Source organism: Pipistrellus kuhlii, unplaced genomic scaffold (genome assembly GCF_014108245.1).
Source record: "Pipistrellus kuhlii isolate mPipKuh1 unplaced genomic scaffold, mPipKuh1.p scaffold_m20_p_3, whole genome shotgun sequence".
Lineage (NCBI taxonomy): Eukaryota > Metazoa > Chordata > Mammalia > Chiroptera > Vespertilionidae > Pipistrellus > Pipistrellus kuhlii.
Window position 1 is genome coordinate 97,586,322 of NW_023425529.1, and position 72,089 is coordinate 97,658,410.

The 72,089-nt window shown below is 38.2% G+C and overlaps 1 protein-coding gene and 1 pseudogene across 1 annotated transcript; one reads left to right on the forward strand and one right to left on the reverse strand.

Annotated features, from left to right (window-relative positions):
* Window positions 1-31,615: 31,615 nt before the first annotated feature.
* Window positions 31,616-32,070, reverse strand: LOC118728460 (annotated as a pseudogene).
* Window positions 32,071-36,873: 4,803 nt separating this feature from the next.
* Window positions 36,874-39,097, forward strand: LOC123653085 (general transcription factor II-I repeat domain-containing protein 2-like). Its single transcript, XM_045587438.1, has 2 exons — window positions 36,874-36,981; window positions 37,108-39,097. Exon 2 carries the CDS (start codon window positions 37,114-37,116, stop codon window positions 38,917-38,919), a length of 1,806 nt encoding a protein of 601 aa, XP_045443394.1. The 5' UTR covers window positions 36,874-36,981; window positions 37,108-37,113; the 3' UTR covers window positions 38,920-39,097.
* Window positions 39,098-72,089: the final 32,992 nt, after the last annotated feature.

Consider the following 72,089-nt stretch of genomic DNA (forward strand, 5'->3'; position numbering starts at 1 on the left):
AGATATTTCTATTTTTGTGCCTGTGTTCCTGCTTACCTTTTTATTTCTTCTTTTTACAGCATTCCCTTTAGCATTTTTTGCATTGCTGGTTTGGTAGTGATATACTACCTTAGCCTTTTTCTTTTTTTTTTTTTGTCTGGGAAACTCCTGATTTCTCCTTCAATTTTGATTGATAGAGTATTATTAGATTCAGTCCTTTGCTTTGCATCACTTTGTATACCTCCCTCCATTCTCTTCTAGCTTAATGTATTTCTGTTGAGAAATCATTTGATAATCTGATGGGGGATTCTTTGTAGGCAACTCTCTGTCTCTTGCCTTTAAGTTTCTCTTTTTATCAATGATATTTTCCATTGTAATTATGGTGTGTCTTGGTGTGGGACTTTTGGGATTCATCTTGCTTGGGACTCTCTGTACTTGACTAACGTTTTTCTTCCCCATATTTAGGAAATTTTCTGTCATTATTTCTTCAAATAGATTTTCTAATCCTTGCTGCTCTTCTTGTCCTGCTGGCAGCCCAATAACACATATGTTACTTTGTTTTCTGTTGTCTCAAAGCTCCCTTAGGTTCTCCTTCTGCTGTTTAATTTTTTTCTCTAGTTTCTATTTAGATTGAGCTTGATTCTCTACTTTATATTATAAGTCAATAATTTGGTCCTCTGCTTCTTTTAATCTACTGTTGAAACTTTCCATGGTGTTTTTTATTGTAGCTATATCACTTTTGATTTCTTCCTGATTCTTGCATAGATTGTTGATTTTCTCACCCATCCGATGTATGAATTACATGGCCATTACTTTGATTTTTTTTTTTTTTTTTTTGGTTGTGTTGCATGCTTCAACTTTACTAATTTCATGTCTTGGTGACTCCTCATTTTCTTTCTTCTGGGGATTGTGTTGTCTCGCCATTCTGACTATCACCAGAAGGTTCAAAATTGAAGTTGCATGGACCTGGGCTCTGTGCTGTGGGAGTTGCACCCAAACCGAGTGCCACCGAAGTGCTTTGACACTAAGACATGTGGCTGCCATGGGTTTGTGGGAACCAGGCTCACTCAGGGTTGATGTTACCAGTGCATAGTGTGGTCTCATGTGAACATCTAGAATCAGGGACATGCCTGCACCACGCTGTTGGTGTGTGCCGAAATTCAGAGTCCCCTATCATGTTCCAAGGGTCAGAGTTCCCCTGTGTCTGCACCAAGAATGGAGTATCAGAGTTTCTGTTGCTTCATGTGACTTCTTGCTGATAATCAGGGTCCCTATGTGCGCATGTGCCAAGAATTGGAGTCACTGGCTCTTAGTGTGAATGCGCTGTGAGTCAGGGATCCCAGGTGCACATGGTAAGAAACAAAGACAAGTGGGTGGAGCTCAGTCTTGCCTGCTGCCTGAAGAATCAGGGTCCTGGTCACTATGGGAGGGTTGGGATTGCATAGTGGTACTATGTGAGCTGCGAAAAACAGACTTCCCTGTGCACTTTCCCAGAATCGAATTTACTATATTTTTTCATGCTGTTGAGTAAACTTTACCATCATTACTATGAACTCTGCTTCAGATAATTTTTTTAAAATCTCTATTCATTTATCTCTTCTTCTGGAGAATTCTCTAGTTATTGTATTTTATTTGATAGTTGTTTCTTTTGCTCCTCATTTTGGTTACTGATTTGGTTTCTGATTATGTATTAGGTAGAATTTCTACACCTCCTCCTGCTTTTAATATTTTTTTCCAGTTGCTACTCTGCTTAGGTGTTGTTGTTTTTTTCCTACCTTTTCTTCTAACTCTCTGACTTGATCCTAAATTTCTTCTAGTCTACTGTTGAAACCTTCTATTGTTTTTTTTAAATGTTTTTTATTTGCAGGTGTATCATTCTTCATTTCCTTTTGTTTCTTACATATTAATGAATTTTTCCTCCAGATATGTAAGCATTCTTATAACCATTCTTCTGAATTATTTCTTTGAAAAATTGCTTGTCTTCATTTAACTTAGTACCTTTTCTGGTGATTCCCTTTTTCTTTCATTTTGAGATTATTTGAATCCCCATTTTTGCTGTTCTTTTGTAATTGTTTTTATGTATTGATTAAACTGCTATTCCACCAAGATTATTTGAATTGGTCTTATGTAGTAGATGTTTTGTGGATTGTTTCAGGTATCTTTAGATGGGAGTTCTAAAGATGCCTCCTACTTGAGGTATTTGGGTTCTCCTGATGTAGTTGGGTCTTGAGTGTTATTGTCCCTTTCATGGATTGAGCCTCTTTTCACAGTGTCTGATTATATAGCTTGCTCCCTACCACATTGTTGAGGTATTGAGGTGCTAACTAAACAGCACAAAATACAATATGACAAGACATGACACAGAAGCAAAAAAACACAAATATACACAAATATACACCCCAATAAACATGACCACCAGAGTTAAGAGAACTGGGAAAGAAAAAGGAGAACAAGAATATTAGCAAAAAAGAAAAGAAAATATAAAAGAAATACTATGTGGCACAAACAGTAGAAATGAAACAAATCAATCAAAAAGCATAAGCAAAAAATACCCAGGAAAAAAAGGGGGATGCATATCTGTAGATACAGAGCTTAAATAGAGAAAATAAGGTTGAGGAATTGGATTAATAGTGGAAGAATATAGTAAGGTGAAAAGAAATGGTTAGATAAGAATAAAAAATAAAATATAATTTTAAAATGTTATATATATATATATATATATATATATATATATATATATTTTTTTTTTTATTTTTTTTTTTATTTTTATTTATTTATTTTTTTAAGGAGATTGGATGGATAGAGGAAAGAGCAGATAAGCCTACATTTAGGAAGTGACACAAGTTAAAAAATTAGGGGGAAAAAAGAGCAAGAGAAAAAAGGTAAAAAAAAAATTGAGTAATAATAGAAAAAGGGAACTGAGTAGGATCAGGGAAGAGGAAATTACATATATGAATAAACAACTACAGACAAAATAATAACACATCGTTTAGTGCCTCTCTCTTCAGGTGACTGAGTGCAATTGAAAGGTCCTATTGAAATGGAATTTTTGGACTGGAACCCAAACCCAGATTCTTTTGTAAGGTTCCAGCTGAGAGGTTTGCTACGCAGAAGCAAGATGGGGCGAAGCTTGCTGGTCCAAGGGTGAACCAGGGAAGTTCGCACCAAAAAGCAGCATAGGTACTTCTTTTATACAGCTGTTTAGTGAGGGGAAGGTGGAGGGCATGAGAGGTGGAATTCCTGCCTCAGGCCAGGGGTCTAGGAAGGCCCTAGGATAAGGTGACCAAATTTCATGACCTTTTAAACAACAACAGCAATCTACTAAAAAAAATTACTCAAGTGAGAAATATGCCAAAGAATAAAATAATACTATACATAATTTTTTATTTAATATATTTGTAAATTGTACTTATGTTGAAATTTTAAAAAATATATTACAATACTATTTTTGCATTCTATGAAAATTTTTGTTGCTTCATATAGACCAAATTTTTAATCAAACCCCCACCTTCTGGTCAATGGTGTCCTGCTTTACCAATTTTAAAATCTGGTCACCTTACCCTAGGAAGGTGCCAGCTAGCCAGCTATCTTTGTCACCATCCACCTTGCAGATGCTTGCATCTGCTCTAAGCTTCCCCTCTGCCTGGACCTAACATCTTTATCCACCAGAGTCAAAGAATGAATCCACAGACAGAGGGTATTATAGCAAAGGTGGAAATTTATTAAAGAACAAGTACAGACTTCCACATGGGAAGAAGGAAAGAGTCCCACAGAATGTGTTGTGGGGTCGAACCCTGGATTCAAAATAAAACCAATGAAGGCTGATGATCGATTTTTAAAAAAAGTAAGCAAGGATTTATTGAATAACTGTCCAGGACAGCCGCGAGAGCACCACACACAGGTGGAGTCAACATGACCGCACCTTTCCAGGTGTAGGCAGTCCTTTTAAAGGTCCAAACCACAGGAATTTTCCTTTGTTCTAAATTCTAAAGGCTGAGAACATTGAACTGTGGCCCTATCTTGCAATAGCCGATAATACAGAAGTAGAGTTCAGTGGTTAATATCTAAAGGTTATCTATAGTTTCTACCCATGAAGCTACTAAGTCAGTTGGAATCAATCTCCTGTATTTCTGGTCCCAGGCACAGGAAAATTGCCTTAGCCTCCAGGTCTCTACCTTATGTTTAAGAGGTACAGAAGCCAAAATAGCAGGGTTAAAATTCAGACAGAAGTTTTTACCCAAGTATAATTGTTACCATATTTATTTCCCACTGGTTTTTTGTGCATGAGTCAAATTATTGACTCATCCCACTTCCTTTAAGGGCATTGGTTGTTCTCTTCCTGCTCTCCTTTCCCCTAGCACATCTAGCCTTACTTAGCCCCGGACTTTCTCACTGGCTAACAAAAATATTCTTATAGTTACCAAGACCCCTAGTACCACAGTTCCTATCCGTGCTGTCCTCACTGAAGCCCAGTTCCCCTCCTGCAGGCATCAAGTCTCCTTCTGGCCTGCGTGGAGCTTAGGCTAGGGATCTCACGGGTGAGGCCAGTGGTTGCCAGGATCCAGGCCTTTTCTGTGCAGAAGCTGGGAGTAGCGTAGCCAGGTCTGGGTACTATCTACTTCAACAGCCGTGGGCATGCTCAGGATAATGGTGTAGTGTCCCTTTCAGGTTGGGGTGAGTCCTTGGACAGTGAAATTCTTTACCCACACTGAGTTCCTGGGTTAGAAGGGGTGTACAGGGTCTGTGCCGAAACCGGTTTGGCTCAATGGATAGAGGGTCGGCTTGGGGGTTGAAGGATCCTGGGTTCGATTCTGGTCAAGGGCATGTGCCTTGGTTGTGGGCATATCTTCAGTGGGGGGTGTGCAAGAGGCAGCTGATTGATGACTCTCTCTCATCCATGTTTCTAACTATCTACCTTCCTCTCTGTACAAAATCAATAAAAGATATATTTTTTAAAAAGTTCAAAGTATAAATTGAATTGGGAGAAGTTATATAAATGTAACTAAATGCCTAGAGTAAATAATTGACTTCTTTGGTATGTCTATGTTTATCAGTTTGAAAGTATGAAGTTGTAATAATTGTGGTCCAAAAAGTTAAAAGCAGAGACAAATTCTAAAGTTAACTACTGTTTGTCTTAATCGGCCATTTAAGTTTGATGTGATTAATGATTACAGTACATTGTAAAATATTTAGAAGAAATACCCTCAAGCAGAGGGGCTTTTCAGAATATTCAGGGAGTCTGATTGCAATGTAGGGGTCACTGCTCCTAGCAGGAGGCAAGCGCCCTTCCTAGTGGACTTGTCCGATGAAAACAGAGTGGACTGCCTGATGAAAACGCCTCGGTGGGAGCAACTCCTTTGCCATCTGGGACCTGCGCCATGCTCCCTGCCTCTGCCCATCCAGTGTCCATCCCCTCCAGGGGTTGTTTTGAGTAGCAGTGGCAGGGACAAGGAGAGAAACTTCCTTGTGACCCCCTGGCCCCCAATGAGACTGTTATAGTTATGTTAGTGTGATGTTTAATTCATATTTTAAGGATTTAAAACAGTGTGAGAATAATTATTTGTGTGATTTAACCCCAGGTGACTGCTTGGACACTTTTCACAGGTGTTCTGTTAATGCTCTTAGAGGTGCAGCTAGATCTGTATCTGTAGGGAAAATATGGCATTTTAAATTTCAAGTGGCTACAGGCCTGGGATCAGGGTACTAGACCTCCTCCCTCCTCTCTTGCCTTTTCTATAAGATTTGGGCATGGCTATATAATTTTGAAGGATATAGAAAGAAGGTTTAAAGTTAATTTGATAAAGATTTTTGTAAAGGTTGTACATGTGATGAAAAAGGAGAGCACAGAAGGAGAATGTCCTGACAGGTTAGCTGGGAGAGGCAAACCTGTTAGTTTCCTGGTGGACACTGGGGCAGCCTATTCAGTCTTGACAGAGCCGATGGGACCCGATCATCAGTCCAGGGAGCCACTGGGTAAACTGCCTCTTTTCCTTGGACATCAAAGAAGGACTGTGGACCTCGGTAGGAACACGTACTGAGGGAATGCAGCTGCTGAACTGAACCAAAATGGAACAACGGGCCTTTGAGAAGGCTCTCATCTCAGCATCTGCCCTAGCCTTACCAGATGTCCTGAAGCCCTTCCACTCTATGTGAGTGAGGTAAGGGGCATTGCCAAAGGGATTTTCACTCAGACTCTAGGTCCCTGGAAGATACCTGTTGCCTAAGAGACTGGACCCTGTGGGAGCAGGGTGGCCAGCGTGCCTCAGGGCAGTGGCCACCACAGCATTGCTGGTGAAGGAGGCAGATAAGCAGACTCTGGGCCAGGAGCTACATTGGCCGTCAGCCCTGCCAGCCTGCTTCTGGATGATAGTCCAGAGGAGCCCATTCCTGGCTGAATGCAGGTGACGCAGTGCTGCCATCATCACCAGATGAGGTAGAGGCAGTGGTAGTCACCCTGGACCACACCATTTGGGCACGGTTCCTGAACTTTTGGCCTTAATCCAGGCCCTTTGGCGGGGACACCGTGCTAGTCACTAAGAAAGAAGGTTACCAACTGCAACCAGAAGGAATTGGCTGCACAGAAGCAAGCCATTGAAGGACCAGATGATTGGTGGACCCTCCAGATGACAGACTGTTGGTCCCAGAGGCTCTAGGTCAGACATTAGTTGCCCAGTGACACCAGGTTACCCACTTAGGTTTCACCAAGACTTCTGAACTTCTATGAGGCAGATACTACCATGCTTGCTAGAAGTCTGTTCACAGGTAAATGCTAAGCAAAGTAAGGGGGTCCCCCTGGGAATTCGGGTCCCAGGGAACTTCCCCAGGAGAGCATTGGTAGGTGGATTTCAGAGATTAAACCACCAGCATTAAGGTCTAATTTTTGTAGACACTTCAGATTAGGTTGAAGTATCCCCCATGGGGACAGGAACTGCCTCTACAGTGGTCAGGAGATTGCTCCAGGAGATTGTATCTAGATTTGGGTTGCCAGTAGTCATGGAATCAGATAAAAGCCCAACCTTTGAAGCCAAGATATCTCAAAGTATAGCTCAAGCTTTAGGACAGGCATGAACAGGACTCTGAAAAGGAGTTTAACTAAATGTGTGCTAGAATCTGTGAAAATTGGACCAAACTCCTGTCCTTTGCCCTCTTATGGGCCAGGTGTACCCCATACTGGCATGGTTTCCCCCTCTCTTTGAGATTATGTGTGGTAAACCTCCGTCCATCCTTCCCATGGTCAGGGAAAAGGAGAAAACTGGAATTCATAACCATTACTTTGCTCAAGTCCTTATAGGCTCTGCAGTTTGCTTGTTTCAGATACACTGCCAGTGCCCACCACAGACCCTGTAGCCCATGAACTCAGTGTGGGTAAAGAAATTCACTTCCCAAGGACTCAAAGGGATGCTACACTGTTATCCTGAGCATGCCCACAGCTGTTGAAGTAGATGGCGCCCAGACCTGACTACATGGCTCCCAGCTCCTGCATGGCCTGGATCCTGGCAACTAGAGGCCTCACCTGTGAGATCCCAGCCTGGGCTCCATGCAGGTCAGGAGGAGACTTGATGCCTGCAGGAGGGGAACTGGACTTTAGTGAGGACAATACTGTTAGGAACTGTGGTACTAAGGGTCTTGGTAACTGTATTTGTTGTTTATGCTGATTCTTATTCATGTTGTCAAGAACGTTATTACTAGTCAGTGAGAAAGTTCAGGGCTAAGTCAGACTAGATAACAGAACATAGAATGCCCTAAAAGGAAGGAGGCTGAGGCAATGATTTGATTCATGCACGTAAGACAAGGGAAAATGAATGGGCAGGGTGGGGCTAACTCCTGACTCCATTTTGTACTGTGGGGCAGGGCAGAATTATCCTCCATTTTGTGTAACTGGACCCTAGCCCTCACCCAACCTATCTGGGTCAGCCAAAACAGTGACATCACCACCCCTATAAAACCCCTTGACCTGTTGAAGGTTGTTCTCTTCTGCCACACTGTTGGTGTAAGTGGGACAGAGCCCATGCTAGCATGGAATTCAGGCTTTCTGCAATTGCATTAGACTTGGCTCCCTGGTGGTCCTTGGGGATCACAAATCTGGGTGTAACACCTATACCCCCCTAAAATTCCTGTTTCACTATGTTCTGGGTTTAGCCCATAAAAGCAAAGACAAACAACTATGAAACTGTGGGTTTTTCTTCCTCCAGCACTGAGCAGCTCAGGTTGCCCTTTGGGCTGCCTCAGTGGAGCCTTTTGTGGCTATAGTGTTAGGTCCAGAGTCCCTGGCCACCACTAGCCCTACGGCTTTTTCTTTTCTCTGTTGGATGTTAACACCTATCTCCCAGAGTTGTGGCTTTGGTGAATTGCAGCTTCCTCTTCACCCTCTGGGCTTGCTGTCACTTTTAAGCCCAGATCCCCACTTCTACCTGTCTCTAGTCATCCTGTTCCCTTTCTTATTGTAGATTGTCTCCTCAGCTGTGTTTAACTTGTTAATTCCGGGTGTATGTTCTTTAATTTAGTTGCTTTTCTAGTCTGCAACCTCTTTTTAAAACCTTTTAAAAATAAATTCTAGTGCGTCCTTTTGTTTGTTTTTATATCACAATTTTATTTCTTCAAAATGACAATTCTATTTCATCACAAATTTTTATTTAGCTGTGTAACACTTCCCTTGAAATTCTTAATTTATCTTTTTTTTATTACTTCTCTGCAACTGCTTAAATTGGCTCACTCATTTGAAATGTTTCCCCGACTTACATCATCTTTGCATTTTAAATTATATTTAAAACAGACCAAATTCCTTTGCAATAACATGGTTAGACCTGGAGAACATTATGCTAAGTAAAATTAACCAGTCAGAAAATGACAAGTACCATATGATTTCACTTTTATGTGGAATCTGATGAACAAGAGGAATCAATAAGAAAAATAAGAGACAAACTCATAGAGAGCAGGCTGACAGCTGTGGGGTGTGGTGGAAGTAGGTGGATGGATTAAGTAAAAGAGAAAAAAGGAGAAAGAACTCATGAGAGACAAAGTGTGATGATTGCAGGGTGAAGGAGATGGGTAGAAGTAGAGAAAGATATAGGGGACATAAATGGGGATAGAAAACAAACAAATAAACAAACAAACAAATAAATAAATAAATAAACAGAATGATTGGTAGATATTTTAAAAAGTATAAATTTAAACATTTTAAAAAAGCTCTTAGTGAAAATATTTGCATACTAATAAAATAGGAATTTTAAGGGTAAGATAGGACAGGTTCAGGAAATTTTAGAAATTTTGGAAATTAAGAGGACTAAGGAGGAAAGCACAGGGCTGCAGAACAGCAGAAAGTATATTTCCATAATGGGGGAGCTGGAAAGCTGCAACAGATACAGTTCCATAGAATGAGGAAGCTGGGAACAGCAAAAGATCAATATTTAAAAAATAAAGAGAAGGAAGTCCTTAATCAGGAAGGAGAGGAAGAAAGCCCAAACGAAATAGAAAAACAATAAGTAAGGAGGGGGAGAATAAGTAAGTGAGGTTCAACCTTTGAGCCAGGGATTACCATAGTAACCAATCTAAGGGAATAATGACCAATCAGAGGGAATATCAAGGCACCAGGATCTACAAACTTTTCTCCCTCCCTACTTGGGAGTCCATTCTGTGGGACTCTTTCACTCTCCCCATGTGGAAGTCTGTGATAGATCCTCCCTTCCTCCAATTGATGGACAGATGTAAACTCCACCTGCAGCCAGACATTTCTGAGTACTGAACCACCAATCAGCACCTGCCAAATACCCTAAGCCCCCGATTCCTAAGTCCTTAGGTCCCTAATCATCGGCCTTACATGAAACAACCAATCAGCATGTGCTGAGTGCCCTAAGCCCCACCTCCTATCCTCCCCTTAAAGGTGCTTGTACCCCAGCCCTCGCGCTCTTCTGCTCTCTCTCTCTCTGGAAGCAGCCAGCAGTGATACTCTTCTCTTCAATAAAGTCTGTGTCCTGGAATCCCGGTATTCAGTCCTCTGTTTCATCTTTTAGTCTGTACTTGTTCTCCAAAAAATTTCCACATTTGCTATACCACTTTCTGTCCATGGATTCATTCTTTGATTCCAGTGGACAGAGAATCTGGGTTCCAGTTCAAAAATTCCGTATCACTAATGACTGATTATCTACACTGACTCAAACTTTAACTGTAGTTTTCTTCCCATTTCTGCATGCAAATAAATTGTCAAGCCAACCACCTTCCCAAATTAGAAGCACAAAATGCCATTCAGGTAAGTTAATTTATATTATGGTCTGCCAAGTAAGTTGGACTTTCTTACACTCAGTAAAATCTATCACTTAGAGATGTAGAAAAATATCTTGCATATTGGAAACTAATTATAAATGTAGTTTATTTTAATTTAGACTCAATATGAACATGGTATGTTTATATTCTTTCCTAACCTTTGTTTTTCTTTTAACGAGAAAACATAAACATTTAGTTGAACTGGAAAGCATGATCATTTAACAGTTATTCTAATTGTGCATAAAGAGGAGGTAGGTGTGGGATGGATAAAGTCATTGGGGGAAAATGGGGACATCTGTAATACTTTCAAAAATAAAAAATATTTTAAAATGTGCATAAAAATAACATATTGATTAAATATTTTGGTCTTGATCTCATACTTTAAAAATTGGCTCACTGAAAACATTAAACATTTTTTCTTATTGTAGTAAGTATATTTTCATCTTCCTTTTTTTAAATATCCAAAGCATATCTATTTCTTCATTTATTTTCACTTATTTTCTTTCCATCTTAAAAGACAGGAGTCAGCTCTTGATATCAGTGCCAACCGTTTCATTCTTTTGAGGGGTTAAGAACATGGACTTATCAGGCAGATTTGAATTCAGGTCCTGCTCCATGATTTATGCAGCCTCGAAAATTTTTTTAATGTCCCTCAACTGTAGTTTTCTCATCAGTAAATGAGTTACTCTAAATATTTACTAAGATGGTTCTGTAAAGTAAGAAGAACCATGAATACCAATGACCACAATTAAGCAAGTAGGTGGTGGCTGTAATTATTACAATATTTTTTTCTGTTTCAATTAGAAACTTGCCTTCCTTGAAGCATCCATCTTATATAAAAACTGCAGTTTGAAATTTTAATCCTGCTATTTGGCTTCTGTAAATTCTTGCTTGCTAAGACAACTCCCACTTCAGAGAGGCCATTAAACTTTCCCCAGACAAGATTATCAATGCTGGCACCAGGACAGGCCTCTGGTTGAAGTCTCAAGGCCACCACATATGGCTCTTAAAGAACTTGCAAAATATAAGTATTAAACATTGCATATTTGGGAGACAAAGAAGGTAAAAACATATAAATGGGGAAAATTCCTGCATGTTGGGACCCAGAATTTGAGAGACATTTTCCTCTGGACCCACATGTAATAAATAGAACTCCATCTCTCTAAGTATTGCTTTGTTCTTCAGTTTTCTGTAACATCCTCACATTCAGTTTCTCTTCAACATTTTCTATAATTGCCTCTTCACTTTTTCTTTTTCTTTTGGAACATACCTAAGACCTTATGTAAAGAAAAGGCTTTATCATCTTGTTTTTCCAAATTTCCTTCTTATTTTTTTATTTCATTCACTAAGATGCTTTTTCATGTATGTGATTTACAACTGCTATCTCCCCTTGTGACTTATTCTTTAACTCTCCGGTTTTGTGGTGTACTGAATTTTTTATTGCTATATAATAAAACATCACAAACTTAGTGGTTTCAAGCAACACATATTTATCATCTTATGATTCTGGAGTTTAGAAGTCTAAAACTTGTTGCCAGGTCTATGTTCCTTCTGAAGACTGTAGGGGTGAATCTTTTCCTTGCTATTTAAATCTTCTAGATTGAAGATTGCATTTTTGGCTTGTGGCCTTGTATCCTTATCTCACCTGCTTCTGAAATCACATATTGCCTCTCACTCTTATTTTCTTGTCTTCCTCTTATTAGCCTCTTTTTTTTTTAACCTTTATCCATTGTTTGATTTAATTGGGAATTTATAAACACCACATATTTCTTTCTCCTCAGTTCATAGAATAAACTTATTTCTATTCTATGGACTTGTCTTTTTCATTAAAGTTCTCAATAAATATTACTATTCTTTATCTCCTCAAATTACTGGACATGGAACTAAATCCCCATTACCAGCCATCAACCACATAAGCGATGTTTTTTAAGAGAAACTTTTATGGAGTAGGAAAATAAAAATCACAAAATGTAAGATAATCAGAAGAGCAAAGCAGAAAAAAAACCCCACATTCTCATTGTGGATAAAGATGAAGTTTGAAAAATAGAATAACGAAATCTTTATTATAAGTGGGGAATTTTGGGAAAAGTATAGTCATTGAATAAAATACTCTACGTATAAGCAATAAATCCTGGGCTGAGCTAAACATAGACTGTCATTAGACACTCATGGTCATTTGGTATACACTTCTGGCTGAATGAGAGGTATATCATCACTGAGTGAAACACTCCAGAGTTTATGCTAACATGTGATTCCTCTTCCTTTTAGATTTCAAGTTTGGTCCCACAACTTCTTGGTGACGCTACAGGAACAAAATCCATAAGCAAAAGTTATTAAATATAACCATCTGTAAATATGTAAGATGTATTAATTTTTGTTGTTTTATTTTCTTCCTGCACATTATGTTAAATAAATAAAGTCCTGAAAACTTCCACTTTCTCAAGTTCTTTAATGATAAGTTATTTCTGATTATTATTCTCAGTCTATGGATTATTTGTCCAGGTGTATTCTTATTTTCCTTTTTTATTTAGAGATTTTTCACTATGATGTTAGTATGAAAAATAAAATATGATTTCCAATGGTCATATAGATGTGGACTACATGTATTTTGATTAAACAGCCAAAACATAGCTTTTGGCCATTTTATCTTGATATAGTTAGTCCTGAGTCTTCTTCTTTTTTAAAGCAGTATATGATTATGTTTAATACACAAGTTTGATACAACCAAAAAGTAAAACAGCACAGAGTCCTATGTCTTCTTTGTTTTGTTTTGTCTTTTGGAGGTGTGCAGTTGGAAAGGTTAGTAATGAAAAAAAGTTTGACCTCAGATTAGGAAGGAGAAAATTACCTATAATATGCTCCAGCAAAAATTACTGTAATCATTCATGTAGTTTTTGAAAACCCCTCAAAACATGATTAATTCATGCATATAAGCAGGAAATAAAAAGAAAAGCATTTTCTTAAACCAGGTATCATATACCATTTTGACTATTGTATACAAAAATGTGATTGAATTAAAAATATAAGTATTAAACATTGCATATTAAATAAGAAACTTTTTTAAAGTATAAAAATAAAATTATAAGAAAATTATTTTGGTTTCACAAAAATATTTTTTGTTCTTTATTGTTGAAAGTATTACATATGTCCCATTTTTTTCCACCATTAACCCCTTCTAGCCCAGTCCCAGTCCCTGGCCCAGGCCTTCACCTATGGTCTGTGTCTATAGGTTATGCATATAAACATACAAGTTCTTTGGTTAATTTCTTCCTACCCATCCACCCACCCCTGCCTTCCCTCTGAGATTCATTGGTCTGTTTCATGTTTTTATGTCTCTGAAACTATTTTGGCCATCAGTTTATTTTATTACATTCAATATATGTAAGATTATGTGATACTAACCTTTCTCTTAATGGCTTATTTCATTCAGCATAATACACTTCAGGTCCCTCCATGCTGTCTCAAAGGGTAAGAGATCCTTCTTTTTTATTAATGAATACTATCCCATGGTATAAATGTACCACAGCTTTTTTATCGACTCAATTATTGATGGGCATTTGGACTGTTTCCATAGTGTAGCTATTGTTAAAGGGACATATATTCCTTCTCAAATGTGTGTTGGGTTTCTTAGGATATATTCTTAAAAGTGGGATCACTGGGTCAAAAGACAGTTCCATTTTTAATTTTTTGAGGAAACTCTATACTGTTTTCCATAATGGATATATCAGACTACATTCCCACCAGCAGTGTACAAGGGTTTCCTTTTCTCCATATCCTTGTCAGCACTTCTCATTTGTTCATTTGTTGATGGTAGCCATTCTGACAGGTGTGAGGTGACATCTCATTGTCATTTTAATTTGCATCTCTCTCACCATCTGTGACTTTGAGCATTTTTTATGTCTCTTAGCCATCTGTATGTCCACTCTGGAGAAGTGTCTATGTAGATACTTTGCCCATTTTTAAAATATATATATTTTTATTGATTTTTTACAGAGAGGAAGGGAGAGGAATAGAGAGTTAGAAACATCAATGAGAAAGAAACAGTGATCAGCTGCCTCCTGCACACCCCCTACTGGGGATGTGCCTGCAATCAAGGTACATGCCCTTGACTGGAATCAAACCTGGGACCCTTCAGTCTACAGGTGGACACTCTATCCACTGAGCCAAACCAGTCAGGGCATTTGCCCATTTTTTAATTGGATTTTTTTGTCTTCCTTTTGTTAATTTATATGAGTTCCTTAGATATTTTGGATATTAACCCTTTAGCAGTTGTATAGTTATTAAATAAGTCCTCCGATATAGTAGAGCTCTCTTTACATTTTGTTATTTATTTTGCTGTGCAGAAACTTTATATTTTTATGTCATCCCATTTGTTTATTTATTTATTTATTTTTGCTTAGTTTCCCTTCCTCTAGGACACATGTGTCAAACACAAGGCCCGCGGGCCAAATCCGTCCCGCCAGGCCTTGCAATGTGGCCCGCACCGCGCTGTCATCACTGCACTCCGCTGCGTTTCCATCACAATGACAGTTTATGACTGTTCAGTAAACCATTCGGCCCGCGATTTAGGCTGGATTTTAGATTTTGGCCCCTTCTCTGATTGAGTTTGACACCCCTACTCTAGGAGATGTATCCACAACATATTGTTAGGAGAGACATCTAAGATTTTGCTGCCTATTATTTCTTCTATGATTTTTATGGTTTTACAACTGACATTTAGGTATTTTATCCATTTTCAGTTTATTCTTGTGCATGGTGTAATTTGGTGGTCTAGATTAATTTTTTTGCATGTATCTGTCCAACTTTCCCAAAACCATTTATTGAAGAGACTGTCTTGACTCCATTGTATATTCTTGCCGCCTTTGTTAAATATTAATCTAGCATAATGGCTTGTGATGATTTCTGAGATCTCTGTTCTGTTCCATTGATCTACATGCCTGTTTTTGTGCCAGAACCAGGCTGTTTTGATTACAGTGGCTTTGTATTATAACTTGATAGCTGGTATTGTGATACCTATAAATTTATTCTTTTTTTATTGTCTAAAGTTTTACATAAGTCTCCTTTTTCCCTGATTGCCCCCCCTCCCCCACCAAGCCATTCCTATCCCAGGTAAGCCCCCACTGCCCCAGTGTCTGTGTCCATTGGTTATGTTAATATGCATGCCTAAAAGTCCTTTGGTTGCTCTGTAACTCCCCTCCTCCCCTGCTATTTTTCTCTGAATTTATTCCTGTTTATCAAATTATGTTGCTCATTATATCCTACATGTGATATTTATCTTTCTCGACTGGCTTATTTTGCTTAGTATAATGCTCTGCAGTCCATCTATGCTGTTGCAAATGGTAAAAGTTCCTTCCTTTTTATAGCAATATAGTATTACATTGTATAGATATACCATAGTGTTTTTAATCCACTCATCTGCGATGGCACTTAGGCTGATTTCAAATCTTAGCTATTGTAAATGTGCTGTCATGAACATAGGGGTGCATATATCCTTTCTGATTGATGTTTCTGGTTTCTTAGGATATAGTCCTAAAAGTGGGATTACTGGGTCAAATGGGAGTTCCATTTTTAACTTTTTGAGGAAATGCCATACTGTCTTCCACAGTGGCCCCACCAGTCGGTATTCCCACTAGCAGTGCAAAAAGAGTTCCTTTTTCTGGACATCCTCACCAGCACTTGTCGCTTGTTGATTTGTTGATGACAGCCATTTGACAGGTCTGAGATGGTATCCTCATTATTGTTTGATTTGCATCTCTCTGATGATTAGTGACTTTGAGCATGTATTCAGTTGTCTCTGGGCCTTCTGTATGTCCTCTTTCAAAAAGATTCTATTTAGGTCCATTGTCCATGTTTTTATTAGATCATTAACTTTTTTTTTTTTATGTTGTATGAGTTCCCTGTGAATCTTGGCATTTAACCATCCCCTCCCTTTTTTGTATTTTAAAACATCTATTAGTATGTTCACCTTTCTTTTCTTAATTTTTTAATTTAATAAATCTTTATTGTTCAGATTATTACAATTGTTCCTCTTTTTTCCCTCCATAACTCCCCTCCACCACACCACACTGGTTATGTTAACTACCACACTCTCTACCCTTACCCACCTGCCCCACTGTCTTCATCCATAGGTGTACGATTTTTGTTCAGTCTCTTCTCGGACCCCCCACTCTCCTTTCCCCCCGAGAATTGTCAGTCCTCTCCTTTCATTTAAACCCTTAACGGAAATATCATTAGCAAATATGTCCTCCCATGCAGTGGGCTTGCTTGTTGTTGTGTTGATGGTATCTTTTGCTGTGAAGAAACTTTATTTTAATGTAGTCCCATTTGTTTACTTTCTCTTTAGTTTCCATTGCCCTAGGAGGTGTAGCAGTAAAAATATTGCTATGATGAATGACTGCTATTTTGCTGCCTATGGAGTCTTGTAGAATTTTTACATTTAAGTCCCTTAGCCATTTTGTGTTTGTTTTCATGTATGGTGTAAGTTGCTGATATAGTTTTCTTTTTTGGCATGTATCTCACCAAATTTCCTAGAACCATTTATTGAAGAGATTGTCTTGACTCCATTGTATTCTCTTGCCTCCTTTATCAAATATTAATTGAGGATAGTGGCTTGAGCAGATTTCTGGGTTCTTTGTTTTGTTCAATTGGTGTATATGTCTGTTCAAGTGACAGTACAGGCAGTTCTGACAACCATTGCTTGATAATATAGTTTGATATCTGGTATTGTGATCCCTCCAACTTTGTTCTTCTTTCTCAGAATTGTTGCATCCATGCAGGTGTTCTTTGTTTGTTTATGTGTTTTTTAATTCCAGATGAATTTTTGGAAAATTTGTTCTAGATCTTTGAAATATGCTGTTGGTATATTACTGGGGATTGCATTGAATCTAGATTGCTTTGGGTAGTATGGACATTTTAATAATGTTGATTTTACCAATCCATAAACATGGTATGTTCTTCCATTTGTTTATGTCTTTCTCTATCCCTTTTTTCAGTGCCCTGTAGTTTTCTTAGTATAAGTCTTTTACCTCCTTAGTTAATTTTTTCCTAGGTATCTTCACTTTTTTGTTGCAATAGTAAATGGGATTGTCTTTTTGTTTCTCTTTCTGTGAATTCATTATTGATGTATAAAAAGGCCATAGATTTCTGGTGTTAATTTTGTACCCTACTACATTGCCAAATTCATTTATTACTTCTAGTAATTTTTGAGGGAGTCTTTGGGTTTTTCTATGTATACTATCATGTCATCTGTGAATAAGGAGAGTTTTACTTCTTATTTTCCAATTTGGATGCTTTTTATTTCTTATTCTTGTCTGATTGCTATGGCTGGCACTTCCAGTACTATATTGAACAGGAGTAGTAAAAGTGGGCATCCCTGTCTTGTTCCTGTCTTAGGGGAAATGAGTTTAATTTTTGCCCATTGAGTATGATGTTGGCTGTAGGTTTGTCATATAAGACTTTTATTATGTTTATGTATGATCCCTCTATTTCCATTTAGCTGAGAGTTTTTATCACGAAAGGGTGTTGGACCCTAACCTGTTTGGCTCAGTTGATAGAGTGTCAGCACGTGGAATGAGAGTTCCTAGGTTTGATTCCGGTCAATGTGCCCCTTGGTTGTGGGCACATCCCCGGTTGGGAGTGTGCATGAGGCAGCTGATTGATGTTTCTTTCTCATCGATGTTTCTAACTCTCTATCCTTCTCTCTTATTCTCTGTAAAAAAACAATAAAATATTTTTTTTAAAGGAAGAAAGGGTGTTGGATTTTGTCTAATGCTTTTTCTGCACTAATTGATATGATTATGTGATTTTTATCTCTCAATTGGTTTATGTGATATATCACATTTATTGATTTGCAGATATTGCACCATCCTTGCATCCTGGAATAAATCCCGCTTGATCATGGTGTATGATCTTTCTAATGTATGCTGAATCCTATTTTGTAGAATTTGTTGAGGATTTTAGTATTTATGTTCATCAAGGATATTGGCCTATAGTATGCTTTTTTTATGGTGTCTTTATCTGGTTTCAGGATTTAGGTAATACTGGCTTCATAGAAAGTGTGCCTTGGAAGTGTGCCTTCCTCTTGAACTTTTTGGAATAGTCTTAGGACGATAGGTTTTAGTTCTTCTTTGAATGCTTGGTAGAACTCCTCTATAAAGCAGTCTGGACCAGGACTTTCATTTGCTGGAAGATTTTGGATCACTGCTTCAATTTCTTCAGTAGTTATTAGCCTAGTTAGGTTTTTTTGTTCTTCCTGATTGAGTTTTTGGAGCTTGTATTTTTCTAAGAATATGTCCATTTCATCTAGATTGTTTATTTTGTTGGAATACAGCTGTTCATAATATTATTTTATAATCCTTCATATTTCTGTGGGATCTGCTGTTACTTCACCTCTTTCATTTCTGATTTTATTTATTTGGGTCCTTTCTCTTTGCTTCTTGGTGAGCCTGGCTAGAGGTTTATCAATTTTGTTTAGCCTTTCAAAGAACCAGCTCTTGGTTTCATTGATCTTTTGTATTGTTTTTTGGTCTCTGTGTCATTTATTTCTGCTCTGATCTTTATTATTCCCATCCTTCTGCTGGCACTGTTTTTTTGTTTGTTTTTTATTGTTGTTGTTTCTTTCTAATTCTTCGAGTTGTAGGGTTAGATAATTGTTACCATTTTTTCTTGTATTTTGAGGTAGGCCTGTAGAGCTATTTCCCTCTCAAGACGGCCTTCACTATGACCCATAGATTTTGGTTTGTTGTTTTTTCATTGTCATTAGTTGCCATGATGCTTTTTATTTATTCTTTGATGTCTTTGTTAATCCAATCATTGTTTAGCAGCATGCTATTTAGCCTCTAGGTGTTTGATTTTTTTAATTGTTTTTATTGTAGTTGATTACTAATTTTATTCCATTGTGATCTGAGAAGATGCTTGATTTGATTTTTATATTCTTATATTTGAAGAGATTTTGCCTGTGTCCCAATATGTGGTCTATCTTTGAAAATGATCTATTCTTTTGAGAAGAATGTATATTCTGTTGGTTTGGGTGAAATGTTTTGAAGATGTCAATTAATTTCATCTGATCTAGTGAGTCATGTTGGATTGATATTTCTTTGCTGATTTTTTTTGTTTGTTTAGAGGAATTGTCCAGTAGTGTTAGTAGAGTATTAATGTCCCCTACTATGACTGAATTGCTGTCAATATCTCCCTTGATATCCTCTAGAAGTTTTTTTTTTTTTAATGTATTTGGGTGCTCCTGTATTGTGTGCATATATGTTTATCAGAGTTATATATTCTTATTGAATTGCTCCCATTAGTATTATGAAATAGCATTTCATAACTCTTGTTATGGCCTTCATTTGGAGTTCTAAAAGCTACCCAGCTTTTTTTTTTTTTTTTTAATTTCCATTCACTTTAAAAACCTTTTTCCATCCCTTCACAGTTAGTCTGTGTGAGTCCTTTCTTCTGAAGTGGGTCTCCTGCAGACAGTAGATATATAAATCAGGTTTTCTTATCCACTTAGCTACTCTATGTCTTTTTATTGGGGCATTTAATCCATTTATATTTAAAGTTATTATTGATAGGTACTTATTTGTTGTCATTTTTATTCTTTATACTGGTGTTCCTTCTACCCTTGCTCTTTCTTCTTTTCACAGCAGCCCCTTTAGCATTTCTTGCATTGCTGGTTTGATGGTAATAAACTCCCTTAGTTCTTTTATGCCTGTGAAGTTCCTGATTCCACCCTCAATTCTGATGGATAGCCTTGCTGAATAAAGTATTCTTAGATTCAGACCCTTCCTTTGCATGACTGTATATTTCATTCCATTCCCTTCTGGCCTGATGTGTTTCTGTTGAGAAATCAGTCAATAGTCCGATGGGAAATTCTTTGTAGGTAATTTTCTGTCTCTTTATTGTAGTCTTTAAGATTCTTACTTTGTCATTGGTGTTTGCCAATTTAATTATAATGTTTCTTGGTGTCAGTCTTATGGGGTTCAGCTTGTTTGGGACTCTGTGTGCTTCTTGGAGTAGTGTAAGTTTTTCTTCCCTATATCAGGAAGTTATCTGTTATTATTTCTTTATACAGGCTTTCCATTCCTTGCTCAGTTTCTTCTCCTTCTGGCAACCCATACATGCAGATGTTGTTTTGTTTTGTGTTGTCCCAAAGTTCCCTTAGGCTCCCCTCTTGTTTTTTCCATTTTTTGTTTTTGTTTTTGTTTGTTTGTTTGTTTTTGTTTTCTAGTTGCTGCTCTGCTTGGATATTTTTTCCTACCTTATCTTCTAGCTCATTGATGCGGTCCTCAGCATCTTCTAGTCTACTGTTGATGCTTTCTTGATTGTTGTGATGTCATTTTTCATCTTTGTTTTTCTTCATTTCTCTTGGTTCTTATACATATTGTTGAATTTGTCTTCCATCCTTTTAGCATCCTTCTGACCATTGCTCTGAATTCTTTCTATGACATATTGTGTGTCTTCATTTCATTTACTTATTTTTTTCCAGTGATTCCTTCTTTTCTTTCATATGCAAGCTGTTTATTTGTATCCCATGATCACTCCCCTCAGGATGTCTAGTTATGTAGCTCTCTCTTTCTTGAATTGACTTAAAGGCACAAAATACAAAATGACAAGACACAATGCACAGACCACCAACCCCAAATGTATTAATGATACTAATAACCACAATTAAAGGTGATTGTCAGAGAAAATAGATTTATGAGAGAGAAAATAATGCAAAAATAATATTGAGAAAGGGAAAAAATGTAAGAGATAAAATAAAGAGAAGAAAAAAGAAGGGGGGAAATTTAGGTGTATGGGACAAAAACTCTAAGAAAAACAACAACTAATCCAAAAAATGCAAAGCCAAAAGCAGTTTGGATCAGAGGATAGAGTGTCAGCCTGCGGAGTGAAAGGTCCCAGGTTCAATTCCGGTCAAGGGCATGTACCTTGGTTGTGGGCACAGTCCCAGTAGGGGGTGTGCAGGAGGCAGCTGATTGATGTTTCTCTCTCTTTAATTATTATAACTCTATTCCTTTCCCTTCCTCTCTGTAAAAAATCAATAAAATATTTTTAAAAATGCAAAAAACACCCAGAGATGAATGCAAACCATAAGCAACAACTAATCCAAAAAAAAAAAAAAAATACAAACAACAAACACACAGATGAGTCTAAGGAGATAAAGCTTATTTCCCAAAGGTAAGGTCAAAGAATGGAATGAATGGGGAAATAGGCACAATTCAGTATATAGGAGGTAGAAAGAGAATGAGTGTGTAAGAAGAAAAATAAAAAGCAAAATACAAAATAAGAAAAAAATCTACACTAATAAAAGAGGAAAATGCTAATTGACCATACCTTCAATATGCCCACAGCCAATCAGAGTGAGTATGCAAATTAACCCAACAATATGGAGGTTAATTTGCATATGCAGGCCAGAGTGGTGTGAAGGCTGTTATGAGGGGAAAAGGGGTGGTGGAGGGAGCTACTAGAGTGGTGCTCCAGACAGAAGCAAGGATTTGCTGGCTCTTGGCGGCCCAGGAATGAGCGGGGATGTGCTGGCTCCCAGGTGGCTGTGGAAGAGGAACATGCTGGCTCCCGGGTGGGAGTGGGGACTTGCTACTTCTGGGTGGCCTACGAGTGGGTACATGCTGTCTCCTGGGCAGCTGGGGTGGGAAGTGGGGACTTGCTGGCTCCCATGTGGCTGGGAGTGAAGCCAGGGGCTTATTCTTGCATGAACACCATGCAACAGGCTCTAGCATATATATAATTTTACCCTTTCTTAAGCCCATCTATCTATGAATTTGTCTATTATTGAAAAAAGAGAATAGAGAGTAGGTAGGCTTGAGGTGGTGATTGCAATTAATTAAGTTTTAGTAGCAGAAGTGAACAAACATGGAGAAGAAAAATATAAGCAAAAAAGAAGAAGAAGAAGAAACATACTAACAAATAACCAAACAAATATCAATAAGACATAAAGGAAAAAAAAAGGTAGAAAAGGAAGAAAAAAAATTGGATATGAAGAATGAGAAGAGTGCATGGACTTGGACCAGGAAAGATGAAATTAGATATATGAGTAAGATCAATTTTTAATGGAATAAAAAGAAAGGTAGAGAAAAACTAAAGCAGGATCAAGGTAAGAGAAACTTGATGAAAAAAGGGAAAGGTGAAGAGGAGAGTGTTGGCATATAAAAAAAATTGAGATAGAATAAAATAATGCTAAAGAAAAATAAAAATAGAATATAGAACACTGATTCCAGAATAAAATAAACAAAAATAAAATAGAGAAAAATAAAACTTTAAAAATGGTAAAATAATAGTAGTAATAATAATGATTAAAAATAAAATAACACCTGCCAGCCTGATTGCCCCTAATCACCTCTGCTTGCTGACCTGATTGTCCCACCACTGCTCAACAGTCCCCAGTCCCACCCCACACTAGCCCCACTTCATGTTGAGCGGCTTGGGGGCTGGGGAAAAGGGGGGACCAAGAGGTGCTCCATGCACTTAATGGTGACCACCCGTTCAGTCGTGATGCCACCTAGCTCTTTATATACACAGAGTGGCCAGATTATTATGATCTCTGAATGTATGATAATCTGGCCACTTAGTGTATAGCCTACATAATAAAAGGCTTATATGCAAATTGTTCCCTCGACCAGGAGTTTGACCAGCAGGCAAGCCGGCCAACTGCCCAAGTTGCATCCCCCTGGCCAGGCTAGCAGGACCCCACCCATGCACGAATTTATGCACCAGGCCTCTTATATGCATTCAGAGATAATAATAATCTGGCCACTCAGTGTATATATTAGGATTCTGTATGCTGTAAACTATATCTCTATAACTATTCTGTAAGTATGAATTTGTACTTGTTAATTTCTTCATCTTTTCATCCAACTTCCCAACTCCCCTCCCCTCTGATAATGATCAATTCTCCATATTGGTAAGTCTATTTCTATTTTATTTATTTTCTTCTTTAGATTACATATATAAGTGATATGATATGGTATATATCTTTTCCTGACTTATTGCATGCTATTGCAAAGGGTAAGATTTCATTCTTTTTATGACCAACAAGTATTCCATTGTATTTATGTACCACAGTTGTTGTTTTATACATTCATCTATTGATGGGCACTTGGGCTGTTCCATATCTTGGCTATTGTAAATAATGCTGCTATGAACATATTGGTGTATATATTCTTTTAAATCAGCATTTAGGTTTTCTTAGGATATATTCCTAGAAGTGGAATTGCTGGGTCATAGGCAGTTGCATTTTTAAACTTTTTTAGTAACCTCTACACTGGTTTCCATGGTGGTTGCACCAATATGCATTCCAAGAATAATGTCAACTGTATGCTTTAAAAGGGTGGATTATATGTTATGCAAATTTTACATCTCAATAAAGCGGTTATTAAAAAAAAACAATATTAAACAAACAAGCTGAAAATAAAGGTAATTACTCAACAAAAAAAAACAAAGTAAAATCAAGTGTGAAAAAAATTAGTTTCTTAAATAAATGATAAAAAATAAAAAAGTGAAGTAGTGAAAGTCTTTCACTTCCTCTACTGTTCTGCTTGGCACTTCTGTTTCCTGTCAGGTAGTCATCACAGTGTGGAAGTTCTCTGGGATCCACTGCTCCTCTGTGTTATAAGCCACAACCTTGTTTTCAAGCAGACAGGATCTCTCTGCTCACTTTGTTTATCCATTTCTTCAGTTGTATTTATAATACACAAGAGTCAATTTCTGACACAACTTGTCAGTGGCAGTGTTTCTGTGTTTATATCTGGGACTAAATGGCCCCTCTATGCAGTGTTTAGACTCTACTTTCCCTGCCACACTTAATACTGGGTTGGAGGGATGTACTGACCCACAGCTGGTTTCCACTTGTCTCTCACCACTGTGATCCCCAGCTTCCACAAAAACAACCTGTAGTCTCAGTGAGTGCTTTCAATTGGAAGATCTTATGTACTGGACTTACTAGTAGCAAGCAAAAGGAAGGAGATTAAAAAAAGCAAGCAAGCAAGCAAGCGTGCCAACTCTTGTCTTTTTCCTCTGGCACTGTGTGGCAAGTATTGAACTTCAGGATGCCTTTCTGAGCACATATTCTCACAAATGTGGCCTTAGATATAGAGTCTCCCTCTGCCAGTAGCCCTGTGTACCCTCTTCCACTTTTGAGGGCTACACTGTCCTCAACAGCTATGAATTTTGTGGGGCACATTCTTCCTCTGAGACTCTAATTCCCACTGTGTGCATTTCTTCCTCCAGTCTGGATCCCAGATCTCACCTTCACTAGGCAATATCTGATCTTTCCATCCACAGATTGCCTCACAAGCTGTGTTTAATTTGCCAATTTCAGGTGGACGTTATTTGATTCAGCTGTTCCTTCTATCTGCTCTGGGAGAAGGCACAAGGCCTGTCCATGTATTCGGTGCTGCTTTGTATTTCCCTGGACAGACTTTTTAGGCACCTGTGGTCAGGGAGCCTGGAGTACCAGTATTTGTGGGTTTGCATTTGAGGCAGCTGGTCCCTGTGCTTTTTGGTTGTAGTGTCCTAGAGGTATCCAAGGTCTTCCTGGATGAAGGTAAGGCTGGGCTTCCAATCACAGCTGCTCTCCCCTTCAAGATGACATGGTCTCTGCAGCAGAACTAACTGCTGCAGGATAGATTTTAGCAGAATTAGTGGCTGCTCAGCCAGGGGAGCCTGGTCCTCCCAGCCCCCAAGTGTCCTGTGGAATATAACAGTCCATCCCTCACAAATACAGACACTCCCTGCATGTTCATGCATTCTCCTTTTGCGCTCTCATTCACACACTATCTTGCAGCCTGCTGTCCCATCAGCAGCTATCTTGGATACCCGAATTTATTATTTCTCAACATTTCTGTGGCTATTCAGGGTCTTTTTTGGTTCCATATAAATTTTTGGATTATTTATTCTAAATTTGTAAAATATGCTGTTTATATTTTAATAGGGATTACATTGAATTTGTAGATTGCTTTGGGTAGTATGAATATTTTAATGATGTTGAATGAATATGGCATATTCTTCCACTTGTTTATATCTTCCTCTATCTTTTTTTTTTTTCAACATCCTGTATATTTTTGAGTACAAGTCTTTTATCTTTTTGGTTAAATTTATTCCTAAGTATCTTAATATGTTTTGCAATGTTAATGGGATTGTTTAATTTCCCCTAAGAATTAATTACTGGAGTGTAAAAATTCCATCAATATCTGGGTGTTCATTTTTGTATCCTCCTACATTGCTGAATATATTTATGAAATCTGGTATTTTTTTGGTGGAGTCTTTAGAGTTTTCTATTTACAATATCATATCATCTGCAAATAACTACACTTTTACTTCCTCTTCTCTGATTCATCCTGATTGAGTTTTGGAAGGTTGTATTTTTTTAGGAATTTGTTCATTTTTCCAGGTTGTCCAGTTTGTTGAAATATATTTGTTTATAGTGCTTTCTTACACTTCTTTGTATTTCTGTGGTCATTACCTCACCTCTTTCATTTCTAATTTTATCTTGTCTTTATCTTTTTTTGATAGGTCTAACAGTTTATCAATCTTATTTACACTGAGATCATTATTATGATCTCTAAATGCATAATAATCTGGCCATTCAATATATATCCTATATTATAAAAGGCTAATATGCAAACTGTCCCCTTGACCAGGAGTTCTACCAGAAGGCAGGCCGGCCAACTGCCTATAACCCCTCCCCCTGGCCAAGCTGGCCGGACCCCACCCATGCATGAATTCATGCACCTGGCCTCTAGTATAACTATATTCTAGAGGCCCAGTGTAAGAAATTCATGCACGGGTGTGTGTAACCCTCAGCCCAGCCTGCACCCTCTCCAGGGACCCCTCAAGGGTTAGGTCCAATCCCAGTATGATTGGGCCTAAACAGGCATCCCTCTCACAATCTGGGACTGCTGGCTCCCAACTGCTCACTTGCCTGCCTTCCTGATTTCTCCTAACCCCTTATGCCTGTCAGTCTGATCACACCCTAATCACTCCCCTGCCAGGCTGATTGATGCCTAACTGCTCCCCTGCCAGCCTGTTTACCCATAACTGCCCTCCCTTGCAGACCTAGTCACCCCTAACTAGCCTTTCCTGCAGGACAGGTAACCCCCAACTGCTCTCCACTGCAGGCCATCTTGTGGCAGCTAACTTGTGTCCAAATGAGGACAGGATCTTTGACAACATGGGGGCAGCCATCTTGTGTGTTTGAGTGATAGTCAATCTGCATATTACTCTTTTATTAGATAGGATAGAGGCCTGGTGAATGGGTGGGGCCCAGCTTGTTTGTGCTGAAGGGTGTCTTGGATCCAGTTGAATGTTCCCTTGGAGAATGGGACAGCCTGGGCCAAGGGCCTGTGGTGGTTTTCAGGATGACCATGCCCCCTGGCAAACCAAGTGGAAACCCTGGTATCTGGGGTTTATTTATCTTCTATAATTAAAACATTGTAGCCTGGTATGGAGCCAAGCCTCTTGCTCACTCCATGGCTGCAGCTATTTCTGTTAGAATTTATTTATCTTCTATAATTGAAACTTTGTACCCTTGAGTAGAAGCCTGGGCCAGCCAGGGTGTGTGGAAAGCTTGGCTTCCTCCATTGCCAGGGAAACCCATGCCTCCCTCCTGCTCGCTCCATTGCCACAGCCATTTTGGTTAGGTTTATTTGCATACTTGCTCCTGATTGGCTGGTTGGCATGATTTGTGGATGTAGCAGTGTGATGGTTAATTTGCATATTACTGTTTTATTAGATAGGATTGCTACACATTATTATTTTTCTTTCTATTGCCATTGAAAATATTTTTTTCATCCATTCAGTTTCATGGTGAGTCTTGAGTGGAGGCCATTTTGAGTCTTGTCCTGAGGTGTCTTGTGAACAGTATATATATAATATATGGGTCATGTTTTCTTTTCTTTTTTTTTTCTTTTCCTTTTTTATGTCTAACCTTAATGAATTTGATTAATTAAATTTTTATTTTTTTAAATTTAGATTCCTTCATGTTTAAAGTACAGTGGTGCCTCACACAACGAACTTAATTCATTCCAGGAGCAAGTTTGTTATGCGAAAAGTTCGTTATGTGAAACGTGTTTTCCCATAACAATACATGTTAAAAAAAATAATTCGTTCTGTAGCATAAAACATGCTAAGATGACATAAAAAAAGATAAATTTTTTGTTATTATTTTTATTTAGATACATCATGATATAAAAAAAATATTGAGTTTAACTTAAAAAGACGACTGCCGTGATACGTGCGTGATTTAATTCGTAATGAAGAACGATTGCCGCGATACGTGCTTAAGTTAAGCGCAGTGACTAACGACTGCCTGCAGTGCCTGCGCGGAAGGATGCAATACATCGGCAGCGATCGTGGAAGCTCGGGCGAAGCAGTCGTGGAAGCTCGGGCAAAGCGGTCGTGGAAGCTCGGGCGACTTCGTCTATTATGTTAATGTGCAAATCACTGATTCTCTTTGTGAATCAGTACACAAACTTCCAAATATTTTATTGAATCCATATTTGTGAAAGTATTTTGTAAACCTAAAATACATAGTGGAAATACTAGTCATTATTATTTTACTCTTCACTGACATGAAGAGCAAAGACCATAAACTGACATCACTAATGATTTTCTTTCTTAGTTTTTTAGTCAGTTAATACTTAAATTGCATAATTCTGGTTGATCATGTAGTTCACAGAATCTAGCAGAATGCAACTCAGTGTTCTTTATATGATGATTTTTTCCTGTTCCAACAGTTACAGGGTACTTGGCTATTTTTATTTAAGTGAATGACTAGCTTGAAAGGATTACAGTTTAGTTTGGAAGCTCTTCTCTTAAAAAATCTGTACTTGTCAGCTCCCCAAAATGGTCAAGCAGAAACCAAACCCCCATGAGACTATGCACACATGTAAATAATATTTGTAAAATCTCTCAGAGTTAATGGCTGTGAAATTTATAACAGCCTATTATCTGGGGAACTTGCCTTTTGGATGGATTTCAGTTTTAGCCCAGTAATTATTTCTCCAGATTTCTCCCAATTCTAACGCAGAGTATTTTCAAAATTGGAAGATAGTCAGACATTATTCAGAATTATGTTTCTCAAACTTTTGAATTAATAAAGTACACCTAAAGTAAATTATGTTGATTTTAAAACTGTCATTTGTTATATATGGTAAACATAGAAGGAAGGGAATTATGGGAAGATTTAAGATACTGACCAATAGCTAAACAAGTATATCACAATAGCAAGGGACATTTCCAGGATAAATATGTGGTCTAAACTGGAAAGTGATTACCAAGAGCAGAGAGTATAGGGGATCTTTATAAGGCAAACATATAAGAATCAAGAAGGCTGGTGTGGCATCTATAAAAATAAAAGGGTAATATGCTAATTAGAGTGGAACATCATTCTTCTGGACATCATTCCGGGCAACCTTCCTGAGTAAACCAGGGCCTGAGGGCAGCTAGACCAGATCCTGGTGCCTGCTGGTGGCTGGAGGAGGGAAGCCAGAGGGAAGCCAGTGCCGGCAGCTTGGAGGAAGGAAGGCCTACTCTTGCACAAATTTTCAAGCATCAAGCCTCTAGTATTTGATAAAACATTCAATATTTAGAAGACTAAAATAAAATCACAAATTTATGTTAGTTTGTTTTGGTAATACACATCAGAGTTGCCACAAAATGTTAAAGCTTAAAAAAACAGAAAATTTTTACTTTTGGGTGAGAAAGAGTTAATGGTGGACAAATGTTTCCATTAAAATAAGAAAAGCTAGATAAATTACATAAATCATATTTCATGAAAGCTTAGAAAGAATGAGTACTAGATGAAATAATGTTCTGGAGTAGAGGACCTGTTTCACCAAACATGGAGACATTTGTTGATTTTGAGGGAAAGCAAATTATTGAGCTTATTTAATTAACAAAGCTTGATGAGGTGCAGGAAGCTAAATTAGTAATTTTAGTGGTTATGCTAAGCTACACTGAAAATTGAGACTGATTTTCAGGGGCTGTTTCTTGATTCCATGGCTCTGTAGAAGTCTGGAGAGTTGGGACTAGACTTCTAAAAAGGCATAATGAAATCTCCAGCAGTTATATCAACTTAGGAAGGGGGAGGAAATCAGCCTGAAACTAATTACCAACTCCTGTCTTAAGACATTTGTCAGATTCTGAAGTGATACTGGCAAGAAATTGGAAATCTGGGTGGACATTTTTAATATTCAAAGATCAATCTTGTGCAGAATTTCAAGACTGGTGAGATAGATACCTACCATGTTTTTTATCCAAAGGCAAATGGCATATACTAAAATGATAGAGTTGACCCAGGGGTAGATAGATTCAAACTAAATCTTTAAGGGAGTTCAGAAAAAGCTTATTCTCAGATTTAATTGATATGATCATCAACTCAGATTATTTGCCAAACGGGAAAAGAAAAATAGTCTAGTGAAAGATGACATCATCTGGAGTTCCATGTTCTATTGTACAGTGGTTAGCCTTCAATCAAATATTTAACAATGAGAGTTACAAAAACACAACTATAACTAAAAATAAAAAATAACCAATCAGACTTTGCTCAGTGGATAGAGTGTCAGCCTGTGTACTGAAGGGTCCCAGGTTCAATTCCAGTCAAGGGTACATGTTGGGTTGTGGGATTATCCCCAGTGGGGGGTGTGCGGGAGGCAGCTCAGCAATGATTCTCTCATCATTGATGTTTCTATCTCTCTCTCCTTCTCCCTTCCTCTCTGAAATCAATAAAAATATATTTATAAAAAGAACCAATCATAAAGGCATGGTTAATCCAGAAATTGTAGTTAGAAGTAAAGGATTTTGAAATAACTATGATTAATATGTTCAAGAATTTTTTTAAAATTTAGACAAAGTATATGAAAGTATAAAATAGTATCATAATAGTATAAAAGTATAAAATATCAAATCAATATTCTATAATGGAAAAAATGTAATAGTTAAAATCAACAACTCAAGAAATGAACCAGCAGATTGGATGCATTAGATGACAATGTAGGTAAAGCAAAAAAGAGACCACAGAATATATCTGAATAGAAGCATGGAAACTACTGAACAATAAGAGAACCCAGGGTGGTTTTCCTTAGTGGTTAGTTAGAGCATCGTCCTGCAGATCAAAGGGTTAAGAGTTCGATTTCCAGTGAAGGGCACATACCTTGGTTGTGGATTCACTCCCCAGCCCGGGTCCGGGGTGAGAGGCAACCAATCAACGTGTCACTGTTATGACAAGGTTTTTCTCTTTCCTCTCATCTCTCCCTTCTACTATGTCTAAAAAATTAATGGCAAAAAAAATTTTTGGAGGAGAATTTAAAAAATAATTGTTTTTAAAAGAGCAATAAGAGAGTAAATATGCTGGTAAACAATGAATATTCATTATACAAAGCAATTACTGTTATGCCTAAATTATATTTAGAATTAAAATGCCTGACAACTATAATGTAAAAGGTCAAAGTACAGGTAAACAGGTTTTAAAGTGTCTAAGGTTTTAGTATTATAGAGTAATTGGCAACTTTCTTTGTCATTATGCCTGTGATTATTTTGAACTTCCTCCAACATCCTACCAAATGCCTTTTCTCTTTAAACCTATGTTCCTAGACGAACTTGCTTCCTATTCATAAAGAATATTCTGACTTTTTCATGTTGATAGTTACAATCAAATTATAGACATTTACAAAAATATCTGTTTTTATTTAGAAACTAGAGGCCCTGTGCACAAAATTTGTGCACCGGGGTGTGTGTCTCTCAGCCCAGCCTGCACCCTCTCCAATCTGAGGCCCCTTGAGAAATATCTGACTGCTTTTCCTACCAGGATCGGGCCTAAATGAGCAGTCTGGCATCCCACTCACAATTGGGAACTGCTGGCTCCCAACTGCTCACCTGCTTGCCTTCCTGATTGCCCCTAATCACTTCTGCCTGCAACCTAATCACCCCCTAACTATAATACTTGCCTACCAGCCTGATTGATGCCTAACTGCTCCCCTGCCAGTCTGATTGCCCCTAACTGCTCTCCCATGCAGGCCTGGTCACCCCTAACTGCCCTCCCTTGCAGGCTTGATTGCTCCCAACTGCCCTCTCTTGCAGGCCTGGTCCTCCCAACTGTCTTCCCCTGCTGGCCATCTTGTAGTCCATTTTGTGTCCACATGAGGACAGCCATCTTTGACCACATGGGGTCAGCCATCTTGTGTGTGAAGTGATGGTCAATTTGCATATCACTCTTTTATTAGCTAAGATTAAATATGTTGGAGATACATTCTTTATACTGAAGTAACTTAAAAGGTCTCTTTGCACTGTGAACTCTTAGCAGATTCTGTTCCTTTACTCTGTTAGGTCAGATATTCCCACATCAGTACTACCTTTCTTTCTTTTTGGGGGGCAGAATTTATGGTTTTATTAACACAAATACAATGTGTACACAGTCTGTCTATTCATTTTCTTTGCTGCACAGCCTGGCATTGGGATTGGTGAATGATAGCCAGCTGCTCTTTCCACAATGGCTTTGAGGTTATTTGAGGAGATGATGTGAACAATATCAGCACAGTGAGATTTGTTCCACATCAGCAGTACTTTAAGCTCCTTGACGTTATGGACCAGAAACTTCTGAAAGCCCCTGGACACCATGTGCTTTGTTTTCTTGTTGCTCCCATAGCCAATGTTGGGTGTCAAGATCTGGCCTTTGAATCTTCTGTGCACCTTATTGTCAATGCCTCTGGATTTCCACCAGTTGCACTTAATTTTGACATATTGATCTGATTGGTGCCAGATGAACTTCTTGGTCCTCTTTTGGACAATTTTGGGTTTCACAAGGGGTCTGAGGTCAGCTATCATGCTAAGTAGGAGATGGTTTCCACCTCTACTGGCAGTGCTGAGGAAGAGCAGTGCTGCCTTTCTTGATGTAGTTTCTATACTTTATACCACAGCACTTATGGCTGTTGATATAGTTTATCATATGTTCTTACCATGGCTTCTGAAACTTGGAAGTGATTAATATATAAGCCTGTACAGATGGTATCAAGTGATGCTTATGTTGTCTTGACCTAAATAGAAGATCTCAGAATGTAATAATTTTTCTTTAAATGATGGCTCATAAAACTTTATGGATGCTCAGAAGTAATACAGTTATTTTTTTAGAGAACTATAAAGGGATATATATATATATATATATATATATATATATATATATATATATGTGTGTGTGTGTGTGTGTGTGTGTGTGTGTGTATATAGTATATATATCTCATATATATCATATCTAGAAAACAATTTAAAGAGCTTATAAGAATCTCATATTTAGAAAACTCTTTAAAGAGCTTATCATAAGAATGGAGATAAATGTATTCTTTAGAGCAGATTCCTCTGCTTTTTGTTTACTCTTTTCTCTTACTTTTAGAACCAATGAAATATAAAACTAATGTAGTATTAACCTTTAAAATAAGTATTCAAATTATCAATTTACATTATTACATTAATGACATAAAAATTTAGTATAATTTTAATCAGAAAATATTTTCATTAAAAATTAGTCTGTTTCAATAATTTAGTTTTTAAAAATTTGCATTTACCTCAATTATCCAAATACTGATTTTGTCTGTCCCAAGTGACTCTGACCATAGATAGAATAATGTTGAAATATAAATATAAAGCATATAAAGAGAGAAAAAAAATAAGTATGTTACCTGACCACTTCTTTGGCAGTGGCTGGCCCTTTTGCATGTCAGGAAACCTCTAGGTTCTTGACACATGGAGGAAAATTTTGAAGACCCAAGGCCAGGTGAAAGTGAGAACTAGGCAAGTTTTGTTCAGACAGAGAAAAAGAAGTTGGCTTCTTTTTTACAGCTACATAGTATTCCATTATATAAATGTACCACAACTTTTTTTTTTTTTTTTATCTACTCATCTATTGATGGGCTGTTTTCAGATCTTAATTATTATAAATAATGATGCTATGAACATAGGGGTGCAAATAATTTTCTTATTGGTGCTTCAGAATTCTAAAATATATTTCTAGAAGTGGGGTTGCTGGATCAAAAGGCAATTCTACATTTGATATATTTTTAAAAGATGAAAACTTTATTTATTTATTTCCTTTTTAATTTTTCTTATTGATTAAGGTATTACATGTGTTTATATCCTTACCTTGCCCCTCCATCCCACTCACATATGTACCCTCAACCCCCAGTGTCTTGTGTCCATTGGTTATGCTTATATGCATACATACATGTCCTTTGATTGTCCTCTTACCTCTCTCCCCCATCCTCAGCTTTCCCACTGTAATATGACCGTTTGTTTGATGATTGTCTGCCTCAGTATCATTCTTTTTGTTCATCAGGTTATAATGTTCTTAATTATTCATAAGTGAGTGAGATCATGTGGTATTTCTCCTTCACTGACTGGCTTATTTTGCTTAGAATAATGCTCTCCAGTTCCATCCATACTGCTGCAAATGGTAAGAATTCCTTCTTGCCAAAACCGGTTTGGCTCAGTGGATAGATAGAGTGTCAGGCTGCAGACTGAAGGGTCCCAGGTTCGATTCCAGTCAAGGGTATGTACCTTGGTTGTGGGCACATCCCCAGTAGGGGGTGTGCAAGAGGCAGCTGATCGATGTTTCTCTCTCATTGATGTTCCTAGCTTTCTATCCTTCTCTCTTCCTCTCTGAAAAAACTCAATAAAAGATATATATTTAAAAATAATTCCCTCTTTTTTTAAAGCAGTGTAGTATTCCATTGTGTAGATGTATCATTGTTTTCTAATCCACTCATCTGTGGAAGGGAATTTAGGCTGTTTCCAAATCTGAGCTATGGTGAATTGTGCTGCTATGAACATAGGGGTGCACATATTTTTCTGATTGGTATTTCTAGTTTCTTGGGATATATTCCTAGAAGTGGAATCACTTGGTCAAATGGGAGTTCCATTTTTAGCTTTTTGAAGAAACTCCATACTGTTCTCTCAGAGGCTGCACCAGTCTGAATTCCCACCAACAGTGCACAAGGGTTCCTTTTGCACCAAATCCTTGCCAGCACTTGCCATTTGTTGATTTGTTAATGACAGCCATTCTGACAGGTGTGAAATGGTACTGCATTGTCGTTTTGATGTACATTTTAGAGATTGCAAGTGACTTTTTAAGCATGTTTTCATATGTCTCTTGGCCTTCTTTATGTCCTCTTTCAAAAAGTATCTATTTAGATTCATTGCCCATTTTTTGATTGGGCTGTTGATCTTCCTTTTCTTAAATTGTATGATGGCCCTGAAAATATTGGAGATTAAACCCTTATGGAGATTACATTGAAAATATGTTCTCCCATGCAGTGAGCTTTTTTGTTGTTTTGTTGGTAGTTTTTTTTGCTGTGCAGAAACTTTTTATTTTTATGTAGTCCGATTTGTTTATTTTCTCTTTAGTTTCTAGTTGATCCCTTTTCATATTCTCAAGGGTCTTGTTTAATTTATCAGCCTTTCCTAAGACATTCTTGTAAAGCCTTAAAACTGTGGTTTTTGAATTTTATATTCATCCTTTTGCTTTCCTCCATTTCCTTCAATTGAGGCCTGCCTCTTTTTCTCTGCGTTTTAGCTGCATCCCTGAGTTGATGGAGTGGTTTTGCATGCTAAGTGTTCTAGCAGGGTCCAGTACCCCAGCCTCCCCAGTTTCCTGTGATGGATCCTCTTGGTGCAGCCCTTTGTGGGCTGTATGAGCAGTCTTGTTGTAGTTAAGCCTTGCTTGTTGTTGGTATCAATAAGGAGAGTTGATCTCTAAGTCAAATGGCTGTGAGGATCAACCGTGTCTCTGCTAGGAGGGTTTCTGTGCTCAGCTTGGATGGGGCAGAGTCTCAGGGTGGTGCAAACAAGCTTTGGTTTCCCATCAATCCTGCCCTAAGAGGGCCCTGTTTTCCGAGTCCCGAGCAATGGCTGCTGGCCACACACACCTCTGAGAGAAGGTTCCTTTCGAGTTTTACCTGCTTCCTGACAGTCCAATTTCTCTCCTACAAGAGCTGGCTATCAGTGCAATCAGGAGGTTTTGTTTTTCTCTTCAACGAAAAAACTAGCCATGTTAGCTGCCCACCCTCCCGCGTGCGCCACAAGTGATCCAATGGCATATTCAGCCACTCGCCCTTTCTGCACTCACGAATCTCCGCACCTCCACAGCTCCTGAGGCTCAGCGTCCCTCCCTCTTTTTTTTTCCTAGTTGGTAGAGCTTCCTCTCAGCCAGCTTTCTGGTGTTTCTGGATGATGTCCACTCTGTTTTCGAGTTGTAATTTTAAAATTGTTGTGGTAGGCTACATTTAGGTGTTTACCTTATGCTGCCATCTTGGTTTCTACCAAATTACTACAATTTTTATATAATGCCTTCATCATTATACCAAACAATACTAGGCAGAAACCTATTCCTGGAACTTTAACTTTTTACTGGTGGATCATCTAATGGGAAAGCTTCCTATGATACAATAAATTCAGACTGAGTCATACTGACCAGTAATACTTCTGTACAAAGAATTGAACTAGAAGCTATTAAGGCTGCATTGCAGGATTTCCAAGAGCCTCTTAATATCGTCTCTGATTCCTTTTATTATGCAAATTTAGTGAATAGAATTGCCCAGTTGAAATGACTGCCCGAACTGCCCTCTCCTGCAGGTCTGATTCTCCCAACTTCTCTCCCCTGTAGGTCATCTTGTGACAGCCATCTTGTGTCCACATGGAGTGGCCATCTTTGACCACATGGGGCAGCCATCTTGTGTATTGGAGTGATGGTCAATTTGAATATTACCTCTTTATTGTATAGATCAGGGGTCTTCAAACTACGGCCCGCGGGCCACATGCGGCCCGCAGAGGAGTCTGATCCGGCCCGCCAGGTTTTTTGGGCAGTGAGCGCAGCCGAGGTGTTACAGTTCGGCCGCCAGGACCTGCATATACACTGTCACTGCACGGCCGCTCTGACCCCTCTGCCTCTTTAAGAGCACAGTGCCTGCTGGGCTCAGAGCGTGCGATGTGCCGCCGCACAGACACATCTGTGCTGTGCTGCGCGGCAATGATGTAAAAAGGCGCCCGCTTCACCCCCAGGCAACGTGGTGTCTGTGTGCTGTGCCTGCCTGTCAGTGAGGTTCTCCTCCTCTCCCTCCACTGCCTTCACCAAAGGTCGGTCGAAAGTGCCATAGAAAGAAATTTTTGCCAGATGGGGGGTTTCTGCCTGATTGGGGGGTGGGGGGTTGGTGACTCATATGAAAATTCCCCTTTGGGGGGGGTGGTGGGGTGTTCGGTGCTGAAATCAAAATTCTGCCAGTTGGGGGGTGGGCGGGGGGGGGGGGGTTGGGAGGTCAGGGCTTCGGTGCTGAATTGCCCATATGGAAAATTCTGCCAGTTTTGGGGGGAAGGTGTTCGGTGCTGATATGAGAAATCAAAATTCTGCCAGGTGGGGGGTCGGGGGGGCTTGGACCAAGTCTCTTTGTGGAAGAATTGAGACTGACAGCATGCCGCCCCAGCCAACAGCCTTTTTTTTTCCATGAGGCAACCCTGATCGCATCTTCCTACTAATATAGCCAGGCCCATTCCAAACCAGAAAGTCAACTGCAGTGTAAAAAGACGATTAAAGCCTTTTAAAGGGGTTTACATTAAAAATTTTATATGCATTTTGCATTTCCTTTTCAGTGTTCACATGCTGATTCCGAACATATCAATTTGGCCGTTATATAGGGAGATATAACCGAACCCCATCAGGGACTGAGCTGGTCTGCTTAGAAAAGCCTGCAAGAGGTAAGTGTCCACATCAGGGGCAGAGACCTACTAATGGGAGTTCATACACTGTGTGTGTGTATATATATATATATACATATACACACACATATTAGTATTTTACTAATAGCAATTTGGAATCCCTAGGAAACAATGATGTCAAGAAAAAGAAAAATTGACTCCGAGTGTAGGATATTCAAAGAACAGTGGACTTATGATTACTTTTTCACGCGGTACAAAGAAAAAGCTGTGTGTCTGATATGCCAGAATATAGTTGCTGTGTTCAAAGAATACAATTTGCGACGCCACTATCAAACTCAACATAAAGATAAATATGATTGTTTGGTCGGAGAAGTGAGAAAAGATAAAATATTAAAACTGAAACATACACTGACAACTCAGCAAAATACTTTTGTGAAGCAGAAGCAGCTAAATATTTCATCACTGCAGGCAAGTTTTCAAGTTGCCAAGCTAATAGCGCGCAATGGCAGACCATTTGTGGAGGGAGAATTTGTTAAAGAATGCCTTCTTTCTGTTGCCAAAGAGATGTGTCCAGAGAAGGCCGATTTATTTAGTACAGTGAGTCTTTCAGGAGCTACAATGACACGAAGGATTGAAGAAATGGGAGACAATTTGCAGCACCATTTGCAAAACTCTGCAAAAAAACTTTGCTATTTTTCCTTGGCACTCGACGAAAGCAATGATGTTCGTGATTCTGCCCAACTTCTCATTTTTATGCGTGGGACAAATGAGTATTTTGAAGTCACAGAAGAGCTTGCTGCACTGCAAAGTATCAAAGGTACAACCACAGGAGTGGATATATATGAAAAGGTTTGCCAAACTGTGAATGGTTTGGAGCTGGACTGGGCTAAACTAGCCAGTGTGACAACTGATGGTGCTCCTAGCATGGTGGGGTCTAAGAGAGGAGTAATTGCTCACGTTAAACAAGAGATGGACAAACATAACCATCCTCATCCAATTGCCATACACTGCCTCATCCACCAACAAGCGCTGTGTTTTAAATCACTGAAGTGGGACTCTGTTATGAAAATTGTGGTATCTTGTGTTAATTTCATTAGAGTTCATGCACTACACCACAGACAATTTCAGGAATTTCTGTCTGAGCTAAATGTTGCCCATGAGGATGCTCTGTACCACACAGAAGTCCGTTGGCTGAGTAGAGGGAGAGTTTTGAAATGTTTCTATGACTTACTTCCGCAGATTACAGCTTTTCTACTTTCAAAAAACAAAGAAGTACCAGAGCTCAATGATGCAGAATGGAAATGGCACCTTGCCTTTCTGACAGATATAACAGAGCTACTCAACAGTTTCAGTCTGCAACTTCAAGGAAAGGGGAAGTTCATCTGTGATATGGCATCGCATGTGAAAGCATTTGAAGTAAAATTAGGCCTTCTCATCAAACAAGTAAAGGAGGAAAACTTCAGCCATCTCCCAACAATTCAAAACCTGTCAGCGGACAAACCATTGGTTGCATTCCCAAAGAAAACATGTGTGGATTCACTGGAATTGTTGCAAAAGGAGTTTCAATTTAGATTCAAAGAGCTTCATCTCCATGAACAGGACATACAGCTTTTTCGTAACCCATTTTCTGTTGAGATTGAAAATGTCCTTACAATTTACCAAATGGAACTTGCTGAACTGCAGAATTGTGACTCTCTGAAAGACGCATTCAAGTCAAGTAGCCTTCTGAATTTCTATGCATCTCTCCCCTCTGAGACATATCCAAATATCAGGAACCATGCACTCAAAATAGTAACCATCCTTGGTAGCACTTATGTCTGTGAACAGACTTTTTCAAGAATGAAACATCTGAAATCTCCAACCAGATCAAGATTAACTGATGCTCACTTGCATCACTTGTTACGACTAGCAGTGACAAATATGGAACTGGACATTGACCATCTCATTAGCCAAAAGCAGGCCCACAGTTCCCATTGAAATACTGGTAAGTGATCTGTTTATTTATAAATGTTCTTCATTTTATTTATATTGTATTTGTTACCTTTTTGCGAAATAAGGTATGTGCAGTGTGGGTAGGAATTTTAAGTTCATATAGTCCGGCCCTCCAGCTCTCTGAGGGACCGTGATCTGGCCCCCACTTTAAAAAGTTTGAGAACCCCTGGTATAGATGATTAACAATTCAGTCTCTAGAATAATAAAGACCTGGGTTTGAAGAGTAGACATTTAATAAAAACTAATATATTCTTACTTTCATAATATAGTAGAACTCCTGCTAGACAGGTAAAACTTTACCTCGTAATATGTAGTTTGGAAGTTGCAAAACACTGGCCTGTCAGTTTTTTAAGGTTCCATCCAATGCAGAAAATTTTTCATTCCATTTATTTTACTTGAGCTCAACTGTGTACCTGCCACTGTGTGAAGTGATGGAGGAACAGAAATGAATGAAGCAGTGGTCCAGCTCTTGAGGAGCTTACAGTTTAAAGAGGAAAACCAACATGGTATCCGTACCTATTCTTAATACCCAGGGTGTAGGAACACCCTGGAAATGTCCACAGACATTTGGTTCTCTGCAGCCTGAAATGACTTAGTGACCAAAGTTTATTTTTACTATTTAAACAAGTTCAGCAGATTGTTTAACAGAGACAATATCCTTTTCATATCACTCACATCAGGGCTCCTAGCGTATTACCTGGTCCTTTAACAAAAGGAAATGCACATGCTGTTCAATTGGTTGTTTTATTAAAAGAAACCTTAGTATCTCATCAGCTTTTACAGCAGCCTGTAAAAATGCTGTCTAAACAATTCTCAATCTCTTGACAATAGGCAAAACAGATTATTAAGGATGTTCCACTTGCATGTTATATCTACCTCAAGGGCCTAACACAGGAGTCAAGCCTAGAAGTTTGCTAAGAGACTATATCTGGCAAATGGATATAATGTGTTATACTTCCTTTGGACAACTTGGGGCATTACATGTCTCTGTAGACACCTTTTCAAAAGTAATATGGACTACTGCATCTATAGGAGAAATAGCAAATATTCAAATATAGGTTATTAATCATTTCCTAGCTGCTTTTGCCATCATGTGAGTTCCAAAAATTATTAAAACTGATAATGCGGCTGAAACCGGTTTGGCTCAATGGATAGAGCGTCGGCTTGGGGACTGAAGGGACCCGGTTTCGATTGTGGTCAAGGGCATGTATCTTGTTGCGGGCATATCCTCAGTAGGGGGTGTGCAAGAGGCAGCTGATCGATGACTCTCTCTCATCAATGTTTCTAGCTCTCTATCTCTCTCCCTTCCTTTCTGTACAAAATCAATAAAATATATTAAAACAACAACAACAAAAAAAAACCTGATAATGTGCCAAAACCGGTTTGGATCAATGAATAGAGCGTCGGACTGCGGACTAAAAGGTCCCGGGTTTGATTCTAGTCAAGGGCATGTACCTTGGTTGTGGGTATATCCCCAGTAGGGGGTGTGCAAGAGGCAGCTGATCGATGATTCACTCTCATTGATGTTTCTAACTCTCTATCCCTCTCTCTTCCTCTCTGTAAAAAATCACTAAAATATATATATTTTTTAAAAAACTGATAAGGCACCTGCTTACACAAGCTGTCAATTCTAGGAATTTTGTAAAAGGTGGAAAATTCAGCACATTACAGGAATACCATATATAATAATTTCCAAGGACAGGCCATTATTGAACGACAGCATCAGCAGCTAAAATCCCAACTTAAAAAACAAAATGGGGGGATGATGGAGAAATCACCTGCAGGTAGGCTCCACCAAGCCTTAATTACTTTAAATTTTTTCACTTGTGATGCTGATGGAAGGACACCTATGCAGCTACATTGGTGTCAGAATAAAACAAAAGAAAATGCTCTAGTTAAATGAAAAGATCCCAAATCTGGTTTATGGAAGGGACCTGATCCATTATTAACCTTTGGCAGAGGTTATGCTTGTATATTTCCAGAGAATTTTTCCAAACCCATGTGGATTCATGTTAGAAATATTAAACTGCAACAGGGATCCAAGAGAGAAACTAGCTATACTAATGAGGACCTTGTGCCTGGAGCCACACCATGCAGCTGCAGGCAATCAACTACCTCAGCCACAGAGAGTAGCGACTCCAAGCAATCCACTAAGGATGAGGAGCAGGAGGAAGATGAGCTGGACCACAAACAGCTCAGAGACCACCTGGGGCATGGGAAAGAAGACGATACATAATGCCTGAGAACATCTGTCTTTCTTGCCATGCTAGCAGTAATCAGCTGTATGGTAATATTACCTGGGGCAAATTGGGAAGTATTTTGGACATATGTTCCAAACCCTTCATGGGTAAGAACCCTTATGTGGGCTGATCCCCCACCTAATGTAGTCACCAATAATACCAAACACCTAGGTTATCCAGGAGGAACATGGGTGGGGCAAGGAAATAATTACACAGGGGTCTCCACCCAGCCTCCCTTTTTTTGTATGACACAAAAATCAAACCACTGCTCCTTTGTGTATAAAATTAAAGAGAGGCTTCTGGTTACATGGGCACCAAAGAAGGGGAGGCAAAAGCAAAAATACGTCTTATCATTACTTGCTCCTGGGAGAGGTGCAAAAATGTAACTAAGACCTTGTCTATACAAAAAGAAATTGACAGCCAGTTTGAAATTAAATTGCCATGGCCTAGAACAAAGAATATATTTGTATGATATTATTCTACAATGTCATTACATTTCCCCCAGATTTCTGTTACCCCCATTACCTATAAAGTACCTCACACCCTTAGGAATCAATAAAAAATCGTCTTCTTGGTGCTTAAAGACAAAGGTAACACAACTCTTGATATTTTAGAATTACAATAGCATATCGTACAATTATCTCAAACAAACTTCAAACTAAGTTTGGCAGCAATTTACAAAGGACGTGGAAAGATTTAATCCCTTCCATTGTGTAGAGGGCCCCCTAGAAAGCACCCATTTTGCCAAGAGGGTTGCTCTTCTAACAATCCAATTGCTCACAGTTGTTGCCTGAGCTTTCTGTTCATGCTAAGATTGAAGCGTTGTGGTGGCTGGTACCATGGATCTGTCTCTTGCCCAATGGTGTGAGCTGGGCCTCCCTGAAGAAGAAACCTGGTTTCCCCAAGATATGTGATCAGTGCTGGGGCCCCGCCAGCAGGCGAGGGTATCCCAAGGCAGGTGCTGGACATGGAAGCTATGAGGGCATAGCCTACCAAGGAGACAGAACTAAATCTCACATCAACCTACTTTGCCCTGGAGGATGGCTGGTTAGCCAGAGATGGGTAAGATTTCTCCAGAAAGGAACAACCTAAGACAGGCACAGTCACAGAGGGGCAATCAGGAGATAACTTTGGGGTCAACAAAGGTAGGGAACCCTCACCCCCTAACATTGTAAGGGCTTTAACCCTTACCACTTCTGAGGGAAATCTCCTGACCTCATGGCTGCTTCACTTCCCATGCCCAGCTCAGATTGGAACCCAGGCAACAGACAGAGACTTGGCCAACAACAGCTGCCCTATATCTAAATCCAGCCTAGCACCAGAAATGCTCAGAGCCTACTAAAGAATGCAAGATATCCTTTCCTCTGATATTTACAGGGTAAACTAAGATTGTTGTTAGGGTATTAAATTTGACAGTAAAATAGTAGTCAAGTTTTCAGCAGTATCAGTGAAGAAGTTCTTTCAGCATATGTCTGAGATTTTGCTGCCTGTGAATTCCTCTTGTATTTTTATGGTTTCCCATCTTATGTTAAGTCCTGTATCCATTTTGAGTTTATTTTTGTGTATAGTGTAAGTTGGTAATCATGTTTCATTTTCTGGCATTTATCTCTTTAATTTTCCCAACATCATTTATTGAAGAGACTGTCTTGAGTCCATTATATGTTCTTGCCTCCTTTGTCAAATATTAATTGAGCATAGTGGCTTGGGTTGATATCTGGATTCTCTATTCTATTCCATTGATCTATATGTCTGTTCTTGTGCCAGTACCAGGCTGTTTTGAGAACAGTGGCTTTATAATACAGCTCGAAATCTGATAGTGAGATCCTAACTACTTTGTTTTTTTTTTCCTCAGGATTGCTGTGGTGATTCAGGGTCTTTTTTTATTCCAGATGGATTTTTGGAGAGTTCATTCACTGTTGGTGTATAAAAATGCCATAGATTTCTTGGAGTTAATTTTGTATCCTGCTACATTGCCGAATTCATTTATTAAGTCTGTGAGTTTTTTGATGGAGTCTTTTGGGTTTTTTATGTATAATATCATGTCATCTGCAAATAAGGACAACTTTACTTCCTCTTTTCTAATTTGGATGCCTTTTATTTCTTCTTCTTATCTAATTGCAATGGCTAATATAGTTCTATGTCAAACAGGAGTGGTGAGAGTGGGCATCACTGTCTTGTTCCTGTTCTTAGGGAAAATGGTTTTAGTTTTTGTCCATTGAGTATGATGTTAGCTGTGGGTTTATCATAGATAGCTTTTATTATGTTGAGGTATGATCCTTCTACTTCCCCTTTGCTGAGAGTTTTTATCAAGAAAAAGTGTTGGATTTTGTCAAATGCTTTTTTTGCATCAATTGATATGACTATGATTTTTATCTCTCAATTTGTTTATGTGATGAATCATGTTTATTGATTTGCAGATACTGTACCATCCTTGCATACTTGGGATACATTCTACTTTGTCATGGTATATGATCTTTCTAATGTGCTGCTGGGTCTGACTTGCTAGAATTTTGTTGAGGATTTTGGCATCTATGTTCATATTGGCCTGTAATTCTCTTTCATTGTGTTGTCTTTACCTGATTTTGGTATTAGGGTGATTCTGGCTTCATAGAAGGGGTTTAGAAGTGTTTATTCCTCTTGAATTTTTTGAAATAGTCTGAGGAGGATAGTTTTAGTTCTTTCTTGAATGTTTGGTAAAACTCCACTGGCCCAGGCTTTTGTTTGCTGGAAGGTTTTTGATGACTGCTTCAAGTTCTTCCATAGTTATTGGTCTATTGAGCTGTTTATATTCTGCCTGATTGAGTTTTGGAAAGTTATATTTTTCTAGGAATATGTCCATTTCCTCCAGGTTGTCCAGTTTGTTGGAATAAAGTTGTTTGTAGTATTTTGTAACAATCCTTTGTGTTTCTGTGGGGTCTGTTGGTATTTCACCTCTTTTATTTCTGATTTTGTTCATTTGAGTCCTCTCTCTTTGCTTCTTGGTGAGCCTGGCTAGAGGTTCATCAATCTTTTTTATCCTTTCAAAGAACCAGGTCTTGGTTTTGTTGATCTTTTGTATTGTTTCTTTGGTCTCTAATCTTTATTATTTCCTTCCTACTGCTTACACTGGGCTTTTCTTATTTCTCTTTCAAACTCTTTGTGTTGTAGGGTTAGTTGATTTATTACCATTGTAGGCTTGTAGAGCTATGAGCTTCCCTCTCAAGACTGCTTTTGCTGTGTCCCATAGGTTTTGAATTGTTGTGTTTTCATTATCATTTGTTGCTATGATGATTTTTTTTTCCATGATGATTTTTATTTCTTCCTTGATCTCCCTGTTAACCCAGTTATTGTTTAATAGCATGCTGTTTAGTCTCCATGTGTTAGATTTTTTTGGATTGTTTTTATTGTAGTTGATTTCCAGTTTTATGCCACTGTGATCTGAGAAGATACTCAATATGATTTATATCTTCTTGAATTTGAAATGATTTTGTCTATGTCCCAGCATATGTTTTATCTTTGAAAATGACTCGTGTGCACTTTAGAAGAATGTATATTATGTGGCTTTGGGGTGAAATGTTCTGAAGATGTCAATTATTTCCATCTAGTCTAATGAGTCGTTTAGGATTGTTTCTTTGTTGATATTTTGTTTAGAGGATTTGTCCAATGGTTTTAGTGCAGTATTAAAGTCTCCTACTATGAGTTTATTGCTGTCAATCTCTCCCTTGATATCCTCCAGGAGTTTTTTGTTTTTTTTTTTTTTTTTTTTTTTTTTTTTTTAATATATATTTGTGTGCTTTTGTATTATGTGCATATGTTTACCAGAGTTATTTCTTCTTGTTGGATTGCTCCCTTTAGTATTATGAAGTAACCTTCTTTATCTCTTGTTATGTCCTTCACTTTGAGATCTAATTCGTTAGATATAAGTATTGCTACCCCAGCTTTTTTTTTTTTTTTTTTTTTTTTTTTTTTTTTTTTTTTTTTTTTTTTCATTTCCATTCACCTGGTAAACATTTTTCCATTCCTTTACCCTCAGTCTGCGTGAGTCTTTTTTTCCTGAGGTAGATTTCTTGTAGACAGCAGATAATGTGTCTTGTTTACTTATCCTATCCTGTGTCTTTTAATTGGGGGCATTTAATCCATTTACATTTAAAATTATTATTGATAGGTACTTATTTGTCACCATTTTTATTCTTTATCCCTGTGTTCTTTCTTTGGTTTCTATATATATTTTTTTTACAGCAGACCCTTTAACATTCCTTGCAGTGCGAGTTTATTGGTGATAAATTTTTCTTAGTCCTTTTTTTGTCTGTGAAGCTCCTGATTTCACCTTCAATTTTGATTGACAGCCTTGCTGGGTACAGTATTCTTGGATTCAAACCTTTTCTTTGCATAACTTTGTATTCCATTCCCTTCTGGCCTGTTGAGTTTCTGTTGAGAAATTAGTTGCTAGTCTGATGGGGGTTTCTTTGTATGTAACTTTCTGTCTCTCTTTGGCTGCTTTTAAGATTCTTACTTTGTCGTTGTTGTTTGCCAATTTAATTATAATGTGCCAAGTCTACAGCCATACCACCCTGAACATGCCGGATCTCTTCTATCAATAATTATAATGTGCCTTGAAGTTAGTCTTTTGGAGTTCATTTTGCTTGGGACTCTGTGAGCTTCTTGGATTTGTGTGGGGTTTTTTTTTCCTTATATTGGGGAAGTTTTCTGTCATTATTTATTGAAACAGGTTTTCTATTCCTTGCTCAGTTTCCTCTCCTTCTGGCACCCCTATATGCAGATGTTGTTTAGTTTTGTGTTGTCCCACAGTTCCCTTAGGCTCTCTTCCTCCTTTTTATTTTTACTTTTTTTTAGAAGCTGCTCTAATTGGATAGTTTTTTTCCACCTTGTCTTCTAACTCACTGATGTAGTCTTCTACTTCTTGTAGTCTATTCTTGATGCTCTCTATTGAGTTCTTTACAGCAGCGATGTAATTTTTCATTTCTTCTTTGTTCTTCATTTCCTCTTGATTCTAACTCATATTGTTGAATTTGTCTTCTATTCTTTTCAGTTGCCTTATTACATTTCTCTGAATTCTTTATCTGACATGTTGTTATCCTCTATTTTGTTTACTTTGTTTTCTAGTGATGCCTGTATTTTTTTTTTTTTTTTCATATGCAAGCTGTTTCTTTGTCTCCCTATGATCTCTCTACTCTGGATATCTGGTTATGTAGTTCTCTCTATCCTGCATTGATTTAAAGGCACAAAATAAAACACAGCGAGGAACAAAACACAAGGCACTGAACAGAAATGTATTCATGCTATTGATAACCCCCAATAAATATGACTACTAGAAAAAGGCAATTTAGGGAATAGGAGAGAAAGAAGACGAGGAAAGAGGGGGAGAAGGGAGTGTCAAAATGAAATTGGTAAATCAGGGAAAAAAGTAAGAAAGCAAAGAAAGAGACTAAGAAAGAAAAGGGCACCAAACTATATATATTGGGAGAAAACTCCAATAAAACAGTCACTAATCCCAGCAATTGCCAGCAACAAGTACCTAGAGATTAATACAAACTACCAACAACAATTATTATCAAATGAGGCGAGGAAAAACCAATGCAAAAACAAACAAAAACAAAGCAAACAAAATAAAACAAAAAATAAGCTACATAATTTCACAAAAAAACATAAAGAATCAATATAGTCAACATTCAAGCAAACAATAGCATAAGGACAGAGAGAAAAACAATTTTTTGATAGTTAAGACAGAGAAGAAAGAAGTGTGTATGGACTTGGAGCAGGGGATTTGGAAATTAGACATATATGTAGGGTCAAATTTTAACAGGGGGTAGACAGAAAGAATGGGGAAAATCTAAAGGAGGAAAGGGGTAAGAGAAACAGGACAACAAATGGGGAAAGTTTAGGAAGAGAATTATGGCATAAAGGTAGAGTTGAGATAGAATAAAACGATGCAAAAGGAAAGATGATGATAGAATGTAGAACACTAATCTCAAAGTAAAATAAAGTGAAAATAAAATGACATTTAATATATTGTATATATGTAGTAGTAATAAAATTAAAATTAAAATTTAATAATTAAAATTGTAAAATCAAGTGAGGAAAAAAGAAAAACAATTGTTTCTTAAGTAAAAGATGAATAAAATAAAAATAAAACAAATAAAAAATAAATAAAGTAAAAAAATAAAATGTGCAGTAGTGAAGTTCATTCATTTCCTCTGTTGTTCTGTTTGGCACGCCTGTTTCCCACTCAGGACAGTGTTGCAAATCCCTGAATTCCACTGCTCCTCATTGTTGTAAGCCAGTCCTGATTTTTAAGCAGGTGTTATCTTAATTTCTCGTATTCCTTTTTGTTTGATTACACAAGATTCAATTTGTGATTCAGCACCTGGGTGGCAGTGTTTCTGGATTGACTTCCTGCTCTATATGGCCTCTCTAGCCTTCTTTCCCTGTGGCACTCAATAGCGGTTTGTGGAAGTGGGCTGCCTCAGAGCCGGCTTTCCAAAAGTCACATCTCACTCCAGTCCCCAAGTTCCAGAAAAACAACTTTCCCTGCAGTCTCCCAGGGTGTCCCCAAATGGGTGATCTTATTTATTGGGCTTAGTAATCAGAAGCGAGGATTTGAAGAGGAAAAAGCCCAAGTGTGCCAAAAACAAAGCTGCAGGTAAATCTGTGTATCCCCCTTTCCCTCTTGGATCCAAGCAGTTGGCACACTTTTAAGATCCTTAAGCTTTTCTTTTGCATCAGAACAAAATGAGTTTCCTGTTAGAGAGCCATTGTGTTAGCAGCTCTGAGGACCCCTTTTCACCAACTTCAACAGCCACAGACTTTTCTAGGCACAGACCTTCCCAGGTCATCCAGCTCCCATAGTGTGCGTGTTTCTCTCTCCTGCAAGGACCAGAGACTTCACCTTATCTCAGGCAAAATCTGACTTTTGTGTGGTCAAGTGTAGACCTTACTGAAACCACTTGTTTGCACCAATTGACGACTGGTGTTCTGGGGCTCACAGCTATTTGGTGGTTGTTGCAATTGCAACTTTTCAAGCTCCTGATAAGATCCACTTTCCCCTTCAAGATGGCGCAGTTACCGTGTCTGAGTTAGTCGCTCTGAGAGGGACTCATTCCCAGTGGGGGCTGTCCTGTCAGAGAAACCTTGTCCAGAAGTCCTCCACCTTCTCCTGGAGTTTAGCTGTTTTTTAACTTGCCAACAAATACTCCCCATATGACCCTCAGCTGTTCCTTCTTTGTGCTCCAGGACAAGGCTTGAGACCCTTCTCTCTATTATGCTGCCATTTTTTTCCCCTCTCAAGATTTAAAACTATTGGACATTGAAATTGGGACTCAAAAAACTGTTGGCCCAGAAACTTACTACAGACTGATTCATTTGCCTCTCTGCATAACCATTATTGCTTGTCTCACTTTTTGTTCTTATGTGTTTATTTCTAGTCTGCAGATGTAATATTTTTTAAAGAAAAGAAATGGGGGAGATGGTGGAAACCGATCATTGTCTCACTAATTAGAAAGGTGGGGGCAAGGAAGCTGAAAGGCTGGTTAACCTTGAAGCTCTGAAAGGTCAGAACCAACCACTCCCTATCTAATTGAAACTATGGTAGCAGAAGCAACTTCCCCACCAAATAATCATGTAAATACTTACTGATAAGATAATCTGCCTGTTACTGAAATTGCCTGCTAAAGGCAGTGGGTATATCCCAAACCTGAATAAAAAGGATGGCAAGGCCAAAGCAAAGCATAGCCCTTCCCCTAGAGATGGGCTCCCACCTGGCCCCCAATATTCCCAAATTAATACTTTTCTAGTTTCTTTCATTTGTGTGTGGCCGTATCCAGAAACTGACCCTTAACTTGAATCCTGAACCACACGGGACATGAAAGGGGTTCCCACAATGGTGTATGATCCTTCTAATGTATTGCTGTATCTAGTTTGCTAGAATTTTATTGAGAATTTTAGCATCTTAATTATTGTAAATAATGATTCTATGAACATAGAGGTGCATATATTTTTCCTGATTGGTGCTTCAGAGTTCTTAGAATATATTCCTGGGAGTGGGGTTGCCTGGTCAAAAGGCAGTTCCATTTTTTATTTTTTTGAGGAAAGTCCATACTGTTTTCCATAGTGGATGCACCAGTCTGCATTCTCACCAGCAGTGTACTAACTAGGGTTTCCTTTTCTCCATATCCTCACCAGCACTTGTTTGTTGATTTATTGATGGTAGCCATTCTGGCAGATGTGAGGTGATGACTCATTGTGGTACATTTACACAATAGAATATAATGCAGCTATAAAAAGATATATATATCTCTTATCCTTTGAGGCAACATGGAAGGACCTGGATAATATTATACTAAGCAAAACAAGCTAGTCAGAGAAAGATAAGTATCACTTGATCTCACTCACATAAACAAAATAAACTGAAGAACAAAATAGATCCAGAGACATAGAAGCATGGAATAGACTGATGAATCTCAGAGGGAAGGTAGGGGTGGAGATGAGAGTGGAAAGAGATTAATTAAAGAATTTATATGCATATATGCATAACCCCTGGAAACAGAAAATAGGGTGGTAAAGGCCTAGTCAAAGGTGTGGGTGGAGTGGGTCAATGGAGAAAAAGTAGGGGGATATCTATAATATTTTCAAAACTAAAAATTAATTTTTAAAAAAGGTAAAAGAAGGATTGCACAAAGTAATGAAGAACAACAAAAACAACAACAACAACAACAAAAAAAGGAAAAGAAAGAGGCCAGTGTGCAGGCTCCACTGTGACAGAAGCAAAGAGTACATGCCTGAGTGAATGAGGGCCAATTCACTAGTGAGTTGCTCCCATAGTTAGCTAATTCTTTGGATTTTATATTTCTAAGTTGTGTGTGTAGGGGGTTGTTTACAAGCTTTGTGGCACCAAAATCTGACTCGAACTTCTGGTTGAAAGGGGGTCTTGTTCTTAATATGATCCCTTCCAGAAATCATGGTGTTTATCCTGTAAGGTCTACTTCTACTTATAGTGTCAATTTTTATTATAATGATGGTACAATGACCTTTGGGCCTTTTTTTAGTTAGTTTCAGCTTTGATCTGGATTAGTTTGGCTCTACTTGTTTTTTGTTATCTACCTCCCTAACTATGATTATTTAAACCATCTGTTCTTAGGTATCATCAGTTAGGGAGGATCGGATCTTGTGATTTATTAGCTGGATGTTAATTATTCAACTGTTCCTGTTTTTTGTTCAACCATTTTTCTCAGTTTCCTCATTCCACTTGCCAGGGAATTTTCTTTGTTTCTTCCTAACTTGCCTCAAAAGCACATATCTAAAACAAATATTTCAAAATGTGTGCACGGTTAGATGAAATTGTTTAGGAAGATTATTTTCTGACTTTAATTTAATGATTTCTATTTCCCTAATTTCTTCTAGTAATTATAAAAAATAAATTTCATATGTTTGCTGTATTTCTTGACAGGCAAATTACATTTTTAGAAGGAAGCTTTATTTGTTGTTGTTTATTAAATAGTGTAATCTAATTCTTATGAAATTTAATAATTCTGTCTTGAATATGACCAAAATGACATAGCTGTTTTGAGAACAATCAGAAATTAGGTTTCTCAATTATTTTCTCATTTAGCCATTAACCTAGCTTAGGAATAGGATAAAAACTGAGTATGTTATATGATTATGAGGTCATATGTAGAAAGGCTTAGATATCATGAGGCAAGGCAAAGGGAAACACAAACAAATAAAACAGATGGCCTCAAGGATCCAGAAAAGATCAGAAATAAATTCATCTAGACGTTTCAGAAGTGGAAATATAGGAGATTAAATTTACTTTGAGAACTGTACCTCTAGAATTGTATTTTCTGTGAGCACCAAACTTCTAAGTTTTTTTGTTTGTTTGTTTTTTACTGAGGTTTCATTTTAAGATTTTGTATAGCAAGATGGCACGTCCTTTTAAAAATCAACTATCAGCAAGCATATATCATGATAAAATAATTTTGAAAATGATAATCAAGTATTGTAAGTCTGAAGTCTATAAACTAATCAGAAAACATGATAAGAACTAAAATAAACTTTTTCTTCTCCCTTCCTCTTTCATGGAAATCTGAGAGTGAGAAAAAAATTTCTGAAATTATTTGCAGCAGGCAAATAAAATTTTGTTATCTGTTATTCATTTGAAGAGAACAAAATATATAGATATCTTTTTTTAATCAATCTTTATTGTTCATATTATTACAAAGGTTCCTCATTTCTTCCCCCTCCACCAGGTTCCCACCCCACCCTCCGCCCCCTCCCCATCCCCCATTGTCCTCATCCATAGGTGCACAGTTTATGTTCAGTCTCTTCCTCCCTCCCTTTCCCCGATAGTAAATCCCTTTTCAGATAGTAAATCAGTTACTTAGCATTTTCTCATATCAATAATACCTCCACATGCCCAATGATACACTTCACACAAAAGACATTTCCAAATAGGTCAACCATCCTCACCAGGCCTCACCCAAGTCACTCACAGATCAACACCCCAGCGCTATACTAACTCAACACATCCAGATCTAAGCCTTCATCACTTGATTCAGCAGACCCTCAAGTTCCCACAAAAGTTTCCAGCCATGTCTGAGAGGCAACCGTGGGGCAGGGGCAGGCGAGGAGCGAGCTGTTCTGGGCCTGGTTGCTCCGGGCCTGGCCTCTGTTGCTCTGGTTCGTTCCACAACCAGCTGCTTCGGGTCTGGTCACTGCCGCTCCCGACCTAGTTGCTCTGGACTTGGCAGCTGCTGCTCTTCAGTAGGGAAACAGATATGAATAGAATAGCTATTTTGAAGGCCTAATCAGTTTTTTAAATGTATACATAAGATTGTTTCTAAAGATATTTTTGTTATTTTGCTGTCTTTTAGAAGGCAAAGAGCTTTTAAACTTTTTATTTTTAATAGGAAAATAAAAAATAAAAAAACATGCCAAGGCAAAACTTGTAGTGATTAGTGAAACAATAAGAAATAGCAGTTTTCTTCAAAATACATGCAGCCTATTTTCAAGAAAATATGGTTATCATTAAATGTTATTTTTTATTTTCCTCCAATCGTCTATCTGGTTCAAGTAATGAATTTTAAATTTTTGTTTGGTAAGCTTATCACAAATGTGCCAAAATTTGACATCTGCACTTCTTAGTATATGCTCTGTTAAGAAAAACAACGGGTTCTTTTAATTAGGAATGATTTCAGAACCACAGATAAAACAATGAAGTAATTTTTTCCTTTGCTTCTTAGGAAAGTATGTTCACCCGTATCAATAGCTATCACAGAAGTTATATTGAAACTAAGGTTCAGCTGGGAATGTTTATACATTATAAATCCTCTTTCCTTTTCTCACTACTCTTTCAGGGTTCATTCCAGCTCTTTGTTATATTCTAGGTTAAGAAAAATTGACAGGTGTTATGTAGTGCTTTGCTCTTACCTTCAAGAACCTTCTATTTTCTCCTAATTCTGACAAGAACACCAATGATATGATATAATAGGATTAGTGCTATGCTTGATCTAAAACAAGCTAACAGAATAACAAAAGCTTACCAGAAGAGGTGACTTTTGGGTTCGAAGTTGAAAGATGACTGGATGTAAGCTAGATATACAAGGGTTTTTTATGCATGAGAGTGTATGTACTTATGGGTATGGTTTGAGAATTGGGATTATTGCAGAAAACATTAAAAGCAAATGTGTATTCTAAGCATATGCAAAAGTATGAAAGAGAGTCAGAATATATTGAATACTAGAGGCCCGATGCATGATATTCATGTGGGGGGGTAGTTTCCTCAGCCCAGCCTGCACCCTCTCACAATCTGGGACACATCACTCCTAACTGCCTACTTGCTCCTAACCACTTGCCTGTTCACTCTTTACTATTTGGCTTGCTGCTCCTTACTGCCTTCCTTCTTGCTCCTTACTGCCTGGCTCACCACTCAGTGCTTCCACAGAGGCAGGAGAGTCTTCCACCACTGCTGCTGTGCTTGCCAGCATGAGCCTGGCTTCTGACTGAGCGGCAATCCTGCTGTGGGAGCACACTGATACCAGAGGACAGCTCCTGCATTGAGTATCTTCCCCCTGGTCAGTGCGTGTCATAGTGACCAGGTATTCTGGTTGTTTCACCATATGGTTGCTGGGATTTTATATATATAGACCAGGGACCCAGTGCATGAATTCATACACCTTGAAAGCAACTGTGTAACATGAGGTTTGGTAGGCATAAGGGAGGGTCTTGGCCCATCCCCCACCTGGCTTCTCCTACCAGGTCCCCTTGTTGCCTGTCTGCTGGAAGCCCAGTGTTGGAGACCAGGATAAAGCTGACAGAGTCCTTGCACTCAACGGGACCAATAAGGTTCAACCCCTTCCCACACAGTGTTCCCTAACTTGTTTTGATCTGACTCGTTTTGATGGCACATTCCTATTCTCAGCAGGTCAGTAGAATTAGAGCAATCTTTCACAGCTTATTAGAAGTCTATAAATATTTACCAAGAATTTGGCTTCCTGCTTTATCTTAAAGATTAAGAGGAACAGAGACTACATTCCTCTTTGTTGACCTCCCATTCAGTATTTGTATATAAAAGGCATTACACAGTCAATAAAGTTGGTGCAGTCGGTCCATGACTTGCAGACCCTCCTGATCCCACTCTCCTGTCTTTCTTTCTTTTCTCAATTCCCACCTTCCTACCTCAGCCTGGTTCAACCATCAGGCTGACCCTGACAGCCCCATTCAAGCTGCCCCCTCTCTCACATGCTGAGGGCTCCAGCCCCAACTGCTGTACACTATCAGCATAGTGGTTTTTGCTGCCCCAATTGACCCTCAGGAGCAGGGGGAGATAGAGAAGTCCTCAGTGGTGATCAAGACCAGCAGCTGCTGCTCACACCCACTGATGGCACCAAACGATTGGAACCAGCACCAGGCACCAGCAGTGAGATCAAGCTGCAGCTCCAGTGCCAGCTATGGGTGCAAGTGGGGTCAGCACTGGCTGTGGGTGTGAGTGGTGGCTCCAGTGCTAGCAGCAGATGTGAGTGGGGCTCGCGCCTGCAGCAGATGCAAGTATCCAGCAGGACCGCCGCATGTGGGAGCAAAGAATTTCAGTAAACACCAGAGGCTCACCCAAATGACAGTGACTGGTGCCATGCCTTGATCTGATGCACCCATTCACCTGCTCTACCATCCCGCCACAGCCAATGCACACCATGTCCCACACATACCCCCTGGTGGTCAGTGCATATCATAAGGACAGGTTGTTCAGTTGTTTGGTTGTTCCAATTGTTCTGCTGTTTGTTTTATTTGCATATTAGCCTTTTATAATATAGGATGTCATTGTAGTTTGGGGAAGTGGTGCATAATGAAATAGAAGATGTTCAGGAGGTAGAGACTGTTGTGAATAGCTTAAGTAAGGAGTTCAGCCTTTATCCTGAAAGCTTAAGGATGAATTTAAGCAATGGTATAATTATATTTGGAATTTTGAAAGATTTGATAATACAGAAATAATACTAGGGAAAGTGAGGGGCTAATAATGTTGTAAGTAATCTAAATGAGAAATTATGGTAAAAAATTTAATATCATAAGAATAGTAATAAAGAAAAGATTATAAAAATAAAATGTTGAATCCATATTTATCTCAACTGGGTGTATAAAGTGTTTTAAAGACTTCTTTTATACACTGAGTGGCCAGATTATTATGACCACCCCATTAATACTTCTTTGCGCCACCTTTTTCCTTTAATACTGCAGCAATTCTTCTTGGTATTGATGAAGAAAAGAAGGAAAAAAAAGTGAACAAGCGATAGAAAACATGTTTAAAGAAATGGTGGCAGAAAACTTCCCTAACCTGGTGAAGAAAAAGTATCACAAGTCCAGGAAGCACAGAGAGTTCCCGTAAGAAGAACCTGAACAGGCCCATACCCAGGTACATCATAATTACAATGCCAAAAATTAAAGACAAGGAGAGAGAGTCCTAAAGACAGCAAGAGAAAAGCATTTTGTTACCTACAGAGGGGTTCCCATAGGCTATCAGCTGATATTTTTCATCAGAAATTCTACAGGACAAAAGGGAATGGCACAAAGTATGCATGACACAAGGACCCAAAACCAAGATTACTATATCCAGAAAGGTTATCATTCAAAATAGATAGTGAAATAAACAGCTCCCAAGTTAACGAAAGGAGCTAATGGAGATTATCACCACCAAACCAGCAAGAAATGCTAAAGGGATATCTATAATGAGAAATGCTAAAGGGATATCTATAATGAGAAAAAAAGAGAAACATAGGCATACAGAATTAAAATAGCAATACATAAGTACCTATCAATAATAGCATTAAATGTAAATGGATTAAATTCTCCAATAAAAAAATAGGGTAGCTGAATGGAAACAAAAACATGACCCAATTACATGCTATCTACAAGAGACCCACCTCAGATCAAAAGACTCACACAGGATGAGGATGAAGGCATGGAAAAAAATTATTCCATTCAAATGGAAATTTAAAAAAAGCAATACTCATATTTGACAAAATAGACTTCAAAATGAAGTCTATCACAAGAGACAATAAAGGTCACTACATAATGCTAAAGTGATATATCCAGCAAGAGGATATAACCTGGTAAACACATATACACCCAATATAAGAGCATCTAAATATATATATATATAAACTTCTAGAGGACTTTAAAGGAGAGATTGAGCCGAAACTGGCTTGGCTCAGTGGATAGAGCATCAGCCTGTGGACTGAAAGGTCCAGGGTTCAATTCCAGTCAAGGGCATGTACCTTGGTTGTGGGCACAACCCCAGTAGGGAGTGTGAAAGAGGCAGCTGATCAATGATTCTCTCTCAGCGATGTTTCTCTCTATCCCTCTCTCTTCCTCTCTGTAAAAAAAATCAATAATATATATTATTTTTTTTAAAAAAATAAATAAATAAAGGAGAGATTGAAAACAATACAGTCATAGTAGGGGAATTTAACACCCTGCTGACTTCACTGAATGGATCTTCCAGACAAAAAATTTAATTGACATTTCACCCCCAAAGTGTAGAATATACATTCTTCTCAAGTGTACATGGACTACTCACAAAGATAGACCACATATTAGGACACAAAACAAATCTACACAAGTTCAAGAAGACTGAAATCATATCAAGCAGTCTGAGATGGAAATTCATGGCACCACAAGCCTACCTCAGACAAGAAATATTAGTAATAAACTATTTAACCCTACAACTTAAAGAATTAGAAAGAGAACAAAAAGAAAAGTTTAGGGCAAATACAAGGAAAGAAATATTAAGGATTAGAGCAGAAATAAATGACACAGAGACTAAAAATACCATACAAGAAATCAGTGAAACCAAGAGCTGGTTCTTTGAAAAGATAGGCAAGATTGATGAACTGTTAACCATACTCACCAAGAAACAATGAGAGAGGACCCAAATAAATAAAATCAGAAACAAAAGCAGAGAATAACAACTGACATCAAAGAGATGCAAAGAGTTGTAAGAAAATATTATGAGCAATTACATTCAAACTAGCTGGAGAATGTGTATAAAATTCCTAGAAAAATATGATTTCTCAAAACAGAATCAGGAAGAATCATCAATCATGAATAGGCCAATGACAACTGAGGAAATAGAAGCAGTAATCAAATCATTCCCAGGAAACAAAAGCCCTGCACCAGATGGCTTCACAGGGGAATTTTACAAAACATTCAAAGAAGTAACGCTTATCCTCCTCAAACTGTTCCAAAAAAATCCAAGAGGAAGGCACATTTCCAAGCTCTTTTTATGAGGCCAGTATTAGCCTAATCTCAAAACCAGATAAAGATACTATACTACAAAGCAAGAGAATTATAGGCCAATATCCTTGATGAAAATAGATGCTAAAATCCTCAACAAAATATTATCAAATTGGATCCAGCAATATATTAAATATTATATACACCATGACAAAGTGGGATTTATTCCAGGGTTGCATAGTTTGTACAATATGCACAAATCATAAAACATGATAAATCACACAGATAAATATCACATGATCATATCAATAGATACAGAAAAAGCATTAGATAAAATCCAACACCCATTTTAGATAAAAACTCTTGGCAAAGTGGGAAAAGAGAGACCATATACTCATATAATAAAGGCCATATATCACAAACGAACAGCAAACATCAATACTCAATGAGAAAAAATTAAAACCATTTACCCTAAAAATAGGAATAAGACAGATATGTCTGCTTTCACCACTTCTGTCTGATATAGTACCAGAAGTGCTAGCTATAGAAATCAGACAATAATAATAAATAGAAGGCATTCAAATCAGAAAGGAGTGAAACTGTCATTATTTTCAGATGACATGATAGTGTATATAGAAAACCCTAAAGATTCCACCAAAACACTGCTAAATTTAGTAAATGAATTTGGCAATGTAGCAGGATACAAAATTAACACTCAAATATTGATGGCTTTTGTATACACCAATAATGAACTCTATAGAGAGAAACTAAAAAAGAAAAATACTATTTACCATTGCATCTTATACCTGCAAGAATGGCTACCATCAACAACTCAAAATAGAAGTGGTTCTGAGGTTGTGGAGAAAAGAGAACCCTGGTATATTGTTGGTGGGAATGTAGACTGGTGCAGTCACTGTTGAAAACAGTATGGAGTTTCCTCAAAAACTTAAAAAGTGAACTCCATCTGGCTGGCATTGCTCAGTGGTTGAACATTGAACTATGAACCAGGCGGTAGGGGCACATGCTCAGGCTGTGGGCTCAGTCCTCAGAGGGATGCATGCAGGAGGCAGCCAATCAGTGATTTTTGCTAATGATTGAAGTTTTTATCTCTCTACCTCTCTGAAATCTATACAAATATACTTTTTTTAAAAAAATGTTGAACTGCCATTTGACCCAGTGATCCCTCTTCTAGGAATATATCCTAAGAATCCCTAAACGCCAAATAAGAAAGGAGACATATACCCTTATGTTTATAGCAACCCTATTTACAATAGCTATGACTTGGAAGCAGTCTAAGTCCCCAGTGGTTGATGAGTGGATAAAAATGTGTGGTACATTTATACAGTGAAATACTAAACATCTTATCTAATAAAGAGGAAATATGCTGATTAACCCCCATGCCATTACAAAGATGGTGGTACCCAAGCTCATTGACTGCTCTCAAAGATGATGGTGCCCACAGCATCATCCCACCCTGTGGGATCAGGCCTAAACTGGTAGTCAGACATCTCTCTGAGGGGTCCCCTATTGAAGTGGGTGCAGGCTGGGCTGAGGGAAGCCCCCTTCATGCATGAATTTTATGCATGGGCATCTAGTAATTGTATAAAAATACAGAAAGGCAAATACACACACACACACACACACACACACACACACACACACTATAAATATATATATATCGTCCGGTGCATGAAATTCATGCACATTAAAAGGGAATTAATTAGAGGAAATATTTTAATATTGCTATTTACCCTTTGTCTATAATAGAAGTGTCAGAGATGAAAGAAAATTAGTAAAATGTATATGAAAATCTCCCTCTTGTCAGAGTCTGGGGCTTGCTGCGGGACCCAGAGTCATGTCCCTGCCTACCCCTGTAACCTTGAAATGAACCAGGAGGTAGGGGTACATGCTGGCCATACCCCTGTCAAGCCCCACAAGGCAGGGGGCAAAGCCTCAGGTCCCCCGTCAAGCCCTGCCAGGAGGGGAGCGTGACCTCAGGTCCCCCAATCTGGTGCCAGGGTGGGGGCATGGCCGCAGGTTCTCCAATCCTGGTGCGGGGTGGGGGGTTGCAGCCTCAGGTCCCCCAAACCCCGGCACAAGGGCTTGAGGGCACGTGGGCATGATGACCATTTGCATATTAGCTCTTTACATATAAGATATTACTATTGTTAATAGTTTCAACTGTTTAACATTGTTCAGGTCAACCTATATAAAACATTGTGCATCTGTTTTCCAGTTAGTGTTGCAAGTTACTACTAAATTAATTTTCCATATCATTAAAAACCTTTCTAATGACAGAAAAAAACAGCTTTTGATCCAGGGAGATAACAATATAGTTATGAAAGTTTCTTTAATTTTTTTCTTTATTAATTAAGATATTATATATGTGTTCTTTTCTCCCATTGCCCCCCACAACTCCACTCATGCCCTCAGCTCCTGGTGTCTGTGTCCATTGGTTAGGCTTATATGCAAGCATACAAGTCCTTTGGTTGATCTCTCCCCCTTATTTCCACCTTCCCCTACATGAAAGTTTCTTATAGGTTGCTTGCTATCTTTGATGGCTTTGTACAAGGACATCATCAATCTAAAGGATGAAAGTGATGATCATTTTATTGTGGTAAAAGAGAATCAAATACAAATTATGGCTTAAATATTTGAAATCAAGTATTGATGGTATATAATGTACTATAGAAAAATGTAATTGAAATCTAGAGCAGGATAAATTAGTGGTTTTCAATTTTTAACCAGAATACTTTATTATTCTGCCATATGAAAAAACATATCTAAATTGATTTATGTAATTAACCCTTAGCTTAATAAACAAATCCTAATTTAACCAAATTAAGGTGGGACAATGTTTTAAGAATACTGTATTTTAAAAGTACATATTAAAATCCTTTAATTGAGGTAAATCCTTACACATTGCTTATTGATGCTATTTATGAAATATTTATTATATTTTCTAGTTCTTATCAATTACTTGAAAGTTGTAATTATGAAATTGTTTATCTTTGATGAAGTTCCTTAATTACCCTTTATCTCTGTGTTTCTATTTGCTGTGCTTCTATAACTTTTTGTAAGACTTTATAAAAGTTTAGAAAATGCGTTAACTAATTGAACCTAATTTTCCAAATATTGTTTTGAAATCTTAGGTTGGCTAAAAATATACCAGTTTTATCATATTGTGTAGAAATGTCATCAGTGATTAGTTATCAGATGTTATGTAAGGCCTTCCAAAGACCCAGTAGAAGTGAGGACAATGAGCTTAATTATAACAAAAGTAAGTGCTTAATATTTTAAGAAATTCTTTTTCAGTGTTTATAGATAAAATATCTGTTCAGACAAATATAAAAAGCATCTCAATAAATAAAATTCACCACCATTTTCTTTCTGACAGTTTTTCATTGATTTATGTGTGAGTGCATGTGCGCAGTGTATAGCAGTAATACTAGCTCTACGATATTATTTCATCTTGAATTCTTTTTCTGTACTTATGATAAATCTGTGTGCATTCATCAACATTTTTCCATGTGGCTCTTCTTATGATTAGCATTTTTTCTGTTGGCTTCTCCTTTTTAAAGCTACAACTCATGATTATGAAATGGAGTAATGTAAATTAAATGAGAGAGTATCTTGTACTTGCTTGAAAAATGGAATGGTCAGAGCAGATTTATTCTCCTTAACTGAAGCAATTACACAATAAAAACAACTGAAAAACTATCTAAAGAATATTTTCCCAGATTTCAGACTTCTGGCAACATATAAGAGTAATTTCTGGGGATAGAAAACAAATGAGATAAGTTCTATGTCTCAACATTTAGTTCTGAGAAACTATTCAGGCGGAAAAGCAGGGAAAGAGAATCCAACTGTGTTGGAAGCCAGCAGAGTTGAGGCAAGCAACTCAGTCTTAAGGAAATAGAATTAAGTTCCTTCTAGCAGAAGTTATGTGGCCTGAGGGCTTGGCCAGAAGATAAGATTAACCTTCAGCTTAGCATCTTCCTGCTTAGCATCTTCCTGCCACTTCCCCTTCCTGATCCTACCCCCTAGATAGCCCAGCCTTGGAATGTTGCACCTTGGAATGTTATGCAAAGACCCCTCTGCATAAGCAACCCTGCCCCCCTTTGTTTCTGCTGTATAAATACAGCCATTTCAGAGAATAAAATTGAGGCTTGATCAGAACCTTGTCTTGCCTCCATTCTTCCACATTCCTTGTTTGTTTCATTCTCTTAGGTGGTTCCTGCGTGTCCCCGTTGTTGTCCCGTGGGTCGGGACAAAATGGCGTCCAACGTCGGGCGCTCCTGAGGACCTCCAACGAGAACGTCTACCGGAGAAGCCCTGGCCAGGTACCCCCCAGAGTCACCACGAGGACCCACGAGTGAAGACTCAGCATTGGATCGCCATGGTCATGCCCGCCGTGAGACAGATCGGAGTAAAGGTAGGTAGACAATTTTTCAAACAAGATTTCAGAACATTTCACCCCTTTTTTTTGCTCGATTGTTATTATTGGTTCTCTCGGTTGGTTCCTTCCTGTCCACTAATAAGCACTCACTTGCCGGTCTGGGGAAGAGCGAAAGGTACCCACTTTCGGCTGTGAGAACTCCGAATCACTTGAACTAGTACCGTCTCCCGGTTTTCTTGGCGAGAATTCTCTCCAATTAGATCTACTCTTAAAACCTTGAGCTTGCTTTGAACAAAAGGTCGTCCACCTCACAGACTCAACCACGGGGAGACCTGCGCACCTGAGGAGGGCAAACGGGGTCTCCCTGTCTGTGAGGATCCGTGTAGGCGAATTATACCTACCGACTGTTTCACGCAAGCAAGGGAGTAAAGGGTAGAGTCGAAAAGAGAGTAATTCTGCCTGAATTCCTGGGTTGACGAGAAAATTCAAGCTGACCCGGCACGGGGTTTATACGTCCCGGAGGCTTACGTGGAGAAGGAACCTCTTTGAGAGCCATCCAATCGACCGATAATGGGGAATTTAAGTTGTCATGAAATGTTCCTTGATGGTGTCAAGATTTCCCTCAGAACTCAAGGAGTAAGGGTTAAGAAAAAAGAATCTTAGAAAAAGGGCTCAGGGAGTCTCCTCAGGCACGAGGAATTAAGGCTAGAAAAAAAGAATCTTAGAAATGAAAGTGCTCTTTAGAGTGAATGTTGAAGTCTATGTGATCACAAAATAATGTTGTTTTTTGTTGAAATTAATAGAATCTTAGTATATGTATGGAATTTAAAATCTATAATAAGTGGAACTCCACTGCTGAAACTACCTCTGACTTAATGCCTTGTTTAAAAATTATAAGAAAACTCGCAGGGAAATACAAATCTTGACCAAATTGGGTATTAATTATTATTTCAGAAAGCCAAAAAGGAAGAAAAAAAAATTGAGATCTGTCTATCTTTTAAGCATGAAAAGAAATTCAGCCAGATCTGTTGCTGATGCTTCCCCTGAAGTAAGCAGAATATGGGGGATGGGAGAGACATGAGGCGATCCAGTATAGAAGCCTGCTTTCCTAGTATATTAAATTAAAAATTTCCTTTCTAGACATAAAAAGGTTTTAAAAATTTAGAAATGCGTCTGGGATATCCGTACACGTGTAAAGAGAAAGCTAGTATAAGACTAAATGCGCGCACGTCTGATTTCGGATATTAGATAAGTCCTGAACTAGCCTTAACTTTTTACAAGAGTTATAGAAATGAAAAATCCAGAACTGATTCTTTTTCCTGAGAAAAACAGCGAAAAAATCTTGAAAGAAATTCAAGCTAATTCCAGCAACAAGATTCGCATTTCCATAATAAAGAATAGTTTTCAAAATGCTAGTGAACCTTTTTAAAAAGTTAACTTTTAAGACCTTCAAGAAAATAAGTAAATTTGTCTCTGTCATAGAATTTATCCAAAGTAAATACTTTAAAGATCTAAGTAGTCCAGATAACTGGCTACATCCTTTGTTGAGGGAGGAAAGGGTAAAGGCCCTTCCCCCAGCAGACAGTTAAGATAGTGTCCTGCCAGTAGCCCTCTTAAAGAATGTGATAATTTACAGTCGAATAAACAAAACCTAGTTTCCCAGAGACACTGGCAAATAAAAATTAAAGTTCAAATTTGCCTCATAACAAACCTAGAGGACAGAATTGAATCTATTAATTGATTATGTCTAGTATTTTTCTTAGAAATATAAAGTGTTAGTTGGTCTGAAGGTTGTGGGTTATTGTTAAGCTGATTAACATAAAGTGTTATTAATCTAAGAGCTACTAAATATATTTAATTTGCCAGCTTTAAAAATTCAAAGTTAAAATTAAATTAGGAGAAATTATAGAGTTGTAGTGATTAAATACTTAAAGCATAAAAACTTATTTTTAAGAAAATAAAATATTTTATTTCCTCTAATAATTAGGAATTCAAAATAAATTGCTTATTATTGATCTAATTAAAAAGAGGATTAATTCTGTGATCTCCACCAAAAATTTTTCTATACAAAAACTAGTCTAAATCTAATTGATGTCTTAAGATAATAGTAGATAATAATATATTAAATATTATGAAGGTTTTCACCTGTAAGAAAGGCAAAAACAATATATTTCTTAAATATAGCCAAATTTTTCAACAGCAAAAAGCCATGAAAGACAAAAGCCATGCTTTTGGATCAGACCAATAAAATCTTTTTAAACTAAAAATACCTACTTAAGTTACTTTATAAATTAGCTTTTACAATATAATCAATGTCATATAAATTAAGTTACATGAGAAGCCAATGTTTTACAAATAATTGAATCCTAACTATATATGGCCGCCTACATTTTAATCAAGCTAAAGGCAAGGCAACATTTGTGGCTTATGAATTCAAAAGTAAATTTGCTTTATTTTTAAAGTAAAGATATCTTGCCATGATAGCAGTCAGTGCCAGTGCATTGCTACAGGTTGCCCAGGACCAAGGGCAAGGAAGATCGGTGTACACACCCTTTTACATAGAGGTCAAAATACTTAATATTTTATATTCTACCGGGAACCCTAGCTTAGGGGCTTGATTTATATCTAACACAGGGAATAGTATTAACAACCACATTAAAAGAAATTTTTTATCTCAGGTATTAACCATTTTTTACAGATAGATCCAGTTCTAGAAAGGCTAGATATACTACAGCAGAGGAACAAAGGTCCTTCAAACCTCTTATATTTCAATAGAAATACAAGCTCTTATTTATGCCTTAACAGATTTTACTACAAAGCCCATCAATCTATAGTAATAGTACTTATATGGTAAATATAGCAAAAATTATTAAAACAGCTACTATAAGGCACATTAATTCAAAGGAACTTCTCATTTAATTTTCAGTCTATAAAATGTTATTTGAGAATGGCAATTTCCATATTTTATTATAAACAATATCCTCAGTATATTATCCAACTTCCTATACCAACTTTAGGGACAAATCCCCGAGAACTTAAACCTAATCAAATCTGGTAAAATAAATGTCACTCAGTGGTGGAAAGACCCATTCGTACTCTTAAATCATTTTAAAAAAACAAAAAAGGGGAGACAGATATTATGTGTCATCTCAAGAGAAGCTCAGTCATACTTTTTATACTTTAAAATTTTTTTAAATTGTGATGCAGATTGTACAGCAAGCGAAAGGCATCAGGCCTCCTGTACAATAGCCTCCACCGAGTCAGCAAAGTGGAAGGAAGCATAAACCAGAAAAGAGTTTTATCAGATTCAGTAATAATGCGGGGCTAGGAGTGGCTGTACATTCTGATACTAAGTTATCTAATCAATTAATCAATGATGTCCAAGCCCTCTCTAGTACCATTAATGATCTCCAAGACCAAGTTGACTCCTTAGCTGAAGTTGTTCTACAAAATAGGAGAAGGTTAGACTTACTCACAGCAGAACAGGGAGGAATATGCTTAGCCCTACAGGAACATTGCTGTTTCTACACCAACAAGTCTGGAATCGTCCGAGACAAAATCAAGAAACTACAGGAAGACCTGATAAAGCGGCGGAAAGAACTGTTCGAGAACCCTCTCTGGAGCGGACTAAATGGACTTCTCCCCTACCTTCTCCCCATCCTGGGCCCCCTCATAGGTTTCTTATTAGTCCTATCCTTTGGCTCCTGGGCTTTTCGGAGGTTAGCAGATTTTGTAAAACAACATATTGACAGCGTCTTGGCCAAACCCATCCAGGTACATTACCACCATTTAGCCGTAGCTGACCATGAGCAAGATTATGAACTTTACCATTGTTCCCTCCCTGCGGGGACAGCATGATGACCAGAGGAATGCTTACCTACTCCTCACTGGGAGAAAGGTATGGGTACAGATATGGGTGCAGAGCAAAGCATTGAAAGGGAAGGTCCAAAAAATTTTCCGACCCCCTCTTCCCAAGGGAAGGTCACGGGAAAATTTCGACCCCCTCTGGATTTCCCTGCGAGCATACCTGGTTTGCATAGAGGTTGGTATCAATACAAATCCAATCGGCTCTGCCTCTCCTCCCCAAAAGATACCAAGAGCCACTAATACTGGTGGGCCTGGGAAGCCCACGGGAGGAACCAGGTCACTACTCCCCCAATCGGTTAAGGCCCACCCTCAATTAAGACAAAGGGAGGAGATGTTGGGAGCCAGCAGAGTTGAGGCAAGCAACTCAGTCTTAAGGAAATAGAATTAAGTTCCTTCTAGCAGAAGTTATGTGGCCTGAGGGCTTGGCCAGAAGATAAGATTAACCTTCAGCTTAGCATCTTCCTGCTTAGCATCTTCCTGCCACTTCCCCTTCCTGATCCTACCCCCTAGATAGCCCAGCCTTGGAATGTTGCACCTTGGAATGTTATGCAAAGACCCCTCTGCATAAGCAACCCTGCCCCCCTTTGTTTCTGCTGTATAAATACAGCCATTTCAGAGAATAAAATTGAGGCTTGATCAGAACCTTGTCTTGCCTCCATTCTTCCACATTCCTTGTTTGTTTCATTCTCTTAGGTGGTTCCTGCGTGCCCCCGTTGTTGTCACGCGGGTCGGGACACAACTGAAACCTGGCCAATTCATGGAGGTTATGCGATGGAGATGAGTGTAGAGGGAGACTCAGAAGGCTAGAGTTTACAGAAGAGGGGACCCGAGATAATTCCAGATAACTGCCAAGGACCCCTTTCAGTATTCTGAAGAGTACTGATCAACACAGGCATTTGAGGAAAATGTTAGACAAGAGAAAGAACTACCAGAAAAGATTAGAAGGTATAGTACTTCACATTCACACAGGACTTGATATAGCACCTTTTCCCACTAGTTGGGTTAGAAAACTCATAATTCATTGGGCATAGAGAATATTACTAAGAAGAAACTAGACTATATACATATCTAGCCCTCCCAAACAAATCTTAAAAGACCTCAATAGATCAAACTGTTACCAGTAACTTCACTATATCCTAGAACTAAGTTCAAGAATATTCATAGAAATATAAAATATCCAGCATTCAGAACACATATAAATAAAGCAAACACAACAAAAAATAAAAAATAAATAAAAAGAGCAACAGTGATCTCTATGGCAGCTTAAAGCAGCCTAATATTTCTTCTGTCATTGATGAAATCATTGATGACTAAAAGTTAAAACTTCTAAAACAATAGATAATGAAACGCAGCACTCTCTAGGAATAATAAACACGAGGAAGATTCCCCCAATGCACATCATAAGAAAATTTTTAAAAACCTGTGATAAAAAAAACCTTAAACCAGCAATAAAAAAGGAGTTGTAGCTTTAAAAAGAAGCCATCCATTAACTATTACACAAAGTATTATACAAAGAAATAAGAAACAAGACAAATAAGAAAAATAAAAATAAATTTAAAAATTGTCAACCTAGAATTGCACATCCAGCAAATATATATTTCAAAAAACAAAGGTAGCTGAAACTGGTTTGGCTCAGCGGTAGAGCATTGGTCTGTGGACTGAAGGGTCCCAGGTTCGATTCCGGTCAGGGGCATGTACCTTGGTTGCAGGCACATCCCCGGTAGGGGGTGTGCAGGAAGCGGCTGGTCGATGTTTTTCTCTCATCGACATTTCTACCTCTCTATCTCTCTCCCTTCCTCTCTGTAAAAAATCAATAAAATATATATATTAAAAAAAATAAAAGTTAAAAAAAGATTTTTTTACAGACAGAAATTCGGGCAATTAATTATCAGCAGATTTTCACTAAAATACATTTTAGGAAAAAATATAGCAGATGGAAATGTGGATCTGCACAACAGAACAAAAAACACAAGAAACAGTCACTCCATGTATATATAGATATTGTCTTATTATTTTAATTTCTTAAAAAGAAAACTGCTTTTTAAACATATTTATGAAGAAAATTAGAACCTACTTTGAATTGAATGAAAATTAAAATCATTATTTAGTCAGATATTGCTAAGAAATACTTAATGGGTGAGTTATGCCTCTCTAATTTTTGGTATTAGAAATAAGAAGTTTTTAAGTCAATGACTTCATTTTTTATCTTAAGAAACTGGAGATATGCATAAATTAGAGGCATAAACTCATCCATTAACTATTTCTTAGAATCAGAGACATAGTATCATGGAACAGACTGTCTAACCTATGAGGTAAGGTGGAAGAAGGAGTAAGAGATCAACCAAAAGACTTGTATGCATGCATATGAGCATAAACAATGGATACAGAGAGTAAGGGGGTGAGGGCATGTGCTGGGAGGGTGGGAATAGGGGTAGAGGTCAATGGGGAAAAAAGAAACTCATGTAATACTTTAAACAATAAAGAATCTAAATTAAAGAAAAAAAAAGAAACTAGAAGGAGGTAAAAGACCTGTCCTCCTAAAGATAGTGATAAAATCAATTGGAGAGGAAGGAAATAAATGGAAAGAAATAGCAAGTTCATGGGTTATAAGAATTCATATTCAAATTTCTATAGAATCCAAAGCAATCTACAGATTTTATACCACCCCATCAATATATCAATATTTTTTTTCAGCCCAGCTAGTGTGGCTCAGTGGTTGAGCATTGACCTGTGAATAGAAGGTCTCAGTTTGATTCACTGTCAGGTCATATACCCTGATTGAAGGCTTGATTCCCAGTAGGGAACATACAGGAGGCAGCTGAAAAATGATTCTCTCTCATCATTGATGTTTCTTTCTCTCTCTCTCTCCTGTCCTCTCTGAAGTCAATATATATATATTAAAGCTAGAACAAAATATTCTAAAATGTGTATGGAACCATTACAGAGCCCTACTAGTGTTGGAGACCAGGTGTAAACTGACACGGTCCTGGCACTCGAAGGGGCTAGCCCTCTACCCACACAGTTTCCTCGGGCTTGTTTGGATGGCAGCTATCAGTAGAATGAGAGCAACCTTTCATGGCTTGCCAAGAAGTCTGTAACTATTTACTGAGATTTCTGTACTGAGAATTTGTCCTTCTGCTCTATCTCTCTCTTAGAGATTAAGAGGAACAAAGAAAAGAAAAAAAAAGAGAGAGGAACAAAGAATACATTCCTCTTGACAGACCTCCTATTCAGTATTTTGTGTATAAAAACCATTAAACAGTTAATAAAGTTGCTGCAGTTGGTCAATGGCTACCTATAGTCCTCCCTATCCTGCTGTCCTGTCTTTCTTTCTTTTCTCAATTCCCACCTCCTTACCTCAGTCTGGTACAACCTGTCAGGCTGGTCCTGGCATTTGACGCCCAAATCCAAGGACCTGAGGACTTGGGAAGCAGACAGTGAGGAACTTTTCTGGATAAAGAGTGCACTTGATAAGGTAAGGGAGGAGCAATTTTTTTTTGATAGTTGGGAGTAAAGCATGAGACAAACTGTAAGTGCCCTTTGGAGGTAAATGTTGAAGTTTATATGATCACAAAATAATGTTGTTTTGAGATGGCAGGGCTGGGTGAGGCTAACTCCTGACTCCATTTTGTACTGTGGGGCAGGCGGAGCTATCCTCCATTTTGTAACTGGACCCTAACCCTCACCCAACCAAGCAGGGTCATCCAAAGCAGTGACATCACCACCACTATAAAACCCTTTGACCTGTTAAAATTAGGCCTCTCTTCCACCATGCTGTGGGCATGAGGGGACAGAGCCCATGCTAGCATGGAACACAGGCTTTCTGCAATTGCATTGGACTCAGCTCCCTCGTGGTCCTTGGGGGTCACAATATCTGGATGTAACATTTTGGAGTTTGTCCGGGATCCCCAAGACCCTGGGAGACCGCTATCCAGAGAGCCTGACTGGCCACGCTAAGTGTGTGTGTGTCTGTGCGCTTGTGTGAGTGCTCTGGAGGGATGAGGAAACCCCTCATATCAGTAATGCCCAAAGAGGTCTAGATGGATGCATTGCTGGAAGACCATGGGCCGGAGGGTTCGGAAGGCATTCCGACCTCCCAGGCATGAGGCTGAAGTCTCACAGGTGGGAGGGCGGTGGAGGCCTCTCCCAAGTCTATTTTTGAGTTGGGGCGTTGATGTTGGACGCCCTTTTCTTGTTGGTTGTTGTGTCAGTGTGGAGGTCCAGAATGGCTGGTGGCAGACTTGTTGTTCTAGTGAGTGGCCAGCTTTCAATGTTGGAGGGCCACCAGTTGGCATGAGGCAGTCGTTTGGTTTTGCTTCAAAGTTGGAAGATTGTTCTCAAGGGCCCTTTGTCTGTTTCTGTGTTCCCTGTTTGTATGTTTGTATAAGTAAGGGTTTCAGTTTGCTCTTGTTCGTAATTTGCTGACTCTTTCCCCCAGAGCAGGCAGGAAGTGGGGGAGGGGAGTAGAGGCCTCATACTCACCATCTTTTAGGCATCAGGGATTTCTGTGCTCATGTAAGGTGGAAAGGCCTGTTCAAAACGAGTGTGCATAGTTTTGGGCTGGGCTTACCTCTTTTCTGTGTACAGAATGAGCTTTAAGAATGGTGGAGATGAACTGGGAGATAAATTAAAGCCTAGTTTCCCAAGGCATTTTATTTCATTTTATTTTATTTTTATTTTTTTATTATTATTTTTTTTAACAATAACCCACAACCTTCGGACCAACTTCCCAAGGCATTTTAAGCAGCTTTTGAAATTCCTGCACTGAGGCAATTAATCGGCAGGTAGTAGATAACAGGTTTATTGAAGTTTTGATCTAAGTATGCCTTGCATCAAGTCTAGAGAATTGCTTTAAAAATGTAAAAGTATTATTGATTTGGGAAATGCTAAGTATTTGATTTGCTATCTGAAAATTTTAAGGTTCTGAAAGTTTAAAGTCTCTTGTGATGAAGAAGTTTTAAAACTACAACTTATTTTTAATGAAAGAAGTGTACATGCGCGCCCTCCCACCCCCCAGCAAAACAGGTAATCCAGTTCCAGCCAGCAGCTATCTTTAAAGAATGTGTTCATTTGCATTTGAATGGCTACATCTTTTGTAAGCCCAAGGACAAATTTACATGTAAACAAGTTTGCTTCTCAGTTTCCCCAGGCAAAAAAAAAAAAAAAAATGTGGTTTATAGTTAATTGTTGGACTTTAGAATTTGTTCTTGAATTAATGGGGAGCTGGATATTTGACTTGTGAGCTCTGAAGGTTTTGTGATTTGGATTGAATTGGGAGAAGTTATATAATTGTGGTAACTAGAGTATAGCAACTTGTTTTTGAGAAAATAAAATGTGTTTTCTCTTAAATAATTAAGAATTTAATATATACCCTATTTCCCAGAAAATAAGACAGTCTCTTATATTAATTTTGCTCCCAAAAATGCGCTAGATCTTATTTTTCAGGGGATATCTTATTTTTCCATGCGCTAGGTCTTATTTTCGGGGAAACACGGTATTACCTGTTTGGTCTAGTTTAAAAAAAGAAAGAAACCTTTAATTTGTTTAAGCTGAGATCTCTGACACATAGCAATCCCCCAAGTGGCCACTGGGATTCCTTTTTCCCAAGGATGCTTGCTTTCTGTCTGAGGAGAATCACTCCACCTACACCTAACAAAATTTCTATATTTGAAAGTATGAAGGTATAATAATTGTGGTCCAAAAAGTTAAAAGCAGAGACCAAATTCTAAAGTTAACTATCAGGTCTAGTAATAATTAATGTCGTTTTTTAACATTCCTTTAAAATCTTGCTTGGCGTTGACTTGTATTGACATAACCTTCAAACACGTGGTATCTACAGAACGTGTGAAGTGCAATTAACAAGTTTTGCTTGAAAAAATTTGTGTTTGGTTTGGTTTTTGTTGCAAAACTAGGGCTAAGAAGATGGCGGATGAAGAGCATATTAGGCACTGCATGCTTTACGAGTTCCAATTAGGAAGAAAAGCAAGTGAGGCTGCAAAAAACATCTGTAGTGCTCTTGGTCAAGATGCAGTTAGCGCCAGAAAATGCGAGTGTTGGTTTGAGAAATTTCGCGAGGGAAATTTTTTGTTAGATGACAAGAGTGGTCGAGGCCATGTGTCCAATTTTGATCAAGAAGCTCTTCAAGCTCTTTTGGTGCAAAATCCTCAAATTACCCAACAAGAGCTTGTGACAACTTTAAATTGTTCACAAAAAACAGTTTCCAATCAATTGCGTGCACTTGGCAAAGTCCAAAAGTTTGGAAAATGGGTTCCTCATGAGTTGACCGACAACAACCGTAATCAAAGAGTTACAATTTGCAGTTCGCTCCTCGCTCGTCAAAAACATTTGCTGTTTTTAGAGCAAATTGTTACCGGAGATGAAGAATGGGTGCTGTATGTTAATTTGAAAAGGCGGCCTCAATGGTTGGACAAAAATGAGGCTCCGCAGCCCACGCCAAAACCTGACTTGCATGCGAAAAAAGTGATGTTGTGTGTTTGGTGGAATTTTAAAGGAATTCTTCATTATGAACTTTTACCATCTAACCAAACCATTACAAGTGCAGTGTATAGTGCCCAATTGGAAAGGTTAGCCCAAGCTTTAAGAGAAAAAGAACCCGCGCTGATTAATCGGAAGGGCGTAATTCTTCACCAAGATAACGCACGACCGCATACTGCAAGAATCACTGCTGAAAAACTGCGGCAGTTGGAATGGGAAGTTCTCCCTCAACCTGCATATTCTCCTGATATTGCCCCTTCCGATTACCATTTATTTCGTTCTTTGCAAAACTTTCTTCTTGGAAAAAAATTTAATAATGAAGAATGCCTCAAAAATGCATTGACCGAATTTTTTGCATCAAAATCACAAGAATTTTACAACAGAGGGATTAAAATGCTTCTTGAGCATTGGGCACAAGTAGTAGAAAACAACGGCAA

Bases quoted from the DNA above. Each gene is read 5' to 3' on its own strand.
- LOC123653085 (XM_045587438.1), top strand. From the start codon at position 37,114: ATGATGTCAAGAAAAAGAAAAATTGACTCCGAGTGTAGGATATTCAAA.